We start from the raw sequence: 58,314 nt of genomic DNA on the forward strand, positions 1-58,314 counted from the left end.
GGAATTCTGGGAGTTGAAGTCCACAAGTCTTAAAGTAGCCAAGTTGGAAGACCCCTGCCTTAGAATGAAACCCTTGGGCCAAGGTGTGACTCCATCTTCTCTGGGAACGGTGCTGCAGTGGAATGAGCGAATGCAGTGGCGTAGCGTGGGGGGTGCAGGGGGGGCGGGCCGCACCGGGTGCAACATCTGGGGGGGGCGCGCTCGCACTGAGCTGCTCAGGGAGCCCCAAGGGCTGCACAGAGTCGGCTTGGCTCCGCTCTCGAGCTGCTCTTTCTTGCAAAGCGAAACGAGTCCGGCAGGTGAGATGGGCGGCCACATAAACTGAATAAAATAAATAGAAGCGCCCAACTCTCCGCCCAGGCTCAGGCCAACCGCAAGCGCCCCGCAGGCGCCCCGGCAGGCTTGGCCGAGCGAAGACGGACCCGCCGGCCGGCTGGCCTAGCTTCGTGCGCATGCGTGGCTTTATTTAGCGGGGCTCACGTGCGAGCTTGAATGCAGCGGCTCTTGCAGGTCGGAGCCCCACCCAGCCGCCCTCGAGAGGGACCCGGAAGCATCCCGCATGCGCGCGACTCTTCTTGGAAAGTCTACGCCGCTGCGGGGCGCGTCTTTTCGGCGGTGCCATGACGTCACCGGGTTAGGGGGCGCAAATTGCCCCGGGTGCTGACAACCCACGCTACGCCACTGAGCGAATGGCTTTGGGGGACGGGAGAAAGAGCTGCGGACCAGGCAGTGGGCGGATAAGAGGCATCTGAGCCTGCGGAAGGAATGGAGCATGGGATAACCCCCCAGAAGGGACACCCCCCAGTTTCCCGGACTGTAAAGGCGAGGGAACTTTCCAACTTGCAAGGTTCTGTTAAGGTAACTTTGGGGTCCTTGGTGCTCTCTGAGCTTGGCTGTTTCCTTGCAGACGTTTCATTACCCAGCCAGGTAACACCACCAGTCCTACTGCCGCTGATGTGCTAGCCCTGGTGATAACAGGCAGCTTAGCCTCCAGAAGGAATGAGGCCTGGCAAACGTCTCAGAAGGGACCCTCCCAAGTTTCTTGGACTGTAATGGGGGGGGGGGGAGAGAAGAGACGTGTTTTCTGACTTGCGAGATTCTGTAAATGCATCCTTAGAGTAAAATTAAAGTGTGTATAGTCAAGGGCCACGGTCTTCCCAGTTGCAATGTATGGCTGTGAAAGTTGGACCATAAGAAAGGCCGAGTGCCAAAGAATGGAGGCCTTTGAACTGTGGTGCTGGAGAAGACTCCTGCGAGTCCCTCGGACTGCAAGACGATCAAACCGGTCAGTCCTAGAGGAGATCAACCCTGACTGCTCTTTAGAAGGCCAGATCCTGAAGCTGAAACTCAAATCCTTTGGCCACCTAATGAGAAGGAAGGACTCACTGGAGAAGAGCCTCATGCTGGGAAAGGTCGAGGGCAAGAGAAGAAGGGGACGACAGAGAATGAGGTGGCTGGATGGAGTCCCTGAAGCAGGAGGTGTGAGCTCAAATGGACTCCAGAAATTGGTAGAGGACAGGAAGGCCTGGAGGAACGTTGTCCGTGGGGGTCGCGATGGGTGGGTCACGGCTTCGCAACTAACCACAACAGTAGTAAAATTAGAATTAGTGCTTTTGGGTGTGCTTCCTGTCTGGACTACCTCGCAAGGCTGGTTCAGAGGAACGTCAGGGCCTCTCTGAAATACAGGCAGGAGGGGGGGGAAAAACCAGCCCTACCGCATCCTCTACCATCGAGCCAAAATCCTAGAATTGTAACGTACGGAATTAAGAGATGAAACACTTCAGGGCCGGGTCAAAGGCAGTAGAAATCCCAGATTGTTTCGTGTTGCATCTTCTTTGCCATTGGGTTTGTTGCGTGAGCAAAAACAAATAACGGGGGGGCGGGGAAAGGAGGAGGAGAATTGGGAGAAATTTAATCTAATAATACACCCTCGTCGTTGTTGTTTTTTTGGTTTGGGGAAACTGAATGATCGGGGGGAAAGCCCTGTCAAAAGTTCCCCGCGTTGAACGGAAACAGGCACCCTTCATGTCCTCAACGATGTCTTTTTTTTTTTTTAGTCCTGGTGTAAAAATTGGATTAGAGGTTGGAACAAGGAGCCCCGTTTTGCTTCTGCGGTTCCTTCTTCTTCCCACTCGCACACCCCCTACGTCGTTGCTTAAGTTGTGTTCCCAACCACCCCCAGCAAACCCTCGCAGTGTTTTCACAGAACGTAGAATAATAGTGATGGCAGGGGGACCTGGGAGGTCTTCTAGTCCACCCCCAGCACCCCGCTTGAGCAGGAGACCCTGTACCATTTCATATAAATGATTGTCCAGTCTCTTTTTTTGTTGTTGAAAGCTTCCACCAATGGAGCCCCCACGATTTCTGGGGGCGAAGCTGTTCCACGGGTTGATTCTTCTCACCCTTAGGAAGTTTCTCCTTAATTCCAGGTTGCTTCTCTCCTTGATCAGTTTCCATCCATTGTTTCTGAACTTGCCCTTTTGGTCCTTTGGGAAAGAGGTTGGGGGAGTGGGGGGGGGCTGTTAGTTCCAAAAAGCTAAATACGTTGTTTGCTAATCGTCACTTGCACATCCATCTTGCAAGGTTAGGCTCCTGAGGTTCCTACCACCTTTGCAACAAACAAAGAAACAAAAAACAACAACAACCCTGGGACACGCAAGGAAGTGGTAGCAGTAAGAAACCGCTCAGAGAAGATCAAGTGAGGACAGTAAAAGAGTTAAGCACAGGTTTCTGTGGCTTTTCTCCAAGAGTTCAGTCTCTCTTGCTGGAAAGGCAGAGGTGAAGCCCTGCAAAGCGGTTCAGTGGGCTTGCTGGCCTCCAGGTCAAAAATAAACTTTCGAAACTGTCCAGTGTTTCTTTCAGAACAGACGGGGGGGGGGGGGGAAAGGCTCCTAAGAAAGGAAAGAAGGAAGAGAGATGAGCACCCCGTGTCGTTTTTCCCCCCTGGCCCTTCATTTCAGCTTCCCAGTTGCCTATAATCCGTTCATTTATTTCTGAATTGCACCATCTTTCTGCATTCCATTTTAGGGGGTAGATTTGGATCGTTTCCTCACCCGTGGAAAACGGGGGGGGGGGGAATAAAGCCAGACAGAGGTGGCAATTTCAAATTTACAGCTTGCCAGCTGAGCGCAATGTAGGAAGTAAGAGCCAACTGGATTCAGCTAGCAACTAAATAGGGGAGGGAAGGGGGAGGGGGAGGGAGGGGAAGGGGAAGGAGAAGGTGGAAGGGAAGGGGGAGGGAGAAGAGGAAGAGGAAAGAGAAGAAAAAGGGGAGGGGGAGGGAGAGAGGGAGGGGAAGGGGAGGGGAAGGGGGAGGATGAAGGGGAGGGGGAGGGGAAAAGGAGAGGGGAAGGGGGAGGGTGAAGGAGAAGAAAGAGAAGAAAAGGGAAGAGGAAGGGAAGGGAGGGGGAAGGGAAAGGAGGGGGAGGGGGAGGGGGAGGGGGAAGGGGAAAGAAGAAAAGGGGGAGGGGAAGGGAAGGAGAGGGGGAGGGTGAAGGAGAAAGAGAAGAAAAGGGGAGAGGAAGGGGAGGGAAGGGAAGAGGGGGAGGGGAAAGGAGAGGGGAAGGGAGGGTGAAGGAGAAAAAAGAAAAGGGGGAGAGGAAGGGGAGGGGAAGGGAAGTTGGAGGGGGAAGGGAAAGGAGGAGAGGGGGAGGGGGAAAGAGAAGAAAAGGGGGAGAAGAAGGGAACAAAAGGGAAGGGGAGGGGAGGGTGAAGGAGAAAGAGAAGAAAAGGGGGAGAGGAAGGGGAGGGAAGGGAAGGGAAGAGAGGGGGAGGGGAAAGGAGAGGGGGAGGGTGAAGGGGAAAGAGAAGAAAGGGGGAGAGGAAGGGGAGGGAAGGGAAGGGGGAGGGGGAGCGGAAAGGAGGAGAGGGGGAGGGGGAAGGGGAAAGAGAAGAAAAGGGGGAGGGGAGGGGGAAGGGGAAGGGGAAGGGAAGTAAGGAAAGCTTTAGAAATGAATCTTTGATGCTACTCTCAGGGCAAATATTATAGAATCTTACAAACCATCAATACTAACTCCAAGCTTCATCGTAAGGTGACAACAACAGGTCTAAAAACGGCTCTCCCCTCCTTTACTTTTGCCTTCCAGAAAACAAGGGTCTCCTCGTGGGACCCTTTCCGCGCCCGTTTTCCTTCGGTGGGCTGAGGTATCCCTTATTACCCGAACCATTCTCTCGGCTGCGGCCCTTCCTCCTTCTTGCTCCCCACCCCCACCTCCCCAAGGTCATTCTCACAGACCCCTTTTGCTTCTACCCACCCGCCCACCCCGACGTCCCCGGTGCCGTGACGAGAACCGCAGGGCCCTACCGCCAACGTCACGGCTTCCATCTGACCACCTGGCGCAGGTGGAGCTCGCTCTCCGCAGCCACGATTGGCTGCTCGTTTTGCAGGTGGTAGTTGATGAGGTGGCTGATGCTTTCGAACAAGGCGTCTTTCGTTCTCACCTGGGGAGACAACGGGGACAAACAAGGAGTGCGAAAGCTCCCGCATTTCGCTTCCTTATTACCAGAATCAAGATTGCGGTGGGCTATAAAGAGCCTTGGTGGAGCAGTGGGCTTATGCCTCCTTAAGTAACACCAGCTGCCTGCAATTAGTGCAGGTTCGAGTCCCACCAGGCTCAAGGTTGACTCAGCCTTCCATCCTTCCGAGGTAGGTAAAATGAGGACCCAGATTGTTGGGGGCAATTAAGCTGACCTTGTAATAATGCCGCTTGGGGTGTGTGTGAAAGCCCTAATAAGCAGGCATATACATAGAATGAAGGCTACCGCTAAACTTGTAAGCCGCCCTGAGTCTTCGGAGAAGGGCGGGATATAAATGGAATTAAAATAAAAAAAATATAAACAGAACAGACAAGAAGGTGGAATTGCCGATTCCGGGAAACTGGTTTTCCAGCACCGCCGCACGGATAGACAAGATAAGTCCTCCGCTTTTGCGGCAGTTCGTTTAGCGACCATTCAAAGTTGCTACGGCGTTGGGGGAAAAGTAAGCCACGGCCATTTTTTTCCACACCGACGACCGTCGCTGCGACTGGCTCAAATTGAGGACGGTCGCAGCGTCCCGGGGTCGCGCGATCCCCTTTGGCGACCTTCGGACAAGCAAAGTCGGCGGGGGACATCCCAGGTTCGCTTAACAACTGCATCATTAGCTGAACGGCTGCGGCGATCCGCTTAACGACTCGGGCAAGAAAGGTCGCAAAAGGAGGGAAAATTCAGCTGACAAAATGTCCCACTTAGCCACAGAAATGTTGGGCTCGATCGTGGGTGCAACTCGTTTCCCATGAACATAAAGTAATGGATATGTCTACCTCCCCTGCGGAAATAAGTCAAAATTACCCAGTCTCGGAGACCCTGACTTAGAGCCCTGGGTGATGAATCATACAGAAAGATAACAGGGCAACCTCTTCATCATCTGTCAGTGGCGTCCTTTCAGCTTTCGCCACGTTTCCCAATTATTTTCACACATTTCTTTCCTTTTTCTCACAGCCACACTTCCTGTTTGAGGAGCCGTGCTGTGGTGTTGTGCCAGACCTTATCTCCCAGCCTTGCTTGCCTGCTGCACTCCGGCGACAAGGAGGTCATTCATTACGCTGAGTATTAATTAAAAGCAACATATTAACTGGCCCATCAACCGAGTCTACTATAATAATCATCCTTTCCCCCCATTATTGCTCACAAATGTTGCCAGCTCATTTATCACTTGATCTTGCCGTTGGAGGAAGGAAGGAAGGAAGGAAGGAAGGAAGGAAGGAAGGAAGGAAGGAAGGAAGGAAGGAAGGAAGGAAGGAAGGAAGGAAGGAAGGAAAGGAAAGGTGGGATTAAGGAAGGAAGGAAAAAGGAAAGAAGGAGGGAGGGAGGAAGGAAGGAACAAAAGGAAGGAGGAAGGAAGGAAAGAGAGAGAGAGGGAGGAAGGAAGGAAGGAAGAAGAAATGAAGGAAGGAAAGAGAGGGAAGGAAGGAAGGAAAGGATGGAGGAAGGAAAGGAAGGGGGAAGGGGGATTAAGAAAGGAGGGAGGGAGGGAGGAAAGAAGGAAGGAAGGGAGGGAGGGAGGGAGGGAGGGAGGAAAGAAGGAAGGAAGGAAAGAAGGAAGGAAGGAAAGAAGGAAGGAAGGAAGGAAGGAAGGAAGGAAGGAAGGAAGGAAGGAAAGGAAAGGTGGGATTAAGGAAGGAAGGAAAAAGGAAAGAAGGAGGGAGGGAGGAAGGAACAAAAGGAAGGAGGAAGGAAGGAAAGAGAGAGGGAGGGAGGAAGGAAGGAAGAAGAAATGAAGGAAGGGAAGTGGAAGGGAAGGAGAAAAGGAGGGAGGGAGGGAGGAAGGAAAGAGAGGGAAGGAAGGAAGGAAAGGATGGAGGAAGGAAAGGAAGGGGGAAGGGGGATTAAGAAAGGAGGAAGGAAGGAAGGAAGGAAGAAATGGAAGGAAGGAAGGAAGGAAGGAAGGGAGGGAGGGAGGGAGGGAGGAAAGAAGGAGGGAGGGAGGGAGGGAGGGAGGAAAGAAGGAAGGAAGGAAGGAAGGAAGGGAGGGAGGGAGGGAGGGAGGGAGGAAAGAAGGAAGGAAGGAAAGAAGGAAGGAAGGAAGGAAGGAAGGAAGGAAAGGAAAGGTGGGATTAAGGAAGGAAGGAAAAAGGAAAGAAGGAGGGAGGGAGGAAGGAACAAAAGGAAGGAGGAAGGAAGGAAAGAGAGAGGGAGGGAGGAAGGAAGGAAAAAGGAAAGAAGGAGGGAGGGAGGAAGGAAGGAACAAAAGGAAGGAGGAAGGAAGGAAAGAGAGAGAGAGGGAGGAAGGAAGGAAGGAAGAAGAAATGAAGGAAGGGAAGTGGAAGGGAAGGAGAAAAGAAGGAAAGGAGGGAGGGAGGGAGGAAGGAAAGAGAGGGAAGGAAGGAAGGAAAGGATGGAGGAAGGAAAGGAAGGGGGAAGGGGGGATTAAGAAAGGAGGAAGGAAGGAAGGAAGGAAGAAAAGGAAGGAAGGAAGGAAGGAAGGGAGGGAGGGAGGGAGGGAGGGAGGGAGGAAAGAAGGAAGGAAGGAAAGAAGGAAGGAAGGAAAGAAGGAAGGAAGGAAGGAAGGAAGGAAGGAAGGAAGGAAGGAAGGAAGGAAAGGAAAGGTGGGATTAAGGAAGGAAGGAAAAAGGAAAGAAGGAGGGAGGGAGGAAGGAAGGAACAAAAGGAAGGAGGAAGGAAGGAAAGAGAGAGGGAGGGAGGAAGGAAGGAAGAAGAAATGAAGGAAGGGAAGTGGAAGGGAAGGAGAAAAGGAGGGAGGGAGGGAGGAAGGAAAGAGAGGGAAGGAAGGAAGGAAAGGATGGAGGAAGGAAAGGAAGGGGGAAGGGGGATTAAGAAAGGAGGAAGGAAGGAAGGAAGGAAGGAAGGAAGGAAGGAAGGGAGGGAGGGAGGGAGGGAGGAAAGAAGGAGGGAGGGAGGGAGGGAGGGAGGAAAGAAGGAAGGAAGGGAGGGAGGGAGGGAGGGAGGGAGGAAAGAAGGAAGGAAGGAAAGAAGGAAGGAAGGAAAGAAGGAAGGAAGGAAGGAAGGAAGGAAGGAAGGAAGGAAGGAAGGAAGGAAGGAAGGAAAGGAAAGGAAGGTGGGATTAAGGAAGGAAGGAAAAAGGAAAGAAGGAGGGAGGGAGGAAGGAACAAAAGGAAGGAGGAAGGAAGGAAAGAGAGAGGGAGGGAGGAAGGAAGGAAGAAGAAATGAAGGAAGGGAAGTGGAAGGGAAGGAGAAAAGGAGGGAGGGAGGGAGGAAGGAAAGAGAGGGAAGGAAGGAAGGAAAGGATGGAGGAAGAAAAGGAAGGGGGAAGGGGGATTAAGAAAGGAGGAAGGAAGGAAGGAAGGAAGAAATGGAAGGAAGGAAGGAAGGAAGGAAGGAAGGGAGGGAGGGAGGGAGGGAGGAAAGAAGGAGGGAGGGAGGGAGGGAGGGAGGAAAGAAGGAAGGAAGGAAGGAAGGGAAGGGAGGGAGGGAGGGAGGGAGGGAAAGAAGGAAGGAAGGAAAGAAGGAAGGAAGGAAGGAAGGAAGGAAGGAAAGGAAAGGTGGGATTAAGGAAGGAAGGAAAAAGGAAAGAAGGAGGGAGGGAGGAAGGAACAAAAGGAAGGAGGAAGGAAGGAAAGAGAGAGGGAGGGAGGAAGGAAGGAAAAAGGAAAGAAGGAGGGAGGGAGGAAGGAAGGAACAAAAGGAAGGAGGAAGGAAGGAAAGAGAGAGAGAGGGAGGAAGGAAGGAAGGAAGAAGAAATGAAGGAAGGGAAGTGGAAGGGAAGGAGAAAAGAAGGAAAGGAGGGAGGGAGGGAGGAAGGAAAGAGAGGGAAGGAAGGAAGGAAAGGATGGAGGAAGGAAAGGAAGGGGGAAGGGGGATTAAGAAAGGAGGAAGGAAGGAAGGAAGGAAGAAAAGGAAGGAAGGAAGGAAGGAAGGGAGGGAGGGAGGGAGGGAGGGAGGGAGGAAAGAAGGAAGGAAGGAAAGAAGGAAGGAAGGAAAGAAGGAAGGAAGGAAGGAAGGAAGGAAGGAAGGAAGGAAGGAAGGAAAGGAAAGGTGGGATTAAGGAAGGAAGGAAAAAGGAAAGAAGGAGGGAGGGAGGAAGGAAGGAACAAAAGGAAGGAGGAAGGAAGGAAAGAGAGAGGGAGGGAGGAAGGAAGGAAGAAGAAATGAAGGAAGGGAAGTGGAAGGGAAGGAGAAAAGGAGGGAGGGAGGGAGGAAGGAAAGAGAGGGAAGGAAGGAAGGAAAGGATGGAGGAAGGAAAGGAAGGGGGAAGGGGGATTAAGAAAGGAGGAAGGAAGGAAGGAAGGAAGGAAGGAAGGAAGGAAGGAAGGAAGGAAGGGAGGGAGGGAGGGAGGGAGGGAGGGAGGGAGGAAAGAAGGAGGGAGGGAGGGAGGGAGGGAGGAAAGAAGGAAGGAAGGGAGGGAGGGAGGGAGGGAGGGAGGAAAGAAGGAAGGAAGGAAAGAAGGAAGGAAGGAAAGAAGGAAGGAAGGAAGGAAGGAAGGAAGGAAGGAAGGAAGGAAGGAAGGAAAGGAAAGGAAAGGTGGGATTAAGGAAGGAAGGAAAAAGGAAAGAAGGAGGGAGGGAGGAAGGAACAAAAGGAAGGAGGAAGGAAGGAAAGAGAGAGGGAGGGAGGAAGGAAGGAAGAAGAAATGAAGGAAGGGAAGTGGAAGGGAAGGAGAAAAGGAGGGAGGGAGGGAGGAAGGAAAGAGAGGGAAGGAAGGAAGGAAAGGATGGAGGAAGGAAAGGAAGGGGGAAGGGGGATTAAGAAAGGAGGAAGGAAGAAAAGGAAGGAAGGCGGGAGGGAGGGAGGAAAAAAGGAAGGAGGGAGGAAGGAAAGAGGGAGGGAGGGAGGAAGAAGAAATGAAGGAAGGAAAATGGGAGGGAAGGAGAAAAGGAGGGAAGGAGAGGAAAGAAGGAAGGAGGGAGGGAGGAAGGAAGGAGAGGAAGGAAGGAAAGGGAGAGGGAGAGGGAGGAAGGAAAGGAAGGGGGGATTAAGGAAGGAAGGAGGAAGGAAGAAAAGGAAGGAAGGAGGGAGGGAGGAAGAAAGGAAGAAAAGGAGGGAAGGAGGGAGGAAAGAAGGGAGGGAGGGAGGAAGGAGAGGAAGGAAGGAAGGAAAGAGGGAGGAAAGATGATGAAGAGAAGACAAGGAAGGAGGGAGGGAGGAAAAGAAAGGGAAGGGAAAGGGAGGGGAGGGGAGCAGAGTGGAGGAAGGGGGAGGAAAGGAAAGGAAGCCAATACAGAAGGAAGGGAAAGGGGGGGGAAATCGGGATTTAGGATCTCCCTTTTCCTGTTGGTGATCCCTCTAGCGACGCGCTCCAGACTTTCTCACGGGGACCCTCATTTAAGCCGGTCAGCTTCCTTGCGAAGCCCAGGGTTCGAGACACCCTCCCTGCCTCATTGCCTTTTCTACAGCAGACGAAACAACACCTCGGCCTGCCTAGCCCAGCGCCAGCCTCCCCAAATCCTGCCCTGACTTGCGCTTACCACTCCCTCGGGATCCACCAGGAGCAAATGTTTAGGCTGCCCGCCGTGCATGCCCGTCAGGACGTATTGCCCGGGGTTGGTGATGCTGTCCCGGACTAGGAAGTCGCCGTCCGTGTGCAACAGCTTCTCTGCCTCCCGTCGGCTCATCTTGCCGTGGTACCACAGTTCCTGCCTCAGCTGATCTTCGGTGGGGGCGATGGGGGCCTTGCGGCTGGGCGGGCTGGGCCACTGGTCCTCCACTGGGAGGCCGCTCTGCGCCCCGCAAGCGGACATGGACTCGTGGTGCTTCAGAGCGTCTTCAAAGGGCCCTGGGGTGGGGAGGGGGAGAGGAGAGCGTCAGGACGGCTGAGGCCCGTCAGCATCCCTAGTGCCATCTGCCTGTCTTTTTAATAATGTGTAGGCCAGTCTCGCCTCGGGCCAGGCGCTTTCGCTCTGCCCTGAGGAGGAGGCAATGGCAAACCAGTTCTGAAAACATGTTGTCCAGAAAACTGCATAGTCCTTGAGAATTAAACATGGGAGAAAGGGAGGTAGGTTGGTGGATGGGTGGATGGTCAGCTGATAGATAGATAGTGATGGATGGATGGATGGATGGATGGAAGGATGGATGGATGGATGGATGGATAGATAGATAGATAGATAGATAGATAGATAGATAGATAGATAGATAGATAGATAGATGATAGATAGATGATAGATAGATAGATAGATAGATAGATAGATAGATAGATAGATAGATAGATAGACACGGATGGATGGATGGATGGATGGACGGACGGACGGATGGATGGATGGATGGACAGCTGATAGATAGTGATAGATAGATAGATAGATAGATAGATAGATAGATAGATAGATAGATAGATAGATAGACAGACAGACAGACAGACAGACAGACAGACAGACAGACAGACAGACAGACATGGATGGATGGATGGAGGGAGGGAGGGACGGACGGACGGATGGATGGACAGCTGATAGATAGTGATAGATAGATAGATAGATAGATAGATAGATAGATAGATAGATAGATAGATAGATAGATAGATAGATGATGGATAGATGATGGATAGATAGATAGATAGATAGATAGATAGATAGATAGATAGATAGATAGATAGATAGATAGATGATATAGATATGATAGACTTATCTTTTTTGAAAAAAAATATTAAAGAAATATTAAGAGAATTCAGACAATGCAAGTTTTCAAAAGAGTAAAGAAAAGCCAAAAGAAAGGGGAGAAAAGGATGCAAAGGAAGAGAGAGAAAAGGCAAATAAGAAAAGTTATAAAGAAGCAGCTTCTGATCTTCTTAACAGTAATTACAAGCACATTCCCTTCAAAAAAGGGGAAAAAACAGATCCAGGAAATTACAGACCTATCAGCCTGACCTGAATACCTGGGAAGCTTGATGCGAACAAAGTCATCACTAAAAGCCAACATGGGTTTGTCAAAAACAGATCATGCCAGACAAATCTTATTACATTCTTTGACCAAGTGACAAAATTAGTGGACCAGAGGAATGCTGTAGATTTAATTTACTTGGATTTCAATAAGGCATTTGATAAAGTAGATCACAACCTACTACTTGATAAGATAGAAAAATGTGGGTTAGATAGCATCACCACCAGATGGATTCGTAGCTGGCTGACAGGCCGTACTCAGCGTGTGGTCCTCAATGGAACTGCATCTACATGGAAGGAAGTGTGTAGTGGGGTGCCCCAGGGCTCTGTTCTGGGCCCAGTGCTCTTCAATATCTTCATTAATGATTTGGATGAGGGGATAGATGGAGAACTCATCAAATTTGCAGACGACACCAAGCTGGCAGGAATAGCCAATACTCCAGAAGATAGGCTTAAGATACAGAAGGATCTGGACAGACTCGAACACTGGGCACTATCTAACAAAATGAAATTCAATTGTGAAAAAAGTAAGGTTCTGCATTTAGGCAGGAAAAATCAAATGCACAGGTATAGTATAGGTGGTACCTTGCTCGATAGTAGTAACTGTGAGAGGGATCTCGGAGTCCTAGTGGACAATCACTTCAATATGAGCCAGCCGTGTGCTAGAGCTGCCAAAAAAGCCAACACAGTGCTAGGCTGCATTAACAGAGGAATAGAATCAAAATCACGTGAAGTACTAATACCACTTTACAATGCCTTGGTAAGGCCACACCTGGAATACTGCATCCAGTTTTGGTCACCACGATGTAAAAAAGATGTCGAGACTCTAGAAAGAGTACAGAGAAGAGCAACAAAGATGATTGGGGGACTGGAGGCTAAAACATATAGGGAACGGTTGCTGGAATTGGGTATGTCCAGTTTAATGAAGAGAAGGACGAGGGGAGACACGATAGCAGTCTTCCAGTATCGCAGGGGCTGCCCCAAAGAAGAGGGAGTCAAGCTATTCTCCAAAGCACCTGAAAGCAGGACAAGAAGCAACGGATGGAAACTCATCAAGGAGAGAAGCAGCCTAGAACTAAGGAGAAACTTCCTGACAGTTAGAACAATTAACCAGTGGAACTACCCGCCTCCAGAAGCTGTGAATGCTCCAACACTGGAAGTTTTTAAGAAGAGACTGGACAGCCATTTGTCTGAAATGGTATAGGGTTTCCTGCCTTAGCAGGGGGTTGGACTAGATGACCTCCAATGTCCCTTCCAACTACTTATTATTATTGTTGTTGTTATTATTATTATTATTATTATTATTATTATTATTATTATTATTATTATTTTACCTTCTCTAGGATTACATCATCATTTCCTCCTTTCCATAATCTGCCCTTTCCATCGTCAAACTCATAAATCACATTTTTTTCTTTTTTCTTTTTTTTTTTAAAAAAAAAAGGCCATAAGGGGTTTCCGGTCAGGCCGCCGCCCTCTTCTTCTTCAGTTTGGAGAGCTTCCGTTGTGCATCGAAATGAGGAGGATCGAAAGCGCTCGTGTGTGGAACGCATTTTCCTCTTGTACATCTCCCAGAGCACTTCAGCGATTGAAAAATGGGCCAGTTATCCACGGAAGAAGCAAATAAAGCACGAACAGGGAGGGAGGGAGGGAAAGGGGGGGGGGAAAAACCCTAGAGATCAAACTGAGAACTTAGCAAAAGGTTGTAGCGAGACAATAGGAGATAAAAGGGAGCAATTATTTTCAACCCTGGCAAAACAACCAGGAAACCTGAGATGGGTGGCCATATAGATTGAAGTTATAAATACCAATATTTGGATGCAAGGAATGTCCAATTCGGCATTCTGCATTTCTAGCGGGGAAGGGTCAGATAGCAGGGGGAATGGGGGAAGGCCGGTTTCTGCTGGCCCACCCGGGGAAAACGGCTAGTGTCAGTTGCCAGCTCACTCTTGTGCTTCGCTACCTCTGGATGCCGGTCTGCCATGAACTCCGAGGAGGGGGCTGGAGGGGAGGGGGAAAATTTCGAGGGTTACGAAAAGTTCACTCTATCTTCCCCCCCCCCCGAGGCTGCTTCCAGGTCAACGGGAACGGAACACAGCTGCATACCAAACCTAGTGGACAATCACTTAGATAAGGAGCCAGCCGTGTGCTGCAGCTGCCAAAAAAGCCAACACAGTGCTAAGCTGCATTAACAGAGGGATAGAATCAAGATCACCTGAAGTGTTAATACCACTTTACAACGCCTTGGGAAGGCCGCACTAGGAATGCAGCATCCAGTTTTGGTCACCACGATGTAAAAAAAGATGTTGAGACTCTAGAAAGAGTGCAGAGAAGAGCAACAAAGATGATCAGGGGACTGGAGGCTAAAACTTACAAGGAACGGTTTCTGGAATTGGGTATGTCTAGTTTAATGAAGAGAAGGACGAGGGGGGACAGGATAGCAGTGTTCCAATATCTCAGGGGCTGCCCCAAAGAAGAGGGAGTCAAGCTATTCTCCAAAGCGCCTGAAGGCAGGACAAGAAGCATCAGATGGAAGTTAATCAAGGAGAGAAGCAACCTGGAACTAAGGAGAAATTTCCTGACAGTGAGAACAATTAACCAGTGGAATAACCTCCCTCCAGAAGCTGTGAATTCACTGGAAGTTTTTAAGAAGAGACTGGACAGCCATTTGTCTGAAATGGCATAGGGTTTCCTGCCTGAGCAGGGGGTTGGACTAGATGATCTCCAAGGTCTCTTCCAACATTATTATTATTATTATTATTATTATTATTATTATTGTTGTTGTTGTTGTTGTTGTTGTTGTTGTTGTTGTTGTTGTTGTTGTTAACTCTACAATGAACTTGGCTGCAGCCATCTTTCTCTTCATTCTAGGTTACCACGTAGAACGGAGGGAGGGGGGGCTTGCCCAGGTGCTTCACGAGTCTAAATAATCTTCTGTCCCATGGGAACCAAGGTTATCTACTGCTCCCGCCAAATGTATATATTGGGGAACGTAGTGATGGCATAGTTTTGTGGGTGGAACATTATACTTTGTAACTGGGAAATTTTTAGTGGGAATTTCAAACTTGGTTTCACTTTTGATCCTGCTGATACTAATAAACATGTTCTTTTAGGAATTTCCAAGCCTCCGAGTTCTGCTTTATTTGTCTCTGTCTGTCGGAAGCATGATACTTACACTTTGAAGAGACCATTCTAAAAACGTCTTCTTCAAATCCCAAAGGTGCTTTTTCATGAGGCAACTGGACTTCCTTGTTTTTCTTTGAAGACGTTTCGCTTCTCATCCAAGAAGCTTCTTCAGCTCTGACTGGTTGGTGGAGAATGGGAGGATTTATACTCCTTGCAGACAGCTGGTCATTTCCATTCTTTTAGAGACTCGTTGAGGCCACCTGGAAGGCTCCACAGCCATTTGCACTAGTCAGATGACCGTGATGACACAGATAAACCAGGTGGCCTCACAGCTGAAGGAAGTTTTTGGATGTGAAGTGAAACATCTTCAAAAACACCTACGTTGCAGCCAGCCTCTCCTTGCTGGCCCACTTCTTCTTCTGAGGCTTCTTCTGCAGCCAGGCCTGCATTTCTCACTCACAGGGCTTTCCGGAAGGCCTGCGCAGCCAAGAAATGAGCTATGGCTTCAATCCATAGCTTGGTTCTGCAAGACCTCAGCAGCCGAGCACCAAGCTAGGGATTGAATCCATAGCTCGGTACTCAGCTGCTTAGGCCTTCTGGAAAGGCCTGACTACAAAATGCAGGCCCGAATGCAGCTGCAGAACTTCGGCCCCAGAAGAAGTGGACCAGCTGGGTGGGGCTGTCGGTGCCGGAGTTGAGGTAAGGCCTACCCCGAAAATAAAACCTGGTGCCTCTTTTGGAGGCAAAAAATATATATACAAGACCCAGTCTTACTTTCGGGGAAACACAGTAGACTGCTCAGCATTCATTCCCATATTTCTCTAGAGGGGATTAAAACCTGTCTTTGTTTGGATGCATTTGAGCTGTTTTCTTGCCACTTCCATCTCAGGGAGGACAGCCACGCCAGCAACGTAGCCTAAAGAAAACTTCTAGGAACACAGCTTAGACCTTGGGTTCGGGGAACCAAATATTAATTATTTAAAATGAAGTGTGAATTATTTATTTCTGCAATCTCTCTTTGCAGTCAAAAGAAATTGAGCAGGCCTGTCCGAGCAGGAATCCAGTCCAAAATTATTAGCCCTGTCCATGGTCCTGAATCCACATTGGCAGGCTTCACTCCTGATCACAACTACGGGTATGCTTTCCCAGCCATCTTTCCCTGAACCCATTTGCAAAGCCAGTTCAAACCCTCGGTCTGTCTTCAACAACAGACATGGAGATCTGGGAGTGGACCATCACTTGAATAGGAGCCAGCTGTGTGCTGCAGCTGCCAAAAAATGCCGACGCAGCACTAGGCTGCGTTAACAGAGGGATAGAATCAGGATCACGAGAGGTGTTCGTAAAACTTTATAATGCCTTGGGAAGGCCAGACTTGGAATACCGCATCCAAGTTTTTGTTGCCACGATATAAAAAATAGATGTTGAGACTCTAGGAAGAGTGCGGAGAAGAGCAACAAAGAAGATGATCGGGGGACTGGAAGTTAAAACATACGAAGAATGTTTGCAGGAATTCGATAAGTCTAGTTTAGTGAAAAGAAGGATTAGGGCTGGGGTGACAGGATAGCAGTCTTGCCATATTGCCACAAAGAAGAGGTGCTCAAGCTATTCTCCAAAGCACCTGAAGGCAGGACAAGAAGCAATAAATAGAAGCTAATCAAGGAGAGAAGCAACCTGGAACTAAGGAGAAATTTCCCGACAGTAAGAACAATTAATCAGTGAATCTCCAGCTTCAACCAAAGGACGAAAGAAGACTAATCAAGGAGAGAAGCAACCTAGAACCAAGGAAAAAATTCCCGACAGTAAGAACAATTAATCAGTGGAACGACTTGCCTCCAGAAGTTGTGGGTGCTCCATCACTGGAGGATTTTAAGAAAAGACTGGACAGTCACTTGTCTGAAATGGTATAGGGCAGTGATGGCGAACCTTTCAGAGACCGAGTGCCCACACTGCAACCCAAAACCCACTTATGTATCGTTGGGTGCCGGGTGGGCGTGGCCCATTGGGTGGGCATGGCCCATTGGGTGGGTGTGGCTGCGGTGGTAACGGCAGACTGGGTGGAACTAAAAAGTTCAATCAATCCATTCCAACTTTGCGAGATGTTTTTTTTTTCCCTGCGAGAGGTTGAAATTGATTGATTGAACACGGCGGCAGAGGCCTAAAGCGAAAAGGTTTCATGAAACCCAGCTGAAGGCCTAGGACTGGGGTGACGGCACGTGTGCCCACAGAGAGGGCTCTGTGTGCGCCACCTGTGGCACGCATGCCACAGGTTCGCCACCACGGGTATAGGTGAGCAGGGGTCTGGACTAGGAGAAGTGCCTTCTACGTCTGTGATTATGCTATTCTGTTAAGAAATTATTGCACCATAGGGAAATGCATTGAAGTGTTTTCAGCTACCGATATGTTTCTTTAAGCTGTAAACTTGGGAAGAGGCTGAACCAGTGTGTGTGTTAACCTTGGCTACTTTAAGATTACTGGAGTGCAACTCCCAGAATTGGCTGGCTGGGGAATTCTGGGAGCTCAAAAACTTAAAATCTTAAAGTGGTTGAAAAGACCGGTTTGGACACAGAGCTTGAGTATACAGTCCAACTGTTTCTAATTAACCCACCAGGTCCGGATTCCAGTCTTCCTTTAAAATGGATTAGGAATTTTGCCCAGGAAAATAAACTTTCCCCCCTGCCCTCATCGCTTTTTCCCAACACATGGAAATTTTGTGCTTATTATTTTCCCGATTCTCCTCTTGATGCAACCTGAGCATCGCTCTGAAGTAGGAAACTATTAATAGCATTATTATTCCGTTTTTCAAAGGGGGAGCTGCAAACTCCTGTCATTGGCACTGACAGCACTGGCAAACATGATTTTAATTAGATCTTTATCCTGCCTTTATTACTTTATCAGTAACTCAAGGTGGCGAACATACTAATACTCCTTCTTCCTCTTATTTTCCCTGCAACAACAACCCTGTGAGGTAGGCTAAGCTGAGAGAGGAAGACTGGCCCAAAGTCACCCAGCCACTTTTGATTCCTAAGGTGGAACTAGAACTCACTGTCTCCTGGTAATTATTGCAAAGTCACTCAGCTGGCTTCCAAACTTAAGGTGGAACTAGAACTCACCACCTCTAGATGATTATCACAAAGCCACCCAGCTGGCTTCTAGACCTAAGGCGAGACTAGAACTCACTACCTCCTGGTGATTGGCCCAAAGTCACCCAGCTGGCTTCCAGACTTAAGGCGAGACTAGAACTCACTACCTCCTAGTGATTGGCCCAAAGTTACCCAGCTAGCTTCTAGACTTAAGGCGGGACTAGAACTCACTGCCTCCTGGTGATTGGCCCAAAGTCACCAAGCTGGCTTCTAGACCTAAGGCAGGACTAGAACTCGCCGTCTCCTGGTGATTGGCCCAAAGTCACCCAGCTGGCTTTTATGCCTAAGGCAAGACTAGAACTCACCACCTCCTGGTGATTATCTGAAAGTCACCCAGCTGGCTTCTAGACCTAAGGCGGGACTAGAACTCACAGTCTCCTGGTTTCTAGGTCAGCGCCTTCACTACTAGACCAAACTGGCTCTGGCTAAAATCCTTCTTTCCCCATAAGCCCCCTCTCTTACTCATATCGAAAAGATCTTTGGGAGGACTCTCATCCGGTTTCCCAGCATTGGCCTCCCAGCTGTTGAGGTTTTCCGTGTTGACATACATGTGCTGTTCATAATCCTGGGAGCCCAAAGGTTTGCTGTCTGCCTGAACGTAGCCGTCGCAACACTGGCCTGAAAGACAGAACGGCACCATTATTTCCAACATTTTAATTACATTCTGTTTCTCTCATTTACACTCGTAAATTCCTTCTGTCCCGTTTCCCAAATCAGTCTGCGTCTTCCAACATTCCAAAAAATAAAAAAATAAAAAAAAAGTTCTGTGTTTTACATTTGTCATACATTTTCTGGCTTTATGATATACTGTACATATTTTGGGAAGTTCTTCCCCCATATACTTCTGTTTCCTACCGTTTTTTTCCCCACCTATGTATTTTTTGAACAGAAGGAGGGAGCATCACAAAACTCACCCCCCCCCAAAAAAATGCCAAATAGGAAAAGTTCCAGTCCTGATCTTGACTTGAGAATTTATTCCGAATTAATTACGTTTGTAGGAACTAAACTGCATTCTTCCACCACCCCACCACCCCCCTACCGCCTTCTTTATTTCCATCCATTTCAGAAGTTTGGACTCGACGGGCTGCTTTTCTATCCAAAACAGCACTACTTGAGAGAAAGCCAGCTTGCGGCAGCTGGCAAAAAATGCAAAACCAAAACTAAAAAAATAAATAAATAAGAATCTGTAAATTCATTTCGGCTCCTGAAGCTCAGAATATAATTGCCGATTTTTTTTAAGCCCAAATTGCACCACTAATAGGCAAGAATAGAGCCTTGGTGGAGCAGTGGGCTAATGCCTCCTTAAGTAACACCAGCTGCCTGCAATTAGTGCAGGTTCGAGTACCACCAGGCTCAAGGTTGACTCAGCCTTCCATCCTTCCCAGGTAGGTAAAATGAGGACTCAGATTGTTGGGGGGCAATAAGCTGACTTTGTAAAAAAATGCCGCTTGGGGGTGTATGAAAGCCCTAATAAGCAGGCATATACATAGAATGAAGGCTATTGCTAAGCACAATAATTTGTGCTTTAAAATTGTAAGCCGCCCCCTAAAAAGTTTCACCTAGCATTTGAATAAGTATTGGATTTATGTGATATATAAATTGCTTGTAGTTATTTTATTAAGAGTTAAAGTGCGATAGAATTTAATATTTTATTGTCGTTTGCATATTGTAGATTATGTTTGTTTGTATTTTTATACCCTGTATTTAGCTCTGGGAAGTCGGGGAGGGGGGAGGGGGAGGGGAGGGAAGAGCTGGGGAGGTTTGGGGAGAGGGGAGGGGGGTTGGGAGGGGTTTTGTTTTTAAAAAATGTAGTGTAAAACTTTTCAATAAAAAAAAAATTGTAAGCCGCCCTGAGTCTTCGGAGAAGGGCGGGATATAAATGGGATAAAAAAAAAGAATGTAGGAGGGAGGTGAGGAATGAAGAAAAGCTCGACAGTGGGAGAAGAAAACAATTACAAAGGGAGGGAAGGAGCCATCTTTATTTGTTTCTGCTTGAAGACGTTTCACTTCTCATCCCAAGAAGCTTCTTCAGTTCTGACCGAATGGTGGCGAGCGGAAGGATTTATATCCTTTGCAGTCCTCTGATCATGAGCGCTCTCTCTGAGAGTCATTGAGGCCACTCGGAGGTTTAATCTGTGCCCTCAGGGAACTGCCGAAAGGACAGTCCTCAAAGAGAGCGCTAACAGGCTTTTCAACCTTTTCACCCATTGTACCACTTTTAGGATATGGCAACATCCCAGTACCACCAGTCACCTAACCAGGTGTCAAAAATTTGATGACCAAAAAAAAAAAAAGTACAGTTGATGAAGTACAGTTAGTCCTCGACTTACAACAGTTCACTTAATGACTGTTCAAAGTTACAATGGCACTGAAAAAAGTGCCCCCCCCCACAAGCCACAGCTGAGCAGGACACCTGCCTGCCCGCCCGGCGGCGCTCTTCCTCCTGTCCGAGGTTTTCATTGTTGTGAGCATTTCTGTTGAGGATTGGCAGCGGGGGTGGGGTGGGGTGGGGGGTGTTTGGTTTTTATTCCCCCCATCTGCTGGGTGGTTGCAGCAGGTTTTGGTCACTTAAACATGACCCTAAGGCACTGTGACCGTCATAAATATGAATCAGTTGCCAAGCATCTGAATGTAAATCACAAGACCCTGGAGATGCGGCAACATTCCAGCTGATCGGCGCTTCTTCTGGGCTCAGCAAAAGCACTGGGATCAGAGCCTGGCGCTGATCCTGGCGCTTCCGCTGAGCCCTGACAGCCCTGCAGCTCCAGCCATCTCTTGCTCAGGCTTGTGCGGTGCTGCCACCGGTTCAGCTCATTCCCCTCCCCCGCTACCATTTTTCTAGGATGGTCGCGTACCACCTGCCAGGTACCAATGTACCACAGGTGGTACCCGTACCACTGGTTGGAAAGCCCTGGACTAGATGACTGCAAGGAATATAAATCCTTCCATTCTCCACCATCCAGTCAGAACTGAAGAAGCTTCTTGGGTGAAAAGTGAAATGTTTTCAAGGAAAAAACAAAGCAAGTCCGGTTGCCTTTGGAAAAAGCACCTTTGGGACAACCGTGACCTGGATGATTGAGCATCTCCATAGCCCTAGAGGTGAGAGAGAAGAAAGTAAAGGACCAGGCTGATGGAAAACCAAAGAGGAACATTTGACACTGCAACATTTTATTGCAGCTTTTCCCAAACTGCTCTCGTCTGCATGCCTTGGAGTTGCAGCGTGCAACTTGTTGAGAAGGGTGCCTGTAAGAAACTAAATAAATAAATATAAATCCAGAGTTTTCCACAGCCAGTTGTGGCACTAGATGGAAGAAGAAGAAGATTTGTTAAGAATTGAGACGATGAATCATTTTCAAATACAGCCTGGTTTTGGCTGATTTTGTAGAGGCGTATCCCAAACTTGGCCATTTTAAGATCTGTGGACTTCAACTCCCAGAATGCGCCCAGCCAACAATGCTGGCTGTTGTATTCTGGGAGTTGAAGTCCACACACCTTAAAATGGCTACAGTTGGGAAACACTGCTCTAGGGGCTGCCTCCAACCCAGCACCTTTAAAAAAAACCCTGATTTAATTTATTTTTTACAATCTTTGCCTAATTCTCACAATGCCAGATATCTCCTAGCTTCATAAATAGAATGGAGCACGGTAGCCCACAGGATAAATATAGTAGTTACCAGTAAGATCAGCATCCCAGTTCAAGTTTGAGTGGCTACTGGGCTCCCTTCTGGCTGAAGATCCGACCTGTGGGTTGAAAAGAAATGGAATTATATTGGCTCACAGGAGCAAGGATGCTTTTTCATAAGACCATCTACATCAGGGGTGTCAAACACGTAGACGGTCTTATCAGGAGTGTCAAACTGCCAGCCCACGGGCCAGATGTGTCGCACGGAAGTTGCACCCACCCCAGCAAGGGGGAAAAAGTCGTGATACGTTGCGACAAGTCACGTGACGCAGCAAGTTTGACACCCCTGACCTACATGATTAACATGAAGGTAAGGGAAAGACATATTTAGGGAAAACCTATGGAACTCACTGCCACAAGATAGAGAGTCAGCCAATAGTTTCGACGTGATGCGCCTGCTCAAGATAGTTAAGCAGAATACACAGAGCATTATCCAAACGTGATTTATGAACTAGCCCTTCCACACAGATCATCACATTTCCCCTTTATAGGCTGTGTGGGTAGTCCTCATTTAGCAAGTGCAACTTTGTCATTAAGTGAAGCGGTCTCTAAGGGAAACCTGCCCAGCTGTCTTCTGACAAGCAAAGTCAATGGGGGAAGCTGGATGTGCTTAACAATCGCATGATTCATTTAACAGCTGCAGCGATTCGCTTAACAACGGGGGCAAAAAAGGTCACGCAACCAGGCACGACTCACTTAACAACCACCTCGCTTAACTAAAATTAGGGTCCCAACTGTAGTCATACGTCGAGGACTATCTATAAGCTGAGTTGGTCATGGAAAAGTACGGAGAAATTTCATCTTCACATCTGTGAGACGTTTTGATCATTACGACAATGTGAAAGGTTGTTTTTTTTTTTTACATCTTGCCTCTCTCTCCACTAGGCTGCTGTGAATAAAATACAGAATACAGAATATCAGAACTGGAAGGGATGATGGAGGTCATCTAGTCCAACCCCCTGCTTAGGCAGGAAATCCTACACCATTTCAGACAAATGGTTGTCCAATCTCTTTTAAAAATGATGGAGTACCCACAACTTGTGGAGGCAAATCGTTCCACTGATTATTTTTCCTGACTGTTAGTTTCTCCTTAATTCCAGGTTGCTTCTCCCCTTGATTAGTTTCCATCCATTGTTTCTTGTCTTGCCTTCTGGTGCTTTGGAGAATAGTTTGACTCCCTCCTCTTTGTGACAGCCCCTCGAAGACTTGAAGACTGCTATTATATCACCCCTAATCCTTCTTTTTTTCTCTAGACTAGACGTTCCCAATTCCTGCAACTGTTCTTCATATGATTTTGTCTCTGTGATTAAGAAACTAAGGAGCTACTTCCTTCTTTCACTCCTGGGTTTCTCGGTCTTAAGTATGTCGTTTACATCAAAATTTCCTGCACTGTGTATTTTCTCAATAAGTCTTTCGCTCCAGATATAATTAACGTCTGTTTGCATTCACCAACACAGCTGGGCTAAGCCTCTTCTTGGCATTCAAACTAGGCTATCTGCATTTATCTTTTGGAATTGGTTCTGCGACTGAGTTGCTCATGTTTCTTTAATGCTCTGCGCGTTCTCAGGAGCCCATCCCCTAGCAGAGGCTCCTGCTGAGTTCGGATTTCCACCAAAAGGATCTTATTACAAGTGCAAAGAATTGGTTAGCCTGCGCTTTCATCCCCCACTGCCCTTAGGTGAGTCTAGGGCAGAAATCCGTTCATAATCCAGAAGGAAATTGTTCTTGGCCAGACTTTGCCAATTTGGGGTTCCCCTGTAGGGCTGGACTGTTGCCTGGGGATAATGAAAATTGTAGTTCCCCCTGCAGGAATGGCATTTTTTTCAAGACAAGGTATTCTAATCAGCAATTCCGTTCCAAATGTCATTCTCCTATCAAGATAGTTTTATTTTGCCGTTCAGAGAAAAAAAAGTAATCCTTTGTCATACAATTTTTTTTTCTGCAGAAGAAAAAGATTTAAATTAAAAACACACACACATCCAATGTCTGTTTATTTGGTGGGGTGGGGGAGGCAGTACCTTTGGATTGCAGAAAAGGAGGTTTTAAAACAGGGGTGTCAAACTCAATTTCATTGAGGGCCACATCAGCATTGCGGTTGCCCTCAAGGGGCCGGGTGGGTGTGGCCAGGGTGGGCGTGGCCTACTGGATGGGCGTGGCTAGAGTGCGTATGGCCTACTGGGTGGGCGTGGCCAGCTCTACATCGTTCGCATCAAGGGTGCCTATGGGGGCCTGGGCAGGAGTGGGACAGATCTGAGGGTCTCCGGCAGAAGGAGGGTCTCTGGGCCAGGGCCAAGGCAGTGGGGGCCGTTCCCTCCCTGTTTCCAGGATGGCTTCGCGGGCCGCATGAAACCACTTTGCGGGCCGGATCCTGCCCCCGGGCCTTGTGTTTGACATGTCTGTTTTAAAACAACCAATTTCCTAAATTATAGGTAGTCCTCGACTTAAAACAGTTTCTTTAGTGACTGCTCAAAGTCACAATGGCACTGAAAAACGGGGACTTATGACCATTTTGCACACTTATGACTGTTGCAGCATCCCCAGGGTCACACAATCGAAATTCACTTGCTTGGCAACTGGTTCATATTTGTAATGGTGGCAGTGTTCACGGGTCACGTGATCCCCTCTTGCTATCTTCGGACAAAGTCAGTGGGGAAACCAAATTCACTTTACGACCATGTTACTAACTTAACAACTGCAGTGATTCGGTTAACAACTTGTGGCAAGAAAAGTTGTAAAATGGGGCAAAACTCACTTAACAACCACCTTGCTTAGCAACAGAAATGTTGGGCCCAATTTTGGACATAAGTCAAGGACTCCCTGCGGTCCTTTGTCGTAGGATTTTTTTCTGCAGAAGAAAAAAGATTTAAATAAAAAATCACACACACATCCAGTGTGTGGTTGACAAAAGGGGGCGGCCCCGTTTTGATTGCAGAAAGAGAGATTTTAAAAACAACCAATTTCCTTAATTACGTGGATCATTCGCCATGTTCTGGCATCAATTCTTCTTTCACCACAGGAACGTTTTAATGGGGGTAGGGTGGGAAGAGATCACGGTTAAGGAACAAGCGATGATGCCCTTTAGCTGAACTAAACGGGCTTGGATACACCAGCTGAGCCTGCCAAGGATTTTGGGGTCACCTGGCTGAAATGAGTCGCGTAGGAACCCAGCGAGAGCGTGTGGCTGGAAGCCGATCCATAATGGAGACGAGAATCCACCAGACCTCCAAGGGGGGGCTGCTTCCCGGGGATGCTGTTGTAGTAGTTGTGTCCTGAGGGGTCTTCCTCTTCACCCCAAGAATCATCCACTCCCATTGTCCTGATTAGAAAGACAAAAGGCGAGAAGGCCAACGCTATAGAAATTGAGTAAATGAATGGATGAATCTATCAATCAACAATCAATCAAACATCACAAATGAGGGAAGAATGTCACATATTTAAGAAACATGGGACACCTGTAACGTAGGTGTGGAGGTGTGGAGGAGAGAGAGGGAGAATCTGTATGTGTGCTTGTGAGAGTCTACGTCTATCTGCGAGAGTCTGTGTGAGAGAGAGTGAGAGTGTGTGAGACACCTGTGTTTGTGAGAGAATCTGTTTGTGAGACTCTCTCTGTGTGTGTGTGTGTGTGTGAGAGAGAGAGAGAGAGAGACAGTCTGTGTGTGTGAGAGTTTGTGTTTGTGAGAGAGTCTGTGTGGGTGAGAATGTATCTTTGTGAGAGAATATATGTATGTGTGAGAGAGACTGAGTCTATATGTGTGTGAGAGATAAAGTCTGTGTATTTGTGTGAGTATGTGTGTTTGAGAGGGAGACTGTGCATGTGTGTGTGTGAATCTCTGTGTGCGTGTAAGAGGCAGTATGTGTGTGAGATAAGTGTGTGTGTGTGTGTGAGAGAGAGAGAGAGAGAGAGAGTATGTGTGTACAAAAAATCAAGGTGGATGCTGCAATTGAACGATCAAAACTTCACCCCATTTATACATTGGGAGGGGCTTCAATTTCAGGTGTCATCTTTTTTTTATTAGAACTGGTCCAGCTCCTCCCTCACTACACCTAATTGGCTCTTGAGCTGGGAGGGAGGGAGGGGCTGGCCCAGTGTCAGCCAATGGCTGAAGGAGGACTAGAGCTTGGGTCTCCCAATCCATAGTCTGCCCTTTCCCCACCACACCTGATTGGCTGTTGGACTGAGAGGGAGGGACAGAGTCAATTCAGCCAATGAGCTTCCGCGTCTGAGGAGGGATTGGAACCAAGGGGGTCTCCTCTCCTAGTCCAGCCCTTTCCCCACTATATCTCTTGGGCTGAGAGGGAGGGACTGGGCTCACATTCAGCCAATAAGCATCTGTGGCTGAGGGAAGACTAGACTAGAGCCTTGGTCTCCCCACGCCTAGTCTAGCCCCCGCCCACCAAACACAATTGGCTCTTGGGCTGAGAGGGAGGGAATGGCTCACATTCAGCCAAAGAGCTTCTGTAGCTGAGTGGGGACTAGAATCCAGATTTCCCTGTCCTCAGTCCAGCCCCTTCTCCACTAGAGTACACCTGATTGGGTCTTGGAGTAAGAGGGAGGGACTGGCCCAGAGTCAGCCAATCAGCTTCTTAGACCTGGGGGAGGGGGGGAAACATAGAGAGGGCAGTCTAGACCAGGGGTAGGCAACCTCGGCTCTTTTATGACTCATGGACTTCAACTCCCAGAATTCCTGAGCCAGATGCTGGCTCAGGAATTCTGGGAGTTGAAGTCCACGAGTCACAAAAGGGCCAAGGTTGCTTACCCCTGGTCTAGAACCTGCAAGTCCAAATGCACAGGTCTCAGCAGAATGCCCAGGGGGAAACCGAGGCTACGATCCCGTACCTCTCATGTGGTGCTACAGTTTGGGGAGGGCTATGCAGGTACTGCTTAAAGCGGAGCTCAAAGGCCTGACCGACAGTGTTGATGATGCTCTGCGCCAATCCGTCACAGCATTCCAAGATGTGGCAGGCTGCCAGAGAGAAAGAGAAGACCCACAGCCAGAAGTTAAACGTTTCTCCCCCTCCGCCGCCCCCCCAAAAAAACAGGTACACAACAAGACACAAACAGGATCCCGCAGCGTGACGCAGCTGCAGAAACAGCCAATGCACTCTTAGGCTGTGTTAACAGAGCCAAAGGGCCTGGTGAACACAGCCTAGTACTCCTCGACTTATGAGCACAGTTGAGTCCAAAACTTCCCTTGCTAAGCGAGGCAGTGGTGAAATGAATTCTGCCCCATTTTACGACCTGTCTTGCACTGCAGTCGCTAAGTTAGGAACACGGTTGTTAAGTGAATCTCGCTTCCCCCTTGATTTTTTTTAATCTTTGTTTGCTACGATGCTTGAGCGCACCACTGAAGTTGTTAAATGAATCGTGTAGTTGTTAAATGAATCCCATTTCTCCCATTGACTTTGCTTGTTAGAAGTCAACTAGGAAAGTCTCAAAGGGTGATCACATGATCCCAGGGCACTGCAAGCATCGTAAATATACACCGGTTGCCAAGTGGCCACGTTTTGAACAGATGACCAAAGGGATGCTATGATGGTTGTAAGTCACTTTTTTCAATACAGTTGTAACTTTGAAGAGTCGCTAAAATGAATGGTTGTAAGTGAAGGACTATATCACAAAATACATGGACATGGGTATGGGTATGGATATATCACCTATGAAAAAACACGGCTCACGCATGGTGTATGCATTAGTCGGTAAACACAGATAAAACATAGCATAATTTTTAAATAAAATCTTTGGCAAATTTTTGTACCGTTGTTTAAGCTTTTAAAAAGCGGCATGCCGTTTCTCTAATCACACTCACCTCGTTGGTTGATGGGATCCTTGGCAACGTAAGCGACGTAATCGGTTATATCCTGGCCAGAAATACAATTCAGAAAAAAAGAGTTAAGTTTGAGGCCGCTGAGGCTAAGAAGCAGGACTTACAGTCAGAAGGAGTAAAGAGGAATTAAGAGGAATAAATTTAGCCTGACTAGGTTACAGCCAGTTTCAGTAGCATTCCACAATCTCCAACTGTGCTGTTCCCATAATCCCCTGCCACAGGATTTGGTGTGATGATTTTTTTTTTAATTTAACATCGTTAGAATGCAGAGGTGGGCCAAGGATGGGAAAGATATCAACACTGCACCGGTTTAGCTGAATAAGAGGGAAATTTTATTTACGGAGGGTAGACTTCTGGGCTGAGCAACTGCATTGGCCAGAATTCCTCCTGACCACCTTTCTCAGTTTGTTTTTAAACTTCAGTTTTACATTCCACGATCAGAAAAAATATGTTCCCCATGGCGAGAGCTGATCAGTTGTGAATTGACTGGACCTTTCTTCAGAGGAAAGATTTAAAGGAAATTGGGAAGACCCCAGGGGGAGATTTGGTAATGGTGGGTTCCTACCCTGGGTGAAGGGCTGGACTAGATGACCTCCAGGGACCCTTCTAACCTTTTCATTCAAGGAATCTATAAAAGAATAAATTAGCCAAGGTTATGGCTTATTAACCTTGTTTAGCATGTTGTGGGAATGCATCTGCTAGATTTTTGATTGAGCTGGTTAAAAATGGACTGGAATAATGTGCCTCAATCCTTCATGACAATCCTTTCTCAAGCTTGGCAGCTTGAAGACTTGGGGACTTCAGCTCCCAGAATTCCCTAGCCAGCTATGCTGGCTGGGGAATTCTGGGAGTTGAGGTCCACAGGCCTTCAAGCCCACAAGGTTGAGAAACACTACTCCATGAAATAAAGCAATACAAGTACAGAAAACTGTGACTCTTTAGTGCCATCTACAGGGTGCCTTAATGTTTGCAATCCAAATAGGACAATGTATACACCTCACAATGAGGGATGTCCATAGAATTGGGGGCAAAAAAGTCAAGATAGCTGCTCTGATTGCCACCATATTGTTGTTGTTTTTTGGCCCATCTCTGCTAGGGTTCCCTCATGACAGGCACACCAAACCTTTCTTTTTCTCCTTTATTTAAATCTTTTTATATTCTCTCCTTTATTCAGACTTTTCCTGACAGACCCATGTCTTCTGACTACACTCTATGTCTGAGTCTCTTCTTCCTTCATTGTTTTTTGTTTCTTGAAGCTCAGTAGGCAGGACTGTGTGAGAAAGTCCCCAAAATACCGAATTAACTTTTGGGGTTATGTTTTAACCAATGATGCCTGCAGCCGGGTTAAAAAAAAAAGTCAAAAGGCTGACCAAAGCTGGCTTTTTCAATTTGTCTTTTTGTTGTTGTTGTTTTGTGCATTTTATATTCTTTCTAGCTTTTAAAGTTTTTACTCTTTTTTAAAAGCTTAACAAGCTTTTTTAAAGCTTTTACTGTTTTTATTCTACCCTTCCTATGCCGATCTACGACAATAATAAAGATTTGAATTGATTCAACCATACCTGTATGATTGAAGCCCCACCCCTTTTTAAAGGGGGTGGGGCTTCAATCCCACCAGCAGAGCTGAGCTGCCATTTTGACTTCTTTGACCTCCCATGAGGTCGCCTTTGAGTTGAACAGGATATTTTTATTGCCTTGAATGAAAAGAACTGATCCCATATTGACCTTGGTCCAGGCCATAACATGGGGAGGAGGGAATACCATATTTAAAAAAAATTTATGGGAAGATGTCAGAATTCAAACAGAGGAATCAAGGGAGGGTTCAAAGAAATCAAAATGGTGGCTATGACAATGCAATCAAGACCTGCTTTTGCTTGGGCCATGCATGCACAATACCGTACATGTAAAAATGGCATAAGGCCTCTGTCATGTCTGCAAGAAGCCATCTTGATTTTTTGACTCCTTCCCTCTACATCAAGGTTTCCCAACCTTGGACACTTTAAAACGTATGGACTCAACTCCCAGAATTCTCTTAAATGGCTTCTCTGACTGTGGAATTCTGGGATTTGAAGTTTACACCTCTGGAAGTGAACTGGATTAAGAAACACCACCCTATAAGGACATTTCTGTACACAAACCCTGGAAAGCTCTGACATCAATACAGCTTGACATTCTGGGAAAATAAAATGACAGTCAATGACAGCTAATGAAATCTGCTTGGGAGTGCCGAAAACAAACTTTAGAAAAAAGAGAGGAATTGATAATATGAATGCAATGTAATGAGGCAGCTCGACAGGATGGCAATGAATAGGTGCACAAGAAAATATGGTAAATGCATCTTCTCTATCATTTTTATGTGTAAAATAACACTCGACCCAAATGTTGCCGGGTGTCAATCCTTTTTTTCTGCTTTAATCTCTGCCCATATTTGCAGATATTTCAACCTGGATGTGCTAAAGACTCCTGAGCTCAGATTTCAGCAATCTGAGTGCTCTCCAGATAACTGGACTTCAACTTCCAGAATGCATTGTAACTGTCTGGCTAGCTGCAAATTGGAATTTCCAGCTAGCTGGATTGTTACAATGCATTCTGGGAGTTAAAATCCATATACCGGTATCTGAAAGTGGTCTACTTTGAAAAGCACTGCTTTAGAATCCTCAGATCCAGAGCAGTTCTTAACAGCTTTACAGAAGTGGTTTACCACTGTTTTCTCTCGTCTAAGATTGCCTGGTGGTCTCTTGTCCAATACTAATCAGGGCCAACCCTTCATATCTTACAACCTCAGACAAGAACTCCTAGCCAGTATGAGTTTTCTGGCTGGGAGTTCTTGTCTGAGGTTGCAAGCTATGGAGGGTTGGTCCTGATTAGTACTAGAAAAGAGACCACCAGGAAATCTTAGATGAGAGAAAACGTCTCTAAAGCTGCCAAGAACTGCTCTGAATTTGAGGATTCTAAACCAGCGTTTTTCAAAGTAGGCCACTTTAAGACATACTGACTTCAACTCCCAGAATTCCCCAGCCAGCCATGCTGGCTAAGGAATTCTGGGAGCTGAGGTCCACACGGCTTAAAGTGGCTAAGGTTGAGAAACCTTAGTCTAAATCTTTTTAACTCGACCTCAGCTCTTTCATACTTGGTACAATTCAGGCCTGTGGCCTCTCAGATTTGACTTCCTTGCTCAGTCCCACATCTTCTTGGACCGCAGCAGCAGAATCCCACAACAGCTTCCTCATCTGACACGCTGTCATAGATCCACAAAAGCTCTTGGTTACTCTCTGGCTTATTTCAAAACTGTGCTCCAGCGGTTAGAATTTTGTAAAGGGAAGCAGAGAACCTAATCGTGCCCTAATTACCAGTGTTTTACAGGTTGCATTCATGACACGCACTTACCAAATTGGCCGTGCTCTGAGTTCTTCCAGTCCACAGATCCGTAAACTGAAATGTTATAGGTTTTTTTTTACTTCAGCAAGGGGTTGGACTAGAAGACCTCCAAGGTCCCTTCCAACTCTGTTCTTCAGTTCTTCTGACTGGGCAAGCTAGATTTCACCCTATATGTTGCCTCACAAAAATAACCTAACCGAGATTAATGGTTGTGAGAATGCAGCCGCTGGACTTTTAATCTCATCTGGGCGAACCAGGGCCTGTGAATTTGAGTAGCATTTAGCAGGGCACAGGAGCTGCTTCCTAGCTTTTCCTCAGGCAGAGAGGCTGGGGAAAAAAATCCAGCTCATTAGTTGGTAAATTGCCTTTGTTCGTTTCCTGCAAGGCAGAATCCCTCGCTCGATTTTTCTGTGACATTTACACAGCCCAGACAAACACTTTGAGATTTTGGCACCTGAGCAAGCGGCAAGCTTTTTTTTTGGCTTGGAAATGGACCTTTTGTTATCTTCTGCACACATAATCATAATCATAAGTTGAAAGGGACCTTGGAGGTCATCTAGTCCAACCCCCTGCTCAGGCAGGAAACCTTATACCATTTCAGGCAAATGGCTCTCCAGTCTCTTCTTAAAAACCTCCAGTGTTGGAGCATTCACCACCTCTGGAGGCAGGTTGTTCCACTGGTTAATTGTTTTAACTGTCAGGAAGTTTCTCCTTAGTTCTAGGTTGCTTCTCTCCTTGACTAGTTTCCATCCGTTGCTTCTTGTCCTGCCTTCAGGTGCTTTGGAGAATAGCTTGACTCCCTCTTCTTTGTGGTAGCCCCTGAGATATTGGAACACTGCTATCATGTCACCCCTCACCCTTCTCTTCGTTAAACTACACATACCCAATTCCAGCAACCGTTCCCTATATGTTTTAGCCTCCAGCCCCCTAATCGTCTTTGTTGCTCTTCTCTGTACCCTTTCTAGAGTCTCGACATCTTTTTTACATTGTGGTGACCAAAACTGGATGCAGTATTCCAGGTGTGGCCTTACCAAAGCATTGTAAAGTGGTATTAGTACTTCACTTGATCTTGATTCTATCCCTCTGTTAATGCAGCCTAGCACTGTGTTGGCTTTTTTGGCAGCTGCAGCACACGGCTGGCTCATATTGAAGTGATTGTCTACTAGGACTCCCAGATCCCTCTCACAGTTACTACTATTGAGCAAGGTACCACCTATACTATACCTGTGCATTTTATTTTTCCTGCCTAAATGTAGAACCTTACTTTTTTCACCATTGAATTTCATTTTGTTAGATAGTGCCCAGTGTTCGAGTCTGTCCAGATCCTTCTCTGTGTGTGTTTGTGTCTGTGTGTGTCTGTGTGTCTGTGTCTGTGCCTGTGTGTACGCGTGCAGGTGTTTCTGTGTTACCTTCATGCCTTCACCTGCATTTCATCCCCATCGAAGGGAAACCTTTAGCAGAGATGTCTTTGTAAAACACCATGCAGCTAGTCCTCAACTTACCATTTAGTGACGGTTCAGCACTGAAAAAAGGGATGTGACGGTTTTTCACACCTACAACCATTGCAGGATTCCCCATGGTCACGTGATCAAAATTCAGACGCTTGGCAACTCACTCATATTTACGACGGTTGCAGTGCTCCCTGGGGTCATGTGATCCCCTTTTGCAACCTTCTGACAAGCACAGCCAATGGTGGAAGCCAGATTCACTTCACAACCGTGTTACTAACTTCACAAGTGCAGTGCTTCACTTAACAACCATGGCAAGAAAGGCTGTAAAATGGGGCAACATTCACTTAACAACCGTCTCCTTAGCAACAGAAATTTTGGACTCCATTGTGGTCGTAAGTCAAGGACCACCTGTACCGAGAAATGCCATATCAGTATCACCATTATTTTGAAAGACATTATTGTCATTTTCTGCAGCAGCAGAATTACAACCACAATTGGGACTGGAACTTGTTGCTTAGTGAGTTACATCCCACTCTTTGCCATGATAATGCAATCACCAAGCGAATCCTGATTTGACTTTTCTTGTCGATAGCTGGCTGGGAAGTCACAAATGGCCATCCGGTCACTCAGGATGCTGCAATTGTCTCAAATACATGCCAGTTGCCAAGCACCCAAATCACAATCACATGACCACTGGGGTGCTGCAATGGTCCTAAGTGTGAGGACCAGTTGTAAGTCAAAGCACCATTGCAATTTTCAGCGATAATTCAACTAATAGGGTTATCTGTAGTATCATCGTTGTTAATTAAGAGAGTGCCCATCTTTGATGTTAGACTAAGGCTGGTGTTTCTCAAAAACTCTATGGATTGTGTCTCTGTTTAGCTGGAAAGCAAGTGTTGTGTTGTTGTTGAAAATGTTGTTGTTGAAAATATTTTCTTAGTTAAATAAGCGGAAGAGATGAAGAGCCTCTATACCAGGGGTAGGCAACCTTGGCTCTTTTATGACTCATGGACTTCAACTTGGTTCGCCTGGTGCGTCAGTTGCGGCCCTATGTAGACCGGGATGCCTTGCGCACAGTCACTCATGCACTCGTGACCTCCCGTTTGGACTACTGCAATGCTCTCTACATGGGGCTGCCCTTGAGGACTACTCGGAGGCTCCAGCTGGTGCAGAATGCAGCCGCGCGAGTGGTGGTGGGGGCTTCCTGATACTCCCATGTAACACCTCTACTCCGTGAGCTGCATTGGCTTCCGGTTGTCCTCCGGGTAAGATTCAAGGTGCTGTTACGACCTATAAAGCCCTAAATCAGACATGTCAAACACAAGGCCCTGGGGCCGGATCCGGCCCGCAAAGTGGTTTCATGTGGCTCGTGAAGCCATCCTGGAAACAGTGAGGGAACGGCCTCCACTGCCTTGGCCCTGGCCCAGAGACCCTCCTTCTGCCAGAGACCCTCAGATCTGTCCCACTCCTGCCCAGGCCCCCATAGGCACCCTTGATGCCAAGGATGTAGAGCTGGCCACGCCCACCCAGTAGGCCATATGCACTCTAGCCATGCCCACCCAGTAGGCCACGCCCACCCTGGCCATACCCACCCGGCCCCCCGAGGGCAACTGCAATGCTGATGCGGCCCTCAGTGAAATTGAGTTTGACACCCCTGCCCTAAATGGCATGGGTCCGGGTTACTTATGGGAGCACCTGCTGCCGGCATCAACTTCCCTCCGCCCAGTGCGCTCCCACAGAGAGGGCCTCCTTAGGGTGCCGTCGGTCAAAGAGTGTCGACTGGCGGCCCCCAGGGGGAGGGCATTCTCTGTGGGCGCGCCAGACCTTTGGAACCGTCTACCGGTGGAGCTCCGGACGGCTCCCGACCTTTGCTCCTTCCGACGTGAGCTAAAAACATATTTATTTGAACAAGACGGCCTGGTCTGATGGGTTTAGGGGTATTTTAACGCTTTGTATTTATTGAATTGGGCTGTTGTATTTAATAGTTCTTTTAATTTTATATATTGTATTTTATTGTATTGCCCTGTACACCGCCCTGAGTCCTTCGGGAGAAGGGCGGTATAAAAATTAAATTAATAATAATAAATTAATAATAATAATAATAACTCCCAGAATTCCTGAGTCAGCTGACTCAGGAATTCTGGGAGTTGAAGTCCATGAGTCATAAAAGAGCCAAGGTTGCCTACCCCTTCTCTATACTATGAGGATTAGGATCCAAGTGATTGAGTCTTCCCTTCCCCTTTTCATCCATTTACTTTTTCCCTTTCCTTTCTTTCCCTTCCCTTTCCTCTCCTCCCCTCTCCTTCTTTTTCATTCATTTACTTCCTTTCCTTTCCTCCCCTCTCCTCCTTCCCTTCCCTTCTTTTTCATCCATTTACTTCCTTTCCATTCCTCTCTTCTCCTCTCCTCCCCTTCTTTTTCATTTATTTACTTCCTTTCCTCTCCTCTCTTTTCCTCTCCTCTCCTCTCCCATCTCCTCCCCTTTTTCACCCACTTCCTTCCTTTCCTTTCTTTGTCCTTCCCTTTCTTAACTAATTAAATTAACTAATAATTTTTGTATTTTGTCTTTTAACATGCATTGCCCTGTTCACCGCCCTGAGTCCTTCGGGAGAAGGGCGGTATACAAATAAAATTATTATTATTATTATTATTATTATTATTATTATTATTATTATTATTATTATTATTATTATTATTATTATTATTATTATTATTATTATTATTAATAATAATAATAATAATAATAATAATTATTCCCTTCCCTTCCTTTTTTTATCCATTTATTCCCTTTCCCTTTCCTTTCCCCTTGCCTTCATTGTTGCCTTTGAGACATTATTTTAAGCATCTTTTCTTCCAGCAGTGGAGTTTGGGGGAAAAACAAACACCTGCTTGCCAAGGTTACCTTATCTGCTGCTTTGAAAATGTCAGCTTTGTTAGATTCTGAGATAGCTGACCTGAAGGAGGAACGTAGCTCAATAATGCATGGGCAATAACTTCCATGCAGGCACCACTTCTACACAGAATTTATTTATTTATTTGATTTATATACCACCCTTCTCCCGAAGGACTCAGGGCGGTGCACAGGGCAATAAAAATAAGAATACAGGATAACAAGATTTAAAGAATGCCTCATTTCCCTGCAGAAATCATGGCCCTAAGGCCAGGAATGACCACCAATTGAGGGATGGCTTTTAAGACACCCGGAGAAATTCAGGTAAGGCGAATCTACCAAGGCTTGTGGATCTTCAAGAGTTATCCCAAAGGTGCCTTTTTTTTTTCAGGAGGCAACTGGACTTTCTTGTTTTTCTTTGCAGATGTTTCGCTTCTCCTCGAAGAAGCTTCTTCAGCTCTGAGAGACACAGATAAATCTCCAGGTGGCCTCAACGACTCTTTAAAAGAAGGCAAGTGACCAGCTGTCTGCAAGGAGTATAAATCCTTCCATTCCCCACCATCCAGTCAGATCTGAAGAAGCTTCTTGGATGAGAAGTGAAACGTAAAAGACTATTTGCAACAGAGAGATACTGTGGAGTAAATATGGGACTAAAAAGTATTATCCAGCATTTGAATAATTATTGATGTGATATTTATACTGTTTGGAGTTAATTTAGATGAGTTAAAGTGCGATAGTTTTAATAGTTTATGATTGTTTGCATAAGGTAGATTATGATTGTTTGTATTTTTATACTCTGTACTTAGCTCTGGGAAGTCGGGGAGGGGGGAGGGGCTGGGGAGGGTTGGGGAGTGGGAAGGGTTGTGTTTTGTTAAAATGTATTGTAAAACTTTTTAAATAAAAAAAAGGAAAACAAGAAAGTCCAGTTGCCTCCTGAAAAAGGTAGTCAGTACAGGTAGGCCTCAACTTAGAACCCCAAGTTGAACCCCAAATTTCTGTTGCTAAGCGAGACAATTGTAAAGTGAGTTTTGCCCCGTTTTGCCAACTTTCTTGCCACAGTAGCTAAGTGAACCACTGCAGTTGAATGTTTGTAAGTCAAGGATTACCAGCAGTGGTGTTGCAATACATGTAAATAAAGTTACATGGCTGCTAGAAGAGCAAACTGCTAGATTAATATGGCTACCAGCCTGATCCAACATGGCTGTTCTTGGATTCTTACATTTCTATGGCCATAAAAAATGGAGCAGAGTTTTGATTATCTGGCTGCGACCGCCATCTTGACTTTTTTGAACTGCCAGATAGTTGAACTGTGTTTAACTATTTCAGCACCTCCTACACCTTCCCTTTTATTATTCAGCCAAGGCGTGGCTCACTAATGCCTTCTCCTTTGCCTTTGGAGCCGCCCCATTGCATTCCTCTGTCCTACTCGCTTCTCTTGCTGGTACTTTTGTGCGTCCTGGATATTTCCCAGCTGTGCTTCATCACTGTCCAACTCAGGCTCCCAGCAAAGCTGTGTCTCAGCTTGAGTGCGAGTAGAGGGGCCAAGCTCCTCATCAGACTGTAAGTCTTGGAGCTCCTCAGAGCCTTCCTCTGACTCTGATGTCACTCCAGGCCCCTCCTCCTCCTCCTCATCTGATTCCTCAGACTCAGCTGCCGGATACACAGGCTGGCGAGGAATCACAACAGCCCCTGGCTCAAGCAGGAGGACCTATACCAGCGGTAGACAACCTTGGCTCTTTTATGACTGGTGGACTTCAACTCCCAGAATTCCTGAGCCAGCCATGCTGAGGAGAAAGGGAGAGGTTCCCATGCTGAGCCATGCCGGCTCAGGAATTCTGGGAGTTGAAGTCCACGAGTCATCAAAGAGCCAAGGTTCCCCACCCCTGAGCAATTTCTATATCCATCTGTCCCCCCTTTAGATATGTTATATTGTTGTATGGATTTCTAGTTGTGGAAATTCAAAATTTTCACAACCAGTAGAAATTAAAGATTATTGCCTTTTAATTCCATATACTGTATATATGTTGTAATGCTCTAGGAAAAGTAAAATAGAGCAATAATAATAATTCTGCCACATAACAATCCAAACTTAACCCCTGTTGATAAGAAAGATTTTTTAAAAGCCTGGATAATGGACATTGCCATACTTGGAGAAGGCAGAATACAGGTAGTCCTCGATTTACGACCTCAACTGAGCCCCAATTTTCTGTTACTAAGCGAGACAGATGTTAAGTGAATTTTGCCCCATTTTACCACCTTTCTGGCCACGGTTGTTTAGACTTTGCTTGTCAGAAGGTAACAAAAGGGGTTCACGTGACCCCAGGATATTGCAACCGTCATAAATATGAGTCAGTTGCCAAGCGTCTGAATTTTGAACTCATGAGCATGGGGATGCTGCAAATGTAAGTAAGTAATGAAACGGTCATCAGTCATTTTTTTCAACGCTATTGTCACTTCGAACGGTCGCTAAATGAACTGTTGTAAGCTGAGGACTACCTGTAAAAGAGAAAGAACTGGAGAAAATCACAAAATACAAAGACCTGGAAAAAAAAAAGAAGTAGAACAGCTGTGCAAAAAGACAGCACCAACAGTGATAGGTGCCTTGGGGGCAGTCCCAAAACATCTGGAGCACCATCGGCATTGACAAAATCCCTATCAGTCAATTGCAAAAGGCAGCTTTGCTTGGGACAGCTGACATCCTGCTGCAATACCTTTAATATTATTAAACAACAACATCTGCCAATCCCAGGTCCTTGGGGAGGACTCAATAGGTGGACAAAAATGCCAAATCCAGCCTGAACATCTGGCTGACTGTGCAACCAACCGTAATAACACAAGAATAACAAGTCTGCATTTCTTTCCTGTGAATCTAAGCAACCACGCTCCTTCCCATGCACAGGACATGTAAGTTCAATGTTCCCCTTACCGTGTCACCCCCCGAAGCGAAGGAGATGGATTGCATGTGGTGATTCGCGATGATCTACGGTGGAAACAGACAGACAGAGATGGAAAAGAAAGTGTGATCTGCTTTATGAAGAAGAAGGGAAAAGGCCAGTAAAGAGGCTTGGGCGTTGCTCAGCAAATGGCAGAACCATATTGTTCAACAACAGGGGTCTCCAGACTTGGTGACTTTAAGACTTGTGGACTTCAACCCAGAATTCCCCAATCCCTAATTGGCTGGGATCACTCATGTCGCCAGTTGAAAAACACCAGGTATTTGGTCTACAGGTAGTCCTTGATTTATGGCCACAGTTGAAACCAGAAAATCCACCATTAAGCAATGCAGCTATTAAGTGAAGTACTACATGACTGCATTTATCTTTTTTTTTCCCGGTCATTAAGCGAGGGATCGTATGTCCGCAACTTGCGTCCTTCCTTACAAATTTCCCCAATGTTGGAAGCCAGCTAGGAAGGTCACAAAGGGCGACTATGGGACCCCGGGACACCGCAATTGTCAAAAATGTGAGCTGGTTGCCAAACACTCAGATCACAATCATGTAACCATGGGGATCCTGCAACAGTTGTAAAGCGCAAGGATCAACTGCAAGTCAACTTCAAACAGTTGCTAAACGAATGGTCGTAAGTCGAGGACTGCCTGTAAGTTGAATTCACAGCAAGGCAGTGCTTTCTGATCTTACCCATTCAAGAAAGGATCCCTAATTGACTGGCATCCTTCATATGGTCAATCCAAAAATCACACTCTAAATTGGCAACATATGCCTGTGTTTTATCCCAAAGGTGTTTTTCCAGGAGGCAACTGGACATCCTTGGTTTTTTTTGTCTTCGAAGACGTTTTGCTTCTCATCCAAGAAGCTTCTTCAGCTCTGACTGGAGTATGAACGGATTTCCACAAAACATCCCGCAGCCAAAAAGGCTCCACACACATTTGCACTACTCGGGTGACCCTGAGCGGGGCTTTCCAACCAGTGGTACAGGTACCACCTGTGGTACATTGGCACCTGGCAGGTGGTACGCGACCATCCTAGAAAAGTGGTAGCAGGGGAGGGGAATGAGCTGAACCGGTGGCAGCACCACACAAGCTTGAGTGAGAGACGGCTGGAGCTGCAGGGCTGTCAGGGCTCAGCGGAAGCGCCAGGATCAGCGCCAGGCTCCAGCTGGAGCTCAGCACTGATCCTGGCACTTCTGCTGAGCCCAGAAGAAGCGCCGTTCAGCTGGAATGTTGCAGCATCTCCAGGGTCTTGTGATTTACATTCAGATGCTTGGCAACTGATTCATATTTATGACGGTCACACTGTCCCAGGGTCATGTGAAGTGACCAAAACCTGCTGCAACCACCCAGCAGACGGGGGGAATAAAAACCAAACACACCCCCATCCCCACCCCTGCTGCCAATCCTCAACAGAAATGCTCACAACAATGAAAACCTCGGACAGGAAGAAGAGCGCCGCTGGGCTGGCAGGCAGGTGTCTTGCTCGGCTGTGGCTTAGGGGGTACTTTTTTCAGGGCCATTGTAACTTTGAACAGTCATTAAGCAAACTGTTGGAAGTCGAGGACTACCTGGACCTCATCACTTTTTTCCTTTTTTTTTTTTGGTCATCAAGTTTTGGACACCTTGCTAGTCGACTGGTGGTACTCGGATGTTGCCATATCCTAAAAGTGGTACAATGGGTGAAATGGTTGAAAAGCCCTGACCCTGAGGACACAGACAAACCTCCAAGTGGCCTCAATAACTCTCTAAAACAGGGGTAGGCAACCTTGGCTCTTTTATGACTCATGGACTTCAACTCCCAGAATTCCTGAGCCAGCTGTGCTGGCTCAGGAATTCTGGGAGTTGAAGTCCATGAGTCATAAAAGAGCCAAGGTTGCCTACCCCTGCTCTGAAAGAATGCAAATGACCAGCTGTCTGCAGGAAATATAAATCCCTCCATTCCCCACCATCCAGTCAGAGCTGAAGAAGCTTCTTGGATGAGAAGCGAAACACCGTCAAAGAAAAATGAAAAAGTCCAGCTGCCTCTTGAAAAAGCACCTTTGGGATAACCATGACCTGGATGACTTGGTGATGACCTATAAAGCCCTAAATGGCATGGGCCCGGATTATCTGAGGGAGCACCTGCTGCCAGCGTCAATTTCCCATCGTCCTGTGCACTCCCACAAGGGAGGGCCTCCTCAGGGTCCCGCCGGTCAAGGATTGCCGGCGGGCGATCCCCAGGGGGAGGGCGTTCTCTGTGGGCATGCCTGCCCTATGGAATCAACTGCCAACAGAACTTCGGACTGCCCCCGACCTTCGTTCGTTTCGCCGGGACCTAAAAACCTGGCTCTTTGAGCTATCTGGCCTGGACTGAGGGGTTTTAATGATTTTAAATTGTGATTTTGACTTTTTGGGGCTATACTTAATTTTATTTTATTTTAATTTTATATTGTATTGTTTTTAAATTCTGCCCTGTAAACTGCCCTGAGTCCTTCGGGAATAGGGCGGTATATAAACCGAATTAATAAATAAATGAATAAATAAATAAAGATACAGCCTGTGTTTTATATTTATATATTTTATATAGAGAGCCTTGGTGGAGCAGTGGGCTAATGCCTCCTTAAGTAACACCAGCTGCCTGCCATTAGTGCAGGTTCGCATCCCACCAGGCTCAAGGTTGACTCAGCCTTCCATCCTTCCAAGGTAGGTAAAATGAGGACCCAGATTGTTGGGGGCAATTAAGCTGACTTTGTAATAATGCCGCTTGGGGTGTGTGTGAAAGCCCTAATAAGCAGGCATATACATAGAATGAAGGCTACTGCTAAGCTTGTAAGCCGCCCTGAGTCTTCGGAGAAGGGCGGGATATAAATGGAATTAAAATAAAATAAATAAATAAATATTTCAGTAGATTCTGTTGAACGCCAGGAGAAATCAGGAGATTCAGGCTGTTCAAAGGAGTATGAAGATTTATTGCAAGCTTAAACTCTCTACAAAAACCTGACCAACTAACAGTCAAGGGAAATGAGAGGGAGATAAGAAAGGCATTCAGAGCAGGCTGCATTTAGATCTCTTGCGGACGTGCAGGGACTCGAGACTTAATGACACATTTGACCTCCCTCGGGCCCAGCCTGGTCCTCTCCTACAGATTCCTAATCTCAGCAAAATGTGTTTTGAAGTGGAGGTTTTCAGAGTTGCCTTCTTCCAACACATACCTGTGGGAGGAGTCAAGATGGCAGATGGAACAACCCAAATGGAGGATGGCGGTCTTACCTGTCGGGTGGTGGGGATCATCAGGTTTAACCCATCGATGGAAATGTTGACAGCTATGCTAATACCGGCAAAGCGGAGATTGCTGTTGCCCAGAATTGAAAACAGACTTTTGTTTGGTGCCTGGGAAGACAGAATTAGAGATCAACCGATCTATGAAAGAAAGCTCTTCAACCCTTTATCAACTAAGCAAAGTCAATAACCTGGATTTGCTTAATGACCGTGTGATTCACTTGATGATGATGATGATGATGTTGAAAGGGATCTTGGAGGCCATCTAGTCCAACCCCCTGTTCAGGCAGGAAACCCTATACCATTTCAGACAAATGGCTGTCCAGTCTCTTCTTAAAAACTTCCAATATTGGAGCATTAACCACTTCTGGAGGCAAGCTGTTCCACTGGTTAGTTGTTCTAACTGTCAGGAAGTTTCTCCTTAGTTCTAGGTTGCTTCTCTCTTTGTTTAGTTTCCATCCGTTGCTTCTTGTCCTGCCTTCAGGCTCTTTGGAGAATAGCTTGACTCCCTCTTCTTTGGGGCAGCCCCTGAGATTGTGGAATACCGCTATCCTGTCACCCCTCGTCCTTCTCTTCATTAAACTAGACATACCCAATTCCAGCAACCGCTCCTTATGTGTTTTAGCCTCCAGTCCCCTGATCATCTTTGTGGTAGAGCACGCCCACACCCAGCAAGCCAAAGGCCAGATCCCCATCGGCACCATGGCCCCCCAGTCCCAGCTAGGATTGCGTGCCTTCCTGTCATCTATGCTGGACCTCCTGCCCACCGCCCCACCCGCCAGAGCCCCCCTGGATCTCCCCCAACCTTGCCCAGCCCCCACAGGCATCCCCCCCATGAGCAACATTGAGGTGGCCGTGCCCACCCCAGCCACGCCCACCCAGTCTGCCATGACAACAGCAGCCATGCCCACCCAGTGGGCCACGCCCCCATGCCCCCCCACCTGAGGGCACCACAATGCTTATGCGGCCCTGGCACTTTGCGATAAATAAGTGGGTTTTGGGTTGTGGTTTGGGCACTCAGTCTCTAAAAGAGGTTCACCATCACTGTTCTAGGGAGTGGCTATCCTGACTCTCTTCCTCTGACTCCTATCCATCTCCGGGCTGTGGTGCCTCTTGTTTCACGCGCACGAACGTGCGCGCACACCCCCCCCACACACACCCTTTCCGGAATCTACTCCCTCCTTCTTGGGACCTACTAATTCACTGTAGTACGTCACAGCAGCTCTCCATCTCTCACAGAGGTTTCTGCTTCCAGTATTCTGTTGCATAAACTTTCCAGTGCAATAATTGTTTAATAATGTATTCGTGTGTACGTGGGGAGGGGGGAAGAGCGGGGCCAGTGGCTCAGCAGTTAAAACACTAGGCTTGTTGGCTGGAAAGCCGGCATCCCAGGTTGGAGACCCCAGCGTCACGCAATGGAGGTGAGCTCCCGTCCTCACCCCAGCTCCTGCCAACCCAGCAGTTCAAAATCATGCAGATGCGAGTAGATAAATAGGTACCATTCCGGTGGGAAGGTAACGGTGCTCCGTGACACTGTGCTGGCCACGTAACCATGGAAATGTCTTTGGACAGCACTGACTCAATGGCCCCTAGAGTTGGCAGTGACTGACACTCAAATCCTTTGGCCACCTAATGAGAAGGAAGGACTCGCTGTAGAAGAGCCTAACGCTGGGAAAGATGGAGGGCAATAGAAGAAGGGGACGAAAGAGAATGAGGTGGCTGGATGGAGTCACTGAAGCAGGAGCCGTGAGCTTAAATGGACTCCAGAAGATGGTAGAGGACAGGAAGGCCTGGAGGAACGTTGTCCATGGGGTCGCGATGGGTCGGTCACGACTTCGCAACTAACAACAACAACATCGGAGTAAAATCCGCAGAGATTCCTTTACTCTTTACTCATGTGTACTGGGGGGGGGGGCTGGAGTGATCCAAACAAACTCACCTTTTTCTTCCAGTTCCCTCTGACTCCTGGGACTGTCTCGTACAGTCGATTGATGGCTTCCCTGCAGCAAAGATAATTTCAGGAATGGATATTAATTACAGAAGAAGAAGAAATCTTAGTCAGAACTTGACTTAGCTAGTTTTGGTCCTCTAGACCTATTTTGCAAATGACTCAGATAATAACATTTCTCCAAAAGTTCACACTGAAGCCCAAAAACATTATCCCAATTATCTGAAAGCTAACCACCCTACGGATTTGCTACAAATATACCTCTTAATAGTTTCACCCATCTAATTAACCAGGTTATGTTGCATAGCAATGTCAGGATGCCAGTAGCATCCATCTGCTTCCCGATCTTTTCTCAGGCAAAGATGCTGGGACTTCTGGCTGCAAACTGAAAAGACAACATGACAAATTATCTTCCCATTTCAAAAAAAAAAAAGCTATCTTATTGAAAAGAGGCTGTCTTCTTAAACGACATAAGGAAAGTAATTATGGAAAGGAGACAGTTCTTAAGGGATATAAAGGAGCTAATTACGAAAAGGAGGCTGTTATTTTAAGGGACATATGGAACGAGGGGGGTCCTTGGTGCTCTCTGAGCTTGCTTGATTTCTTGCAGGCATTTCATTACCCAAACTAGGTAAATCATCAGTGCTACTCTGATGTTACCTAGTTTGGGTCATGAAATGTCTGCCAGAAAACAAGCAAGCTCAGAGAGCACCAAGGACCCTTCATTTCAACCCTGAACTACAAATATTCTCCTTTTTTGGGACATGAGGAAGCTAACTTATGCAGGGCAATCTATTTGTCCATCTCTCCTAGGGGCAAGCAACCTACAGCCTTGTAGGCCCCATTTTTCTTCCACAGCACTCCCCATTATGTCAGCAGGTGGAATTTTGAATCCATTGTGGACAATTTGGAGCTTCAAATATGCAGAAGGTGAAACGAATACCTTTCTTAAGCTTCTAAGATACCTGATTAGAATACAGTTCTTTATTGGCCAAGTGTGGTTGGACACACACACAAGGAATTTGTCTCCAGTGCATAAGCCAGGGGTCTTCCAACCTGGCCCTTTTATGACTGGTTTGAAGGCCCCTGGCATAAGCTCTCAGTGATTTACCCTTTAAAACTCTCCCACCTACCACCAATGGCTCCATATTGGTCTTTCCCACCTATGAGGCTGTTGTTTAATCTGTCACACCCCCTTCAACCCTCCCCTTAATGATCTAACCAAATTTGGGGCATCTGAGTGGGAAGATTCAGAAGAGGCTCACCCGTGACACCAGAAGGTGACAGCAGCTCTCTTCATTCTCTGACAAACAAAATCTTTCCCACAATTGGCTAACTGAGTCTTGTGATAATAAAGCTAGCAAGAAAAAACTGGCCATTAAGTTAGAGCAGGGGTCTTCCACATGACGTGTGGACTTCAACTCCCAGAATTCCTCAGCCAGTCACGCTGGCTGAGGAACTCTGGGTGCTGAAGTCCACAAGTCATAAAAGGGCCAAGTTGGAAGACCCCTGGCTTATGCACTGGAGACAAATTCCTTGTGTGTGTGTCCAACCACACTTGGCCAATAAAGAACTGTATTCTAATCAGGTATCTTAGAAGCTTAAGAAAGGTATTCATTTCACCTTCTGGCTGAGGAATTCTGGGAGTAGAAGTCCACAAGTCATAAAAGGGCCAAGTTTGAAGACCCCTGGTATAGACTCTCCTGCTTGAGAAGGGGGTTGGGCTAGATGACCTCCAAGCTATCCCTTCCAACTCTTTATGTTCTAGCTCAGGGGTCTTCAAACTTGGCCCTTTTATGACTTGTGGACTTCAACTCCCAGAATTCCACTCAGCCAGCGTGCCACCAGCAAGACTAGCAAAAATGTTTAAAAACATGTCAGATAGATGTTAGAAATGCAAACAGAAGTCAGGCACTTATTACCATGTTTGGTGGACATGTGCCAAAGCAAAGAATTACTGGGAAAAAGATACATGCCTGGCTAGAAAAGATGTTGGGAGAACACGTAGATTTTAAACCTGAACTTTTTTTAATTACGTATAATGCCAGAAAAGACCAGTAAACAAAGCATATATTTGACTTTGCATATTACAACAGCAGCAAGAATTATATTTGCGTAATATTGGAAAAATGAAGGAATACCATCAGGTGAAGAAATAATTTAAAAATATATATATTAGAATACGCGGAGATGGATAGACTGAGACTGAAAGAAAAAGAAGAAACGGTATATTATCAAACTTGGGACTTATTTTATTGATGGCTAGAGAAAAGAATAAAGGATTAGGAATTAAATATGTATTAGCGAATGTAAACTCAGACAGCACGTTTGTTGAATAAATACTACTGAATGTATGGGAAAAAAATCAAGAAAAACCTTTTTTTTAAAAAACAACGCCATTGAAAAAAGTGAGTTGTGGCCAGTTTTCCCCCTGTTGCAACATCCCCATTGTCACCTGATCAAAATTTGGAGGCTTGGCAACTGGCATGTATTTATGCCAGTTGCACTCTCCTGGGGTCATGTGATCCCCTTTGGCGACTTTCCCAGCCAGCTTCAGAAACACAAAGTCAATGGGGGAAGTTAGATTCACTTAATGCCCATGTGATTCACTTAACAACTTTGGAAAGTCACACACACACACACCCACACACACCAGAGAAGGGCATATTAAAAGGACAGAAAAATATATTTCCTCAAAGGATCGAAAAGCACGCCCAGTTTTCTTAATAGCCCCAAGTCTCCCTCCTCCAAGCAGAAACCAGCTCTGTAGAAATGCAGATGTGATAATCCATTCAGGAAGGTTATAGCCCTCCAACTAGAAGCTTAGGAAGACAAAGACACCTAAAATCTACATAGCCCACCCAAACTCTAAGACAGGACATAATAGGATTAACCCACAGATGCCAAAGGGACTCAGGTCAAAATACATGACACAGGAAATACAAAGCCTCAAACAGGAACAGGAAACAACTCCCCAAAAAAGGCTCCAGAGGGTATAAAAACCCACTCCCTACATGTGCTCACTCTCTCTTTTTTTCTTCCAGAGCCATCTTCCTGTCTGACTCTCCTCTTCAATAAACTGCAACCTTCTTTCTAAAGCAGTCGCCGTGTTGTTTACTCCCGGCTTGGACTGAACCACGATGAAGACTTTTCCTTCAAGACAACTACTGTGATTTGCATACCAATGGTGGCAAAAAAGATTTCTAAAAAGATCAAAAAGTTTGTGGGTGCTCTGAAGGGTTTCGAGGGAAGATTTGGCCAACCATTTGTCTGGGATGGTATAAGAACTCCTGCCCTGGGCAGGAGGTTGGACTAGAAGACCTTCAGGTTCCCTTCCAGCCCTTGATTCGGTGATTCTATAAAATCAGATGCAACACCAGCTGCCTGCAATTAGTGCAGGTTCGAGTCCCACCAGGCTCAAGGTTGACTCAGCCTTCCATCCTTCCGAGGTAGGTAAAATGAGGACCCAGATTGTTGGGGGCAATAAGCTGATTTTGTAATAATGCCGCTGGGGGGGGGGGCGAAAGCCCTAATAAGCAGGCATATACATAGAATGAAGGCTACTGCTAAGCTTGTAAGCCGCCCTGAGTCTTCGGAGAAGGGCGGGATATAAATGGAATTAAAATAAATAAATAAATAAATAAACTCACTTATCCACCTTGCTTAGCAGTGGGAATTGTGGTTGTAAGTTGAGAGCTGCTTGTAAACAATCAGCAGATTCACTTCCCCATGCACAGATAATGTCACCCAGCCTGATAAAGGAACACATGCAGATGTTCAGAGGACCTCAAGAACCATGAGTTCAATCCTGAACTACTTATATTATCTATTACAGGTAGTCCTTGACTTATGACAACGACAGAGCCCAACATTTCTAAGGGAGACGGTTGCTAAATGAGTTTTGCCCCATTTTACCACAGTCGTGCCCCATTCTTGCCCCAGTTGTTAAGTGAATCACTGCAGTTTTTAAGCTAGTGACACGATTGTTAAGTGACTCCAACTTCCCTGTTGACTTTGCTTGCCAGAAGGTCGCAAAAGGGGATCACATGATCCCGGGACACTGCAACCGTCATAAATATGAATCATTTGCCAAGCATCCGAATTTTTATCACATGGCCATGGGGATGCTGCAACGGTCAAAAGTGTGAAAAACAGTCAAAAGTCACTTTTTCCAATGCCGTTGTAACTTCGAACAGTCACTAAACAAATGGTTGTAAGTCGAGGACTACCTACCTATATTGGTAGAAACCGTCAAGGCTGGTAGGAAAGTGAACACATCTAAGCAGCCAGTGAATTCAACTCTTTCAAGTGCCAATGAGGTTACCTAACCTGCTCAGGTCGAAGCGTCCTTTGCTGTTGCAACAATTATTGCTTCTCAGTTTGCCAATGAACTTGGGGGGGAGGGAAGGGGAATGGAATGGAATGGGATGGAGTGGAATGGCATGGAATGGAATGGGATGGAGTGGAGTGGAGTGGAATGGAATGGAATGGAATGGAATGGAATGGAATGGAATGGAATGGAGTGGAGTGGAGTGGAGTGGAGTGGAGTGGAGTGGAATGGAATGGAATGGAGTGGAGTGGAGTGGAGTGGAGTGGAGTGGAGTGGAATGGAGTGGAGTGGAATGGAGTGGAATGGAATGGAGTGGAGTGGAATGGAATGGAATGGAGTGGAGTGGAGTGGAGTGGAGTGGAGTGGAATGGAATGGAGTGGAGTGGAGTGGAATGGAGTGGAGTGGAGTGGACTGGAGTGGACTGGAATGAAGTGGAGTGGAGTGGAGTGGAGTGGAGTGGAGTGGAGTGAGTGGAGTGGAGTGGAGTGGAATGGAGCGGAGCGGAGCAGAATGGAGTGGAATGGAGTGGAGTGGAATGGAATGGAATGGAATGGAATGGAATGGAATGGAATGGAATGCCGGCTCCAGAGATCAAGACATCAGACCGTAAGAACCAAGGACAGTTCACCAGATGTCTGGCCAAACTCTGAGACACTTTCTCATAACAATATTTTAACACCTAATTGGGCAACGTGACAGGACTAAAATGGAGAAGGAGGGGGAATTTTACACTTTTACTATAGGGATTGGGAGGGCGGTTGCCAAAGCTTGTTTTAGCTTGCAATCGTGCCAAAATGATGCACTCAAAACTTATTGAGTTCGGCATTAAGAGATTGGATCGTCTCAGGGGGCGCTTGCTTGGTTGGGTTCGTCAGTCGGAACCTTGACAGAAACATCTGCAGGGAGAGACAAGAACAGAGAACACCAAGAACCAGAGGAGAAAGAAAGAAGAAGATAGACAAGGGGTACCTACTTGGTGACTTGCGTCCGGGTGTTAAAATCCAAAGATCTCATTGATCGCAGGATCTCAATACAACCCATATACTAAGGGGGGAAAAAAGAAGATACAAAATAAATCCACAGGTATTAATTTTGTTGGAAGAACTAATCTGGTCCCACACTTCTCCATGTACCTCCTGTGATCCTTTGGAGGATGATCTGCTTAACTCCCCTGTCTGAACTAAGCGGGTTCTCCAGGAAGCAACTTCTCCTAGGACAGGCGTAGGCAAACTTGGCTCTTTTATGACTCGTGGACTTCAACTCCCAGAATTCCTGAGCCAGCCGTGCTGAGGGGGAAGGGAGAGGTTTCCAAGCTGAGCCATGCTGACTCAGGAATTCTGGCAGTTGAAGTCCACAAGTCATAAAAAGAGCCAAGTTTGCCTACCCCTGTCCTAGGTTTTATCCTGGGGGGTTGTTGTTGTTGTTGTTTGCAGTTATAATTCCCACTAATTCAAGCTTCAGCCACATTGGCTAGGGAGTTTGCAATCTCAACCCAATTGGAGACAGTTGCTATGATCAATCCTAATAATTGATCACTTCTAGTATTTTCTTTCTTTGATTCATTCATTCATTCACTTCCTATAGCCGCCTATCTCCATCAATGACTGTGGGCAGTTTATAATTCATTTTGAGGTGTAGAGATCCGTTTTAAGGAGTGGTCTCAAACTGGATTTATTATTTATTTTATTTTATATTCTGGCTTTATTTTTATAAAGAACTCAAGGCGGCAAACACACACAATATTCCTTCCTTAGAGTTCAATACAGCTGACGTGTACAAGATTGGGAAAAATAGCTTTAACCTTCAAGCATCTAGTTCAGTGTTTCTCAACCTTGGCAACTTTAAGACAGGTGGACTTCAACTCCCAGAGTTCACCAGTCAGGATGTGTAGATTTCAACTTCCAGCATAGTGGCTAGGGAATTCTGGGAGTTGAAGTCCACCAATCTTACGATGGCCAAGGTTGTTCTGTACCAGCCTGCTACCGGCCCTGCAGAAAAGGCAGGGACAACCCCTTTTACAAGAAGGCAAGAGGCTGGAATTAAGCCTGCCAAATTTATTGATACAAAAACAAACAAGACACGAACCAAGAAACAGGAGCTTTTCAAGCGGTTGCCTTCAGCAAACCAGCCCTCCCACGCATTCCCCTTTTATACAGTTCAGGGCGGGGCTTCTCTCTGCCTCCTTCCGAGGTGCCCCATTGCCTTCCTCTGTTTACTCCTGATTGACTGCCTCCTGCATCGGGCGTCCTTGAACAGGGCAAGCTGTGGGTCATCTTCATCCACGCTGTCAGGCTCACACAGCTGGGTCTCCGTCGTGACCAGGTGGGAGGTGCCTGGCTGAGGGCTCTCATCAGCAAGCTCTTCAACACCCCCCTCCTCCTCCTCTGAGTCGTCCGACCCAACTGCCGAACCCACAGGCTGACCCTGAATCACAACAAAGGTTGAGAAACACTAAGCTAGCTCAGTTCTGTTGCATATAGCCCATGGGTGCTCTCTAGGATGAAATCCTAGTTTAAATGCGTTCAGCTGATCTTGCCAACCAATGAGGATAAAAATAAAAATTCTTTCAATTGTCAGTCTGCGCAGTTTGTCATAATGAGTAAATATAGCCTGTTGCTTCAAGCTGGTCCAACATTTTTTTTTGCATTAAGGCTTAATCCCTGACTTCCTCAACCGAATTTCAGAGCCCCACAGCACCCCAGTGTGATTACTGGGAATTAGCAAGAGAGGTTGTGTCCTCCCTTTCACAGTTCAGCAGCTGTCACCCGGAATCCTTAAAACTGTTTTGCAATTCATGGCAAACAAAACAAAAGCCTCACAAATCAGCAGCTTTTGTTTTGCCAGTGGTGCGATTTGCTTTAGTTCGTATTCCTTTTTATTTATTTATTTACATATTTATTTATTTATCCCTTCTGCTTGATCCCAGTTAAATGAGCAAATGTAAATCAGGGGAAACATCAGCAGCAAAATGTTAAGATTTCCTTGAAAAGCAGGAAAACGACCAACGATAAACAACAGCAATAGAGGGCTTTGAAATCCCACCATTATAAAATATCCAGGGAAACCAGGGGAAAAGCTCGAAAGATTTAGCATTTTCACAAAGAAGGAGCAAATCGCGAAAATTCCGTAAAACTGTTGCTGTTGGTTGAGAAGGCCCTTCCCCAAAGCATCCGAAACCAGGGCTGAAAACCCCTGAAAACATTTCAGGGGATGATTACAGCTCCCAATCTGAGTATACTACGGAAGACCTGCCATTTGCAGAGAGTCCTCCACTTACGACCGTCGTTTAGCAAATGTTCAAAACTATGGACAACCTCCCCAAAAGATACTTATGTTCCAGTTTCAAATGTCTGTGCAGATTCTCGGTCATTCAGGTCCCAAAGGTGCTGTTTCAAGAGGCAACTGCACTTTCTTTTTCCTTGAAAATATTTCGCCTCTCATCCAAGAAGCTTCTTCAGTTCTAACTGATGAGTTCTTCTTATCTTCTTGGACAAGAAGTGAAGCATCTTTAATAAGAGACTGGACAGCCATTTGTCTGAAATGGTATAGGGTTTCCTGCCTGAGCAGGGGGTTGGACTAGATGACCTCCAAGGTCCCTTCCAACTTATTATTATTATTATTATTATTATTATTATTATTATTATTATTATTATTATTATTATTATTATTATTATTATTATTATTATTATTATTATTATTATTATTATCTCCAAGGTCCCTTCCATTATTATTGTTGTTGTTGTTGTTGTTGTTGTTGTTATCTTTAAGGAAAAGCAAAGAAACTCCAGTTGTCTCTTGAAAAAGCGTCTTTGGGACCCCGGTTTTGAAGTTTCAAAGATGCGTCCACATTTGGACCCGTTTTTATCTCTTCATGCCTACAGTGGGACTAGAACTCACAGTCTCCTGGTGATTGGCCCAAGGTCACCCAGCCACCTTTCATGCCTAAGGTGGTGCTAGAATTCACCATCTCCTGGGTTCTAGTCTGGTGCCTTGTCCACTAGACTAGACCAAACTATTTCTCAATAAATGAAATCCTGCCAATCCCCAAATATGCAAAGGTTTTCCCAACCCTCTTAACACAATAATAATAATAATAATAATAATAATAATAATAATAATAATAATAATAATAATAATAATAATAATAATAATAATAATAATAGAGGAGGAGGAGGAGGAGGAAGGGACCTTGGAGGTCATCTAGTCCAACCCCCTGCTCAGGCAAGAAACCCTATACCATTTCAGACAAATGGCTGTCCAGTCTCTTCTTAAAACCTTCCAGTGTTGGAGCATTCACAGCTTCTGGAGGCAGGCTGTTCCACTGGTTAGTTGTTCTAACTGTCAGGAAGTTTCTCCTTAGTTCTGAGTTGCTTCTCTCCTTGACTAGTTTCCATCCGTTGCTCCTTGTCCTGCCTTCAGGTGCTTTGGAGAATAGCTTGGCTCCCTCTTCTTTGGGGCAGCCCCTGAGATACTGGAAGACGGCTATCATGTCCCCCCATCGTCCTTCTCTTCATTAAACTAGACATACCCAATTCCAGCAACCGTTCCTTATATGTTTCAGCCTCCACTCCTCTAATCATCTTTGTTACTCATATATTCACAAATACTGACATTTTCCCACACAATAGCTTCAGAAAGCATGCACTTTACTTTCAATAGAATTTCATTTTTCCCCAGAGTTTTTGAAATGATTTCAGTGCCAGGGGTCTTATGTTTGAACTCTTCAAGAGGGAACTGAAGACTTGCCAATCTGTATTCCATACCCTCCATTGTTTTGCATCTAATGGCTTTACAGTAATTTGTAAATCATTTCCATACAAAAGCCAAGTCCCAACCCTGTTCAGCTAGAACTGCAATGAAATCCCTTTCATGCGTTTTTTATTTTTAAGTCATCTTATCTTGCCACTGTTCATAAGAAAAGAATGAATGTTTCGCACCTTAAGTTTTTATTCTTTGTACTACAGATCAGGGGGGTCTCCAAACGTGGCGAGCTTAAGACTTGTGGACAGACCCCTTGCTACAGATACTACTACAAAACCTGCAATTTTGGATGTCTTTAAGTCAGGGATTCCCCAGCCCCCAGTCCACAGACCACTGCCGGTCCGTGGCATGCTAGAAACTGGGGCATGCGCGGGATGCAAAGCAGCACACAAAAGCACACCCCCTCTTATCCAAGGGCAAACGTCTCTCCATGGAACTGGTCCCTGGCGGCCAAAACGTTGGGGCCCACTGCTTTAAGTTAAAACCTTATTTATTTATTTACTGAATTTCTATGCCACCTGTCTCACTAATACAGTGAAGTCCTCAACTTACAACAGTTCATTTAGTGAGATAAGATAAGATAAGATAAGATAAGATAAGATAAGATAAGATAAGATAAGATAAGATAAGATAAGATAAGATAAGATAAGATAAGATAAGATAAGATAAGATAAGATGATAAGATAAGATAAGATGATGAGATGAGATGAGATGAGATGAGATGAGATGATAAGATAAGATAAGATAAGATAAGATAAGATAAGATAAGATAAGATAAGATAAGATAAGATAAGATAAGATAAGATAAGATAAGATAAGATAAGATAAGATAAGCTCTTATTGTCATTTGTTTACTGTGGGCACAATGGCACACATCAAAAATGAAATTTAGTTGCAATAATAATTTAGTTGTAATAATAATAATAATAAAGTTGGAAGGGACATCTAGTCCAACCCCCTGCTGAGGCAGGAAACCCTATACCATTTCAGACAAATGGCTGTCCAGTCTCTTCTTAAAAACTTCCAGTGTTGGAGCATTCACCACTTCTGGAGACAGGTTGTTCCACTGGTGAATTGTTCTCACTGTCAGGAAGTTTCTCCTTAGTTCCAGGTTGCTTCTCTCCTTGATTAGTTTCCATCCGTTGCTTCTTGTCCTGCCTTCAGGTGCTTTGGAGAACAGCTTGACTCCCTCTTCTTTGGGGCAGCCCCTGAGATACTGGAAGGCTGCTGTCCTGTCCCCCCTCGTCCTTCTCTTCATTAAACTAGACATTCCCAATTCCAGCAACCGTTATTTATATGTTTTAGATTCCAGCCCCCTAATCATCCTTGTTGCTCTTCTCTGTGCTCTTTCTAGTGGCCGTTTGAATTTGCAACGGCGCTGAAACAATTGACTGATGACCGTTTTTCATACTTGCAAGCATTGCAGCATCCCCCCACAGTCATGTGACCAAAATTCAGATGCTTGGCAACTGATTTGTGACGGTTGCAGTGTCCCGGGGGGGTCAGGTCACATCCCCTTTTGCATCTTTCTGACCAGAAAAGTCAATGCAGAAGCCACATTCACTTCACAGCCATGTTACTAACTTAACAGCTGCAAGGATTCACTGAACAATTCTGGCAAGAAAGGTCGTAAAATGGGGCAAAACTCACTTAACAACCGTCTTGCTTAGCAACAGAAAGGTTGAGGTCAATTGTGGTCATAAGTCAAGGACTACCTGTGCAGAGACTCTGGGCAGCTGACGATACAATGAAGGTTTAAAAGTACAAAAAAACCATCAAAATAGAATAAAAAGTTAAAAATTAAAATTAAAAACTCAGATGATGGGCAACCTGGAGGTGAGAATCTTCTCTGTCCCATTAGCCTCTCCCAAAGGAGCAGTCCCTTGTTGTTTTTAGCAATAATACAACCTATAAAGATACAGAGATTTATTTCTCTCTTTTAAACGGCACATTAACAGTGTGTGCGGGTGTGTTTTTATTGATCACATTTTTGAATCGGCTGTCTATCTCCCTCACAGGCAGTCTTCTTCCGTTTTATGTTATTTAAAACAAAAGGGTTATTTTCAAAAACAAGAGATTGTCCCCAAATGAGCAGATAATTATTGTGCTTGTACAATTACTGCTCAAGATGGCATTAATAAAAGACAGCAAGCAAAGTATTTTAAGCCGTTCTGGTGTTATTAAAAAAAGAAGTATAAATTCCTGAGCATAGCGCCAAACTCTCCACTACGTCGTTGTTTATCAATGATTAAAACAAAACAGTTTGGTTGAAATATCTATATTTTCGCAGCCAAATTGTTTATCAGCGCCGGATTGTTAGTTCACAACCAAGTGAATGCAGAACCAAGGAACTCTCTTCCTATTGTTTTATGGGAGAAGGCTGGAGAATATTTTCCCCTGAGCTTTACACTAAATGGAACTTACATATTTACTTTGTTGGGATTCAGCACAAGAAAATACAAAGAGAAGCGAACGCTTGGAAATCTACTAGACAGGGTGACGTATTCAACTACCAGCACACGACCCCTTAGATCGCACGCTAGCCAATGACCAACTCTGGCCACAAATTGTTTTGTTTTGTTGTTGTGATGTCACCGTATGCTGTGCGTGGAGGACTGCGTTGTCCAGCTTGTGAAGGAACCGGCGATAATTTGGTGCTTTATTTCTTGTAACCTTATTGAACGAGGAATGATTGATAATCTCTTCCCTGATCTAGGCCACATGAGGAAGTGAACAGAACTCTGAAAGGTTTGCTAGCCCAATTTAACTGTCAACATAAATTACCCCTAAATTAATTAAGAACAAGGGGTTAGTTGTGCAATTCCATCTGCTTAATTGATTTAAAGATGTACTTTCCAAAGGAGGCATGAGGAGACCGTGTTATTCAAAGACATGGTTCTCTGTTATTCAGATTTTAGCCCTGCTTTCTGATCTTCCCTTTTACTAGTCTGGTGATTGTTATCTACAATTTACAGGGTGGTCTGTAAACGATCCTTTCTCCTTCAAGTTTAGCCAACACCGTTATCATCCCAGTTGGTCTCTCCAATCCTCCAATTTCCAGAATAACCTTTGAAGGTGCAAACAAACAATCCTGGAATCCGTAACTCAAGAGATAAAATGAGATAGGCTTCCTAAGCTGCATGCAGCACTATCAAAATCTTAGAAATGGCCTGTTACTTGAGCAATTTGCTCAAGGTGATTGTAAGGAGCTTTATATTCTGCTTCTAATATCGTTCCAGGCCAAAACACCAATTAAAACAACGACGAGGCAACGGGATCAGCTCATAACAATAAGGACTGGAGTTTAAATAGGCTCAGGATATTCACTCTACCACCTCCTGCCTATAATGTATTAGGGGCACCTCAGTGGAGGAGAAACTACGTCACACGTTGCCTCTGAGCATCTACCAAGCGCAGTTTCCAAAGATCTGAGAGAGACGGAGAGGGAATTGAATCACCAAAGCCCACCTGAACGGTTAAGAAGCGGAGAAAAACAATAAGATAATTCTGCTAATCAAAGCCCCAATGCTTCCTCCGTTGGAACTGATGAGCAGGGCTAAGTTGGGGGCCATCTGCTCGGCAGATGATCCAGATGCTAAATGCGGCAAGCCAACCTCCCAAATCAGCAAAACTCCCCAAACAAACATCGAATGGACCCCAGACCATGTCTCCCCCCCCCACAACAAAGCAAGGTAGCTCGGCTGCTTTGTTTGGTTACGGAAAAGACGAAAGGCTACTCACCCGGACGATGTAGGAGACGCCGGGCCCTAAAACTCTCTCGTCGGGATGCAGCCAACCTTGGACCGGTTTGCTGATGAAACTCCCTTTACGGCTCCATTCCTCCCCAGAGGCTCGGGGTCCCGGGCCCCGAGGCGTCTTCCTGCCCCCGGGCGAACCTCCTTTCAGCCTACTGCAGGGCGTGGCACAGACTGGTTGGCAGGCACCGAGGACAGCGGCCAGGCCTGACCCTGAGGAGGGGACCGTGACACTGCCGGCCTCTGCCAGGCCACCGCTTTTGGCCGATGCCGAGAGATCTTTGCTGGCGCTGGAGGGGCTGCGGCTGAGAAAACCGGACGGGCCGGAGAATTTCCACTGGGGCATCTTGGGGAGGAGGGTGCAGAAGGTGGTGACCACCTCCTGTTCCTCCCCCAGGGGAGACGGGCCAGGGGGGCTCAGGGGGGCAGCTGAGGAGGGCAGAGGGGTGGCTGCGGTGACCTTGCTGCTCATGGCTGCCTTCTCGGAGGGCGTCAGCGAGTCCTTCCGAAAAGGATCATACTTGGATTCTGTCTGCTGTGGACGGTCTGGCTAAGTGCTTTTAGAGTGCTCAGATGACTCCTCTGCCCGGCTCGCCTATCATCCCTGCCACAGCACATCAGCCCCCCCACACACACACACACACTCCCTCCCAAGCTTAGAAACAACCTCCCCCACCCACCCCCATCCCCTTGGGAAGATCAGTTCACACTATGATGTAATGGCACTGTGGTTTCTCTCTTTTCCCACCCACCCCCTCCGCTTGACCAACTGCTGCACGCTCGGAGGATGGAACCGCTGGAGATGCTTCTTCTTCTTCCCTCTGCCGGCTGGCCGGATGGATGGTTGCCCATCTCCTTTCAGCCATAGTGTAGAAGGTGGGGAGGGGGGGAGGTAGGTACAGGCAAGGGGAGCGGAACATGCTGTTTTGGTTTCGAGGAAGCATTACGAGGAAGGGAGGGAGGGCGGGAAGAAAATAGAAAAGAGGGAGGGAGGGAGAGAGGGATTGATGGACAGAAGCAGGGAATGAAGGAAATAAAGAAAGGAGGGAGGCAGAGGGAGAAGAAGGGAAGGAAGGAAGGAAGGAAGGAAGGAAGGAAGGAAGGAAGGAAGGAAGGAAGGAAGGAAGGGAGGGAGGGAAGGAGGGAGGGAGAGATGGAGAAAGGAAGGGTTAGGGGGAAGGAAGGAAGGAAGGAAGGAAGGAAGGAAGGAAGGAAGGAAGGAAGGAAGGAAGGAAGGAAGGAAAAAAGATGGGGAGGGAGGGGGAATGGAAGGAAAGAAGGAAAGGATGGAAGGAGGAAAAGAAGAAAGGAGGAAGGAAAGATGGAAGGAAAGAAGGGGGAGGAAGGAAAGGGAAGGAGGGAGGGGGAGGGAGGGAGGAAAAAAAGATGGCGAGGGAGGGGAGAAGGAAGGAAAGGAGGAAAGGAGGGAGGGAAGAAAGAAGGAAGAATGGAAGGAAAGAAGGGAGGGAGGGAAGGAAGGAAGGAAATTGAAACTGATTTGAGTATTGCGATTTAATTCATTTTTCTGCTGCTGTCACCAGGAGCTTTACAAGTCAGGCTGACATTTACGAAGACACGCTCAGAGAAGGAAATCTAATAAGAAATAAAAGGCTAAAGCCAAATTTAGATGAGAACCAAATTAAGCCATGTTCATCCGAAGGATTTCAGGTGTCAAGACCTGTTGCACACCTGGCAACCGCATTCAGAAAGCAACAAAGCCAGGAGCTTCCCTATTCCCTTGGGGAACCTCCAGTTAGGAAATGCCACAAGCAATCTTTGCAATCTCAGCAGACCGCCCCACCATGTGACCCCCTTTCCTTCCCCACAGCCACTCTAAGACATGTGGACTTCAACTCCCAGAATTCCTTCCTTCCTTCCTTCCTTCCTTCCTTCCTTCCTTCCTTCCTTCCTTCCTTCCTTCCTTCCTTCCTTCCTTCCTCTTAAAGCAGGGGCCCTCAAACTTGGCCACTTTAAGACTTGTGGACTTCAACACCCAGAATTCCCCAGCCAGCCAGGCTGCCTCAGGAATTCTGGGAGTTGTAGTCCACAAGTCTTAAAGCGGCCACGTTTGAGGGCCCCTGTCTTAAAGTTTCCTTAAAACCAAAATAGGGGAATTCTGGCAGTTGAAGTCCACCTGTCTTAAAGTTGCCAAGTTTGGCGATCCCTGCTTTAAGGCATCTGCTGAGGTCTTCATTCAACAGTGGCACTGGGAAACCATCATTTTCTAAGGTTCCTGGAACTCACGATGCGTCTGACCATCATTTGTGTCCCCAGGAATCTGCATAGCTGGGGCTGCTTCATCGGTGTCACCATCAAACTCATTTTAGCAGCAACTGGGTAGCAGAAACAAACTTCATCACGTAGGCCTACTTCAGGGGTAGGCAACCTCGGCTCGTTTATGACTCGTGGACTTCAACTCCCAGAATTCCTGAGCCAACCACGCTGAGGGGAAAGGGAGAAGTTTCCAAGCTGAGCCACGCTGGCTCAGGAATTCTGG

The 58,314-nt window shown here is 46.5% G+C and overlaps 1 protein-coding gene across 1 annotated transcript; it reads right to left on the minus strand.

Moving 5' to 3' along the window:
- Window positions 1–4,308: 4,308 nt before the first annotated feature.
- SHC2 (SHC adaptor protein 2) lies at window positions 4,309–56,304 on the minus strand. The gene is made up of 12 exons (XM_081321319.1): window positions 55,804–56,304; window positions 48,275–48,345; window positions 42,962–43,022; window positions 41,014–41,133; window positions 37,741–37,794; window positions 27,081–27,132; window positions 26,111–26,237; window positions 24,412–24,589; window positions 21,266–21,332; window positions 18,054–18,209; window positions 9,925–10,232; window positions 4,309–4,440 (listed from the first exon to the last, which is right to left on the minus strand). The coding sequence occupies exons 1-12, from the start codon at window positions 56,287–56,289 to the stop codon at window positions 4,312–4,314; spliced, it is 1,809 nt and encodes a 602-aa protein (XP_081177445.1). The 5' UTR covers window positions 56,290–56,304; the 3' UTR covers window positions 4,309–4,311.
- Window positions 56,305–58,314: the final 2,010 nt, after the last annotated feature.

This window comes from Vipera berus (genome assembly GCF_964194415.1).
Source record: "Vipera berus genome assembly, chromosome: 1".
Classification (NCBI taxonomy): Eukaryota; Metazoa; Chordata; class Lepidosauria; order Squamata; family Viperidae; genus Vipera; species Vipera berus.

What these genes read in the sequence shown, in the direction of transcription:
- SHC2 (XM_081321319.1), bottom strand. Translation starts at nt 56,289, where the DNA reads ATGAGCAGCAAGGTCACCGCAGCCACCCCTCTGCCCTCCTCAGCTGCC. An exon ending in ACTGTAGCACCACATGAGAG is followed by an intron (nt 24,590 to 26,110) that starts GTACGGGATCGT and finishes CTTTCTAATCAG; the next exon opens with GACAATGGGAGTGGATGATT. An exon ending in TGGTGGATCCCGAGGGAGTG is followed by an intron (nt 4,441 to 9,924) that starts GTAAGCGCAAGT and finishes TTGTCTCCCCAG; the next exon opens with GTGAGAACGAAAGACGCCTT.